Raw genomic sequence first — 72,089 nt, forward strand, 5'->3', positions numbered from 1 at the left:
CCTCGTTCCTAACTCATTTTCAGTTGCCGGTCAGATACGATAACGGCACGGAACTATTAACTTCATTAAAACAGTCGACCTCCACTTACATTTCCAATCATATTCATGAATGGAGACGTCGAAGACGTTTAGTGAAAGTTTTTATCCCGGACCAAATCTTAGCTGAATGGTTTGTAAAATCATTATTACCGAAGATTACTGAAGATGTAGCTAAGGCCGGAGTAGTTACTGAGGAGCAAGTCATTGCTCAAGCCCAGTACCTTGACTTAGTTTACACTCAGTCGGGTACGTTGCACGAGAAGATCCCAGATCTTCCTAAGTCGAATCAAATTGCTGCTGCTCCTTCGGGGTCTCATGCTGCTGATGGCATGATTGGTACGGTAAATACTAAAAGTAAGAAGAAATCCTCAAAGAATTCTTCTCCAATAATAACCCTACCGGACTCCCCGACAGGAGAATCTTCTCCTGAAATTACTGCCGATATTCATGCTGTAGAGTCATCTACGGCTAAATCAAAAAACGGTGGTAAGAAGAAAGGCAAGAAGAAAGATAAAGCAGACAAGGCTCCAAAGGAGAAAAAAGAGAAGTCAGAATCTAACGACGAAAAGCGCAAACCTCGCTATCCTTGTTTAATTTGTGAAGAAAATCATTTCACAAGAGATTTCCCTCATCGGGCAGAGGTTGTGAAAATCGTTAAGGGTTCCCCAACTCCTGCTGTTTTGAAAGATCCATTTCCGAAGCAGGAGAGTAAAATGATAGGTTCTTCCTCGAGTGCCAGTGAAGAACCCATATTGATGATGTCTCATGTACGGATTGCGACTCGATCGCAAGATTATGGTAGTAAGAATCCTGTTGATGGTAAAGAAGCAGAATCTTCTCATTCTAATCCATCAACCTCAGCTCCCGGTTCCGATCCACTACAGATCGAGAAACCTAACCCAGACTTGATAATTAAACCGCCCGCCAAGGGTATACTTCGAAAGTCTGCTTTCAATCCACATGCGAGAGCAGCTCAGAATTATAACATTGTTGAGGATTTAGCTGTTTCACCCTCAGCAATGTCGGATTTGGAAGTGCTGCAATCATGCCCAGCACAACGAAAATTACTCTTGTCGGCTATAGGAGCTGTTGATATTCAGGACCCGAACCTGATAATCTTTGATCTAGAAAATAGTACACCACGTCTCCCTCATCAAATGGCTTTCCAGATTCCAGTGATAGTAAAAAACAAGCCTATTCATCAGACTGTAATTGATGAAGGAGCTTCTACGTGTATTATGTCGATTCAGTGTTGGAGATCGCTTGGTTCTCCTTCACTGAACCAATCCCCGACGATTCTTAAGGCCTTTGATGGCCGTGGGTTCCATCCGTTTGGCATTCTACAGGATTTGCCTATAGGGGTTGAAGGAAAAACCGTTAGTCTGGATGTGGAAGTGGTTGATGCCCCTCTAGACTACAACCTTCTTTTGGGTCGCAGTTGGTCTTATGCTATGACAGCAGTCGTGTCATCGGTCTTCAAAGTTATAAAGTTTCCACATAATGGTAAGATCATGACGATAGACCAGCTGGCTTATTTTTCATCCGACCCAGCCTCTTCAGAGAGTATCCAGCATGTCGGTAAAACGACTATCCCTTACAGGGATGTTGGTGTAGGATTGGTTAAAGATTCCGGTTTACTGGGAACTTTTCCCTTTCCTTCCATCAATGCAGACCCTTCATTCGCATCCATTCATATGATTACTTCAGACACTATTATTTACGATGATCCTTGGATTGTCCCATCTGAATCTGAAATAGACTCCTTCGGTAATGCAACGCCTTTGAGTCCATATGAAATTGCCTATGAGGCCGTGCAGTCTTTTTCCGACTCCAGTTCAACCCAATTCGACCAAATGAATGTGGTCCGTGAGGAATCACTTTTCACATCAACCTCAGAACGGATAACATTTCCTGAAGTCGTGTTATCTGACGAACAACTTCGCGAAATCCTAAGTGTAGACGATCTACCATGGGAAGATATTCATCATAGATCTTCGTTTTTACCTGAGGGTGATGATTTTGAAAATGATTTTTCATCAATTTTTACAGCTGAATATGTCAAGGACGCTCAGAATCCCATGAAACATCCTGATTCAGAGTTGAATTTGGGAAACATCTCCCAAACTATTGCCATCGACATTTCAGTCAAAACGGGAGTTATTGAAAACATTCATATAGGTGCCTCGTGTACATATAACGAAATTCAAACATACAAGGTCCTATTTCAAGAATTCCGCGACGTGTTTGCCTGGTCCTATGAGGAAATGCTAGGAATTGATCCCTCCATTGTTGTTCATGAAATCAAGACCTACCCGGACGCTAAACCCGTTCGGCAACGTCTGCGCCAGATACACCCTAGGAAAGCGGCTGCGATTAAAGCAGAAGTCGAGAAGCTGTTGAAAGCAGGTTTCATTTATCCGATCTCGTTAACGGATTGGGTATCGAATATTGTTCCGGTTAACAAGAAACAAGGAACAATAAGAATATGTATCGACTATAGGGATATAAATCGTGCTTGTCCAAAAGACAACTATCCTACACCCTATATCGATCAAATAATTGATGATTGTGCCGACAGTGAAATATTTTCCTTTATGGACGGATTTTCCGGTTACAATCAAATCAATATTCTACCTGTCGATCAACCGAAAACGGCTTTCATTTGTCCTTGGGGGACATATGCTTACTGCAAATTACCTTTCAGACTTAAGAATGCCGGAGCCACTTTCCAACGGGCAATGTCTTACGCATTTCACGACATCAAGCACATTGTGCAACCCTATCTCGATGATTTGCCTGCTCATTCTTTACATCGAGCTGATCACCTTGTTCACTTACGCGCTATTTTTATGAGGTGTCGGCATTATCGAATTCGGTTGAACCCACACAAATGTGTCTTCTGCATAGAAGTGGGACGGTTGCTAGGATTTGTCGTTTCAAAAGCCAGTATCCGCGTCGATCCCTCGAAGGTCGAAGCCATCATCAAATTGCCTCCTCCTTCGAGTTTGCGCCAACTCCAAAGTTTGCAAGGGAAAGTGAACTTTTTACGTCGATTCATTCCTAACTACGCCGAGGTTACAAAGGGTTTCACCCAATTGTTGAAACAAAACGATCAATTTTCTTGGGATGAGATAGCTCAGAAATCTTTTGATGCACTTAAGCACGCGTTGACCCATGCACCGTTGCTACATCCTCCCAACTACAACTGGGACTACTTTTTGTATCTCGCCGCCTCCCACTCCACCATTGGAATGGTCTTAGTTCAGGAAGATGAATTCGGAACGGAACATGTGATATACTATCTTAGTAGGACGTTAAATCCCGGAGCTAAAATATTCGTATGTGGAGAAATTGGCCCTGGCAGCTGTTCAGGCTGTCCAGCGTTTTCGTCATTACATTCTCCTCCGTAAAACTACAGTGATTTCGGATTGCAACCCTATGATCTATATTTTGACAAAACAATTGCTAGGGGGCAAGTACTCCAAATGGATTGTTATCCTGCAGGAGTTCGATTTGGAGTTTGAGAAGTCCAAGTCTAAGAAATCCTTAGTTTTTGCGGAATTGATGTGTGACTTCCCGCGTGCTGACACAGAGACTGTGGCAGAGGAACCCATTGCGGATGAATCTCTGTTTCTTATCAGCACTTTAGACCCGTGGTATGGGGATATAATCGTCTATCTCCAAACCCAATCCTTTCGGCCTGAAGCTTCAAAGTCGGAACGCCAGAAAATTCGATTCCAGTCCCAACAATACAGAATTATTGGAGATACTCTTTATCGTCGTGGGGCGGACTTGGTTTTTCGTCGTTGCTTAACTCATGAAGAGGCAGAAAGGGTTTTGAATGACTGTCATTCTGGAGCATGTGGCAGTCATATGTCTAGGTATGCCACAGCTCAGAAGGTGTTGCATGCTGGCTATTTCTGGCCGTCCATGTTTAAAGATTGCATCATTGCGGTCTGAAAATGCCACAACTGTCAAGTATTTGATCGCAAGATGCGCGCACCTCCTGCTCCTCTCCACCCTATAATTGCCGTTGGTCCTTTTGCTAAATGGGGTATCGATTTTATTACTTGTAACCCTCACTCGGCCGGGGGGCATGCGTATATCATCCTTGCGGTTGATTATTTCACTAAATGGGCCGAGGCGATGCCTACATTCGAGGCAAGCGGCAAAACAGCAGCGATTTTCGTATTCAATCATATTATTGCTAGGTTTGGTGTCCCACAAGCGATCATCACTGACCATGGGCGCCATTTTCGAAACATTATGATGACAGAACTTACAAGCCAGCTTGGTTTACGCCATGATAGTTCTACTCCTTATTATCCTCAAGCAAACGGTTTGGTTGAATCCATCAACAAAGTTCTCGTTATCATGATCCGACGAATCATTGGTATTCATCGGTCGAATTGGCATAACATGTTATTCTCAGCGCTTTGGGCGTATCGAACCTCAGTAAAAACATCAACAGGGTTCACTCCTTTCCAACTAGTTTATGGTTTGGAAGCAGTGTTGCCCATTGAATGCGAAATCCCATCACTTCAAATGGCTATCGAATTACTCCCAGCTACTTCTGAAGAGGAGAAGCGTCTGTTATACTTAGCTAAATTAGATGAGACTCGACGTGACGCTGCTTTGGCAATCGAGACTCACGCAAAAAGGATGAAAGCTCAGTACGACCGTAACGTGACCCCTCGTAATTTTTCGGAAGGAGACCTAGTGCTATTATATGATCAAGCTAACGATAAATTAGGTGCTGGAAAATTCGTTCCCATGTGGCATGGGCCCTACATTGTCAAGCGAAAGCTGGAAAAAGGGGCCTATGAGCTGGTAGATTTTGATGGGGACTCTTTGGGTAAGCCCAGAAATGGACTTTACCTAAAGAGGTATTATGCTTAAATGGTGGGTATGGAGATTTAGTTAGTCCTAGTTAGGTTAATTTTGTTTTTAACTGGTATGTTTGCTTAGTTTAGGCTGTGTGCTTAGTTTAAAGAGTGTGTTTTTGTCGTTATTCTGGCTTATCTTGGTTTTACTCTTGATATTGCAGATGTCGACGCCTCTCCAAACGTACATTGGATTTGCTGATGGTGCTTGTCGTAGTACATGGAATATCTCTTACGCAGCTTGGGTTATCTATTCGCCCTCTGACGAGTTAGTTTCTATGCATGGGGTGAGCCTCGGTCAAACAACAAACAACATTGCAGAATACAGTGCAGTGATTGAATTATTATCTGAATCTATTTCATTTGGGATTCGGAGTTTGATAGTGAGGTTAGATTCTGAACTCGTTGTATTACAGCTTAATAGAGTCTATGCCATTAGAAATCCAGTGTTATTAAGATTGTTTTTGAGGGTGCGTCTCTTGGAACGTGAATTTGATTACATTGAATATCAGCATATTCAAAGGTCTTTAAATACATTAGCAGATGCAATGGCGTCTCGAATGTTAAATAGACATTTGTAACAATCATAAATGTAAATTTATAAACATCTCATCACATATGTTTAACAAAATAAGCTGGTAATAATGATATATATAGATAGAAGTGTGTCAAAAATATACATCGTCTTCGATCATAGGTTGAAAAACACCTTATGATCGGCAAAAATGATAAGTACAAAAAACCAAAAATGTCATATGTGTCTACAAAAGTGACTAGCCAATCACTGGTGGTGCTCTCTATACGAGACCACTGCCCGCGCTACCCTACACAGGAACCTCCTAAAAGGTCCTGGGACTGCGACCACATAACGCTGAAGTTGGATAGGAATGTCATCTATAGTGGTCTCTGGTATATCTGCCGTCAGATGCTCTAGATCTTGTTCCAGCTCGGCTAAGGTCTCTGCGGCCGCATCCTGTGGGGCTGGTGCTGGTACAGCTGGTACTCTCCTCTCAAAAGCCCGGAGGTTGGCCGGACGCCGTGGACCTACATCTGCATTTTGAAAATTTGTGCTGTCAGTTTTGAGGCGATATATAAAAAACAAAAAAATACATAATTTAAAAACTTGTGAAAAATGAAATACCTCTGTCATCCCATTGTTCTCCCTGTGGAAGAACCATGTCCGGATCATTGCGAAAATTCATTCCGGCATACGGAAAATCCTGAATCGCAAAGACCTGGCCCTCCAGCCAGTGAAAGTAACCATCAGGAAATCGAACAATTGCTGCTCCCTCATCAGGATGCCGGGCCATTACCGCAACCCATCTCGTCAACTTAGGCTCCCGAGGAGCCCCAACTGGAACTGTAAGATGCTGGGGGATCAGCATTGGAACTCTCTCTAGGGCAAAGCTCACGACTAAAGGCCCATATCCAAAGGTCTTCAGTTGTCCTCTCTTTGCCCTGGTTAGTTGGCCCTTCATATTGGCCAACACAGCATCGCACCAGTTGAAAATGGTGCCTTGGAAGCAATCTATAGCCATCCGCATTTGGGACCCGGTGGCATGGTGCAAAGCGGCCGCGCCGCAAAGTCTGGTAATAGTAAAGGCTATCACCATAAGTTCAGGTCGGGATATGTACTTGATTTCTATCCCCTTCTCCTGGTTTTGATTGTTGCACCACTCTAGCCAGAGACTAGCAAGGGATTGGCCACCCGGCCTAGTCCCGAATAGAGAGAGTTGCTCGCCCCTGTTAGGCAAGACAGTGAGAAAATATATGTTGGAGGGCTCTATCTCGAGCTGGTGCTCTCCGATGTAGAAACATTGCTCCTGAATGTTCCACCTTTCAACCAGCCACTCAAGGAATGGCACCTGGACCCTCATGCCAGGTATGGCCCAGTACTTATAAAGTCCGCATGCCTTTAACGCATCAATAGAAGGTTGATGACCTATTACGGCCAAATCAACGTCCTCGTGTTCTCTTTCACGCCAATCAAGCATGGTGTGCACCCTGCACATCATAAAACATCTGTTAGAGTCCATAAAATTTTAAAATTTTGGAGAAATGAGGGTTTCAAAATGCGTTTTGCGGGGTACGCACCCCGGCTTTTAGGAACAGAGCGTCTGGACGCAGCTTCCCTTAAGGCCGGGTGCGTACACCTGGTATTTTCCCCATTGAGAAAATATCGGGGTACGCAGGTCAGCAGTGCATGACTTGCGTACCCCGAAGGGCGCATCTTGAAACCCCAAGACCTCCAAAAAATCAAATAAAAACCTAAAAATGAATTTTAAACGGATGGAAAGCAAGAGAAGGATGTTGTAGAATACCTGATGAGACGGCGTTCGGTTCTGACGGTCGGATTCTCCGCAATATCCACAGGAAGTTTCTTGTCAAAAGCCTTTTTCTCAACCTCAACAGTAAAATGGTAAAAATGACATGGTAAAAGGTCTTTTTATAGGTTTTTTGGATGAATGAATGCTAAGTTTGTTTATTTTTCACCATGAAAGGATATTTTTCAATGTATTTTTGCCCATCTTAAACAGGTATGAGTAATGTGTTGTTTTTGTGCAGGACAAAGGGACTTTAGGGTAAATTATCATTTTTCACGTCAGAGTCATCTTTTAAGCCCTTTTCTGACTCCTAAAACATGAAAAGATTGCCGAGCGTTTCTTTTACACTCGTTAAAACGGAATTAAAAGACGGTCCCCTTATAGCTCTTTTCTGACCGTAAAAACAGGAAAAGATTGTCGGGTTTTTGTCGTTTCAAACTCGATACGGAAATAAAACGACGTGTCCTTGATCGCTTTTTACTTTTCAGGTCAGAGACACTAATCATGAAAGTACTCCTTGGTCGCGAGATCAAGCGGTTCTCTCAAGTATTATTTTATACTTTTTCGGGCTTGGGAGACACAAATTTACGAAAAAGTTCACCGTGGAGTCTTCTTTAGCTTTTTCAGACTCTCTAAAAATGAAAAACGCCGAGTTTCCCCTATACTGGACTCGTTAAAATTTCACAGTAAAGGACCTGTTCGATTACAAACAGGAACGGACCACTCCTTCTTAGGGTCCGAATCTAAACTAAGTTGGACTCATCCGAAGGATGAGCTTACAATCAAGCACATGTTATCCTCCTCAAGCTTGTAAAAAATAAAGAGGTACTTGCCAGAAATGGTGGGGGAAAAGAGAGAAGAATGAACCGATTTGTCATCCTTTGTTACAGAAGAACCTTATCACCGCTCTTGAACACGACACTTTTCATTCACCTGGGTTGGGAAATCCTTTGCCTTAAAAGTTGATCAAACCACTTTGAAAGTCTTCAACCGTTTCCGGGTATTAACTTTGGGTCAATCGTCACCAAACCATCTGTCGTGTCGTTATGTGTTCAAGAGGTCTCTGCAAATAAACCATTCATATGCAAAATACTTGTCATCCATTTGACCATCCCTGAGTCAGTCCTTACAGCAACATTTCTTCAACTTGAACAATGATTTCGTGTTGTGGGCTTGCCTGCAATGAGTCGCTTTCTATCGACATCAGCACATTATCTAGAAAGATGACTTAGAAATCGACAGTACCTTGAAGTCTGCATGCATCAATGGTAGGTTTCTCACCTTTGATGACAATTTACATCATTGACTTTCGATCGAAGGATTCCGTGACGTGTTTGACATCAACTCATTCATTCACATTTCATGGATTGTACTGGGTACTTTGAGAACCATTAACATCACTGGTGGTTTCTCCCACACTTGTTAACAGTTTACATCATTGACTGGTAATCAAGTGGTTTCTACCATGCTCGACATCAACTCATTTATTCACATGGATAGAATCGTACCAATTCGGGAAGTAAAAATGAAGACCCTGGATCTAGTTTCCACCATCCAGGCTGCGAGGAGTTTTGTATTCATTATATAGTAGACTAATCATAAACAGATGGCTGCGTCCATACTGTGTCTACAAAAGTCTATGATTGTGATGTACTGCAAAATCATTCTTGTATCAGAGCAGTAGTTAGATTGTTAGTTAAAGTTTTCAATCTGAGTATGGGAATTCCTATCTCAGCGATGATATCATCTTATATATGTATTTTGTGTTGAATATTTGTAGGTTCTGACCAGGTCCTCCGCAAGATACTCCTTGAAATGATAAAGTACTTCACCCTTCCTAGATCATAAAAACCCTAATCTACTATAGGCTTCGCACTTTAGGGGGCAATCTGTTACACTAAAAAATGTCACCATGACTATTTGCAGTTAGTATGGCTCCATCCATTGTCATACTATCCTCCTTGGCAAGTCTCATGCCTCTGCCTTCCATGTCAAACTCAAAGAAAGAGGGAAAAGTCATTTAAAGTCAAGTTATCTCTGGTATGCAGTTTCTCTCAGCCTTACCTGCGGGTACGCAACCCAAGTTCACAATACCTGCGTACTTGTACGCTCTGTATGTAAAGGGATGGGTGCGTACTCCTGTAAAGGTCAAAAGGCACAAGTTTCACTCCAAAAAAGTTACTTGTGGTCATTTCTAGAGGCTTCTAGAAGTATGTTTGACGTGTATGAAGCGCCTCCAGATGGTTCATGTATCCCTACCAAAGAGGAACTTATCCCATCAATAAGGGAGCTATCCCATCCAAAGAGGGACTTATCCCATTGATGGTGGACCTGAATAACTTCCTCTAGAGCACTATAAATACAGGCATTGGGCCAAAGGGGGAAGAGGTTGAAAGCTGAACATTCCTAAGGGTAGATGCTGCTGGAATTAGGACTTCCTTGTAGAAGCTTGTGAGGAGAGATTACCATCTTTACTTGTTTCCATTGGGAGGTGGGTGAGCTGATCAGAGTAAGGGAGAACTCTTGTGGACCCTGGGAGGAGCTTGCACAACACCAAGGCTCAGGTTGTAATGGTTCCTTTTGTTACCTTTTAATACAAATTAGTCCATTCTTCTCAACAATTTGTTATTAATGAGTTGTTTCATGTACTCCTTGGTCTACATGTTAAATATGTTTTATTTTATGTGATATTCAGGTGCTATTTAATCGTTTGGTTGTTGGTGAATGCAGGTTTCGAAGTGAAGGAGGAGCTCATCCGGATCAATGGAGCTGGACTACTACAACAGCGTTGGATTACAGGTAGGATCTAAACACTTGATTTCTCATATTGTAAAAGCATATTTAGGGAAGGATTGCTCTTATTTGTCTTGTTTGTCATTAGAGAGTCTTAGGCTTTCTAGGAAGGTCGGTTGTGTCCGCACTAACGACTCTTTCCACATGACAAGACTTACCAAGTATGCACACTTTTGTGCATTATCACATCCATTTAAAGCCAGTACAGTTTCTACTGCATTTATGGAAACAATTCAAAAGCTACATGGAAACCCAAAGATTATTGTAAGTGATAGAGATCCCATTTTCACTGGAAATTTTTGGACAGAATTATTTTCTTGTCTTGGTACTCAGTTAGCTCATAGCTCATCTTATCATCCTCAATTTGATGGGCAAACTGAGATAGTAAACAAATGTTTGGAAGGATATCTTCGTTGCTTTGTATTTGATAAACAGACACAATGGGTTAAATGGTCGCCTCTGGTTGAATGGTGGTATAACACTTCCTTCCATACAGTAACAAAAATGACCCCATTTATGGCACTTTATGGGTATCAACCACCATCCATCACATCATATTTAAGAGAAAATTCTAAGGTTCAGGCAGTGGAACATCACATCGAACATCAACAACAAGTCCTCCAACTCTTAAAGGATAACCTCGTGTTGGCACAGAATAGAATGAAACAACAGGCAGATAAACATTGCAGTGAAAGAAGTTTTGATGTAGGTGATTGGGTATTCCTACGGCTACAACCATATAAGCAAATGTCCCTCAAGCAAGCTAAGAAGGATAATAAATTATCACCAAAGTATTATGGTTCGTACAAGGTGTTGCAAAAGATTGGTACTATGGCATACAAATTGGAGCTTCCTGCAACTTCTCGATTGCACCCAATTTTCCATGTTTCATGTTTAAAGAAGTTTATAGGCGACAAGCTCCCATTGCAAACAATATTGCCAGAACTTGACGAGGAAGGAAAAATTATATTGGAACTGGAAGCAGTCATAGAAACAAGAACTCGACAGCTACGAAATAGTTCAATTTCAGAGTATCTTATCAAGTGGAAGAACTTATCCGCTGAAGATTCCACATGGGAGGATGATAATTTTATGCAGAAGTATCCAGAACTACTCAAGCGTTGAGGACAACACTTTTTTGAAGGAGAGGGGCATGTTGGGTCCCTATAATACTAGTGATTACCCCATTACTATTGTAGTTATACCCCTTATTAATATTGTTGTGCCCCTATTGCCCCCATATTGTTATTACTGTGCCCCATAGAATCCCTCTATTGTTATTTTTGTGGCTTTATATTATTATTGTTAGGTCGGCTGGATTATATTGTGACTCCTTTGACTCATATATATAGAAAGGAGGTTTTGTCATTTGAATCATCCAAGAATTGTTCATTTATGTAATGTAAAGGACGTTGCCCCCTCGAAGAGGCTAAATTCTAAGGTTTTGATCTATCTTTTCTATCTTTTCTTGAGCTGGTTTCATAACAAATATCCTTCATCATGGTCCACCTTCATGCTAGAGTATTTATCCAAACTTCTAGTCATTCAATCATCAGTCAAACAGAGTCAATCTAGAAGAGTTTCTATGACTCCTTTATGGAATGAACAGACTTTCATGCTTCAAGAGAACATATACGATGTTCATCATGTCTTCAACCAGAATATTCCAAACTTTTACCCAAAACATATCATGCTCATGCAATCAAGAATATTCCTACAATCTTCTCTTCCAATAATAATTAGAAAACAAGAATTGACTAAATAAGAATTCAAAACATGCATACTTCATTCTTCATCCAGTCATCTAGTTGACTTCTCATTTTGAAGATGAGACTTCCTTCATGGTACAACTATATTTGCAAACTCTTAGGAATATTGTTCTATAATATGAAACTGTAGAATATCTACAATGTCATCATGGTCCTTATTCTACTATATTAAGAAATCTTCCCATTATTTCATTCAAAGAGGATAGAAGTGATCCTTTCTAGCCATGACATAATTTCAACAAGTTATTGCATGAATCCTTCTCTCTTGCTAGATGACTATTTTTCAATGCAACTAACTTATGTACAATGAATTCTTCCAATTTTTCATGCTACTACCTAAGATTGTAAATACTTCTACCAAAGCATCTACATGGCCCATTTTATCTGCAAATACTTCATCATGATGGGGTTACTCATTAGAAGAGATCCCTAGAATCTTCTTCCTTTGGGTTCATTTCAGGTTCTTTACAATCTTTAGTTATGTGAGATCCATCCCTTTCTTTTCTATTGTTACCTCTCTTACATTGAGATTTGTTAGGAAAATCCCTCTTGAAGTGTCCATATTAGTTGCATTCCAAAAAAAATTTCTTAGAGATGTCTACCTTATTTTGACGAGGCTCAAACTTCCCAAACTTAACTTCTTTGAATTCATTTGTTTAGCAGTAATGGCTTGTGACATTTCATTAGGATCAATGTCATCCTTTTTTTTTTTAACCTGGTCTCTTTCAAAACACATTGAGACCACAATTCATCAAAGTTGGGAGTTCCTTTTATCGAGTACATGCTGGTCACAAATGAATTCAATTATGGAGGTAGTATATTAAGAATGCAAGTTGTTAGTTATGTATTTGAAACTAATTCACCAAGATCATGAAACTAATTCACCAAGTATGAAGAATTGACTTCATCAATTGATACCCTTATTTTGTCCAAATGACTTCTCAAGGATATCTTTTTTCCTGAGGTAGTCACTGCACACAACTTTGTCAATTCGTCATAGATATCTTTAGATTTTTCCAAATTTTCCACACATGGAATGAGGTGATCCTTAATTGATTCAATAAAGATCCTTTGTTCTCTTGATTCATCCTTTAAGTTTTTTTTATCAATCTTGGGTATTTCTCTTATCTGTTTCTGCAACTTTTCCCATGATCTATATTCTTCTTCCATGCTTGGAAGTTAGATGTGTCATCTAGTTTATTTCTCTCCTTGTAGAATAAATATGATTGATACATTAAGAGAAAAACAATACTTGAATTTTGATGATGCCTTCAAGTATTCTTCCATAATTTGTTTGATACTTCCTTCAAAACTGCCTTCAAGAGAAGCTTCCAAAAAAATTCCAAGTCAAGATGCTTTTCTCAAGGTGACTCATTATTGTTCCTGATGTCTTCTGGTTAGGGTATGATATAGATGTCCTAAAAATGGATTTGTGTTACTTATTTCTTGCTTCAAACAAACTTTTAACAGGATACCACTATCCTCATTTACTTTGATGCCTTTGATGATAGCTCTAGAGTGTTATCATTCTACAACCTTGACCCTCAAACTAGGGCTTCCAGTAAGCATAAAAATGATCCTTTGAAATAGGTCTAACACTTCTTCAAAATATGCAAAGTTGATTTATCTTCAAGTTGCCACACTTTTATATACTGTAGGGCTACTTATAGCCTTGGATTAAAATCGATTTTTATAGGTATCAAAATTTATGAAGATTATATGGTAACAAAATTTATAAAGATTATATGGTAACTTCGACTCTTTGATTGGGGATTTGAAAACCACTGAAAATACCTAACGCACAGGACTAAGATACTTCTTTGACTATTATATTAATCCTTCTTTAGGGTTCTTAGCTTTGATGGGCTATTAACCCACTGACAATCCTTATTTAGACTATTTAGGATGAGGTTACATATCTCGGTCTTCTTTATAGAGGGGTATAGGACCCTTGACCTAGTATAGGATTCTTTTTATACCTCTTAGACCTACCTTAAAGATAATTTGACTGTATAAAGTGTGACATTAAGCTCTTGTAAACACCTTAAAATCCTCAATCCCTTAGCCTGGGACTACGATATTATTTCAAAGGTTTTGAATTACTGAAATATTGTACAATGATAGCCCAAAAATATTCCTCTCTTTCTTGACTTTTGATCTAACTGATTGGGCCTTCAAGACAAATGTAAACAATACTTTTTTCTTCAATGTGAAAACTTCAGAGATGTATCAACCTTGAACCAATATAAGTAATCTTCATGCTACCATAGACTTTGACCTTAGCTCTAATACCATGTTGGAAAATCGATTGGGGAAACATGAGTATAACTTTTGATTTGAATTTTAATTACTAGACAATTCCTTGTGATGTTCTTATTACCTCTTCTTATTATTATGTTCTTATCATCAAGACAATTACCAAATAATGAAGATCACAATGACAAAGAGATGAAAACTAAAGATAGGCTCCAAGCCAAGGAAAAACCCAAAAGAAAAACCCAAAAGTAACTTCTATTCTTATTGAATTAATTCAAAGGGGACTTTCAAGAAAAAAACCAAGACCATGTCTACTACCAAGAACCAAGCTATCCAATCAATCTTCCTTCTCTCTGCAAGACAAAGTCTCCAAGGGTTGCGAAGAAAAATCATTTCAAGATGATGGCTCTTATAGCCTTTCATACTTACTAAAATAGCCTGCAACATCTTTTGTTTTTCAGAACCAAGGTAACCCTAGGGTTCTCGCACCTGTGAACAATAGAAGGAAACTTTCAAACTATCGAATTGATTTGAGGTATTTCTCCTTCTTCTCTATGCTTGATCCCTTTATGACCTTCACTCTTCTTTCCTAACCACAGAAAAAATATAAGATGTAATGTTCTTGATGTTTGTCCTCATAGGTCGAAGTTCCATCCTTTTATAGCCTTCCAAGAGGCTCTATTAACCCTCTCTAGGCCAACTTCACCTAGGTTGGCCGACTTGGTCTTGGGAGCTTCTAGAAATTTCGAAAATAAAAAATAACATTCCTCTTTTTTATACAAGTTCCCAACATGGTCTTATACAATATGACAAGGCCACTTTGACTCATGTAAACCCTAGGAGCATTAAATGGATGCTTGACCTAATGACAAATGACTTGAGCATGAAACCCATGCTTTTCAAAAAATAATTTCTTTTGATCTTTACATCATTTTTCTTTCTTGTTTTGATAAGTACATAAAATTACATCATTACATGAGTCAATTGAAAATTATAAAGACTGCTACTAGTTACATTTTCCAACATAAAAGACGCCTTTTGTTGGATGGAGTGAATGATAATTATGTGCATTAAAGTCTCAAATCCCTCAGGAAAGGGATATGGTAATACTTAGCTAGCGGATATTGATTGCTTAAGTAATGAAGAAGTGATTAATGTCCTACATAATATTCATGCTTGGGAATTACAAAGGAAAGTAGAAACTAAGGCAAGCTGGTCTGATATTGTTACCCAGATTGTTTGGTCTTTTACTAGTATTGCAAAAATGTGGTGGGATAAATTGTCTGATAGAGATATGACACAGATTGTTGAAAATGAAAATGATCCCTTGAAAGCCTTGTTTGATGCTTTAAAACATGAGTTTGTGGGATGGGTACCAGAAGACTTAGCTCATCATGCCCAGTAATTCATGTCTCAGAAATTATGTGATATTGATTATCTACAAGAATATTTTTGCACTATGCAAAAATTGCTTTATCAAGCTCATGACTCTCATAATGTTTCATATCTGAGATATTATATAGCCTCTATTCCAGGAAAAATCCCAGATCTGATAAATCAGTACATAGAGACTAATAAGGTCAATATTGAAAATTCATCTTTTGCAGCCATCCATCAGATGATAGTCTCTATACTTCAAAGAGAGTGTGCTACGGAAAAGGCTAAAAAGAATTTCAAGAAGCAGATGCATTTCAGCACCAAGTTATGCAATACTTTTCCTGAAACATATAATTTTGGTTGCCATTCAAAATCCAAGAACAAAGCATTGAAGAAATCTAAGGCTACTTGTTCATGTAAGCCTGAGAAGTATTTTCCTAAGAAAAAGAAACATTATCCTTCCAGAAAAACTTTCAGCAAAAGAAGAGTAGTATTTAGGAAAAGATCAAGACCTTCAAAGAAAGTTACTTGCTTTATTTGTGGGAAAGAAGGTCACTATGCAAATAATTGTAGAGAGAAGAAAGATAAGAAACAAATGAAAATTATGGATATTTTCTCTACAATTCATGATCCGAAAGAATGGGATCTTATATCTCATTCTAAAGGTGAATATTTTGAGGTTTCTAGTCCCTCTTCATCTGATACTGAAGAAGATATTCCTGATATAAGAAGAATAGCTCTGGATGAAAGTTCCTCTGATTTAGAAGAAAATTTTATTCCTGACGTAAAAATGTTTTACAGTTATTCTGACAATTTACAGATGAAGATTGCAACAGTCAAATCTGAATTGGCTCAGCTTGATCCAGTCCAGTTCACTGCAAGAAGAAGATTGGCAGAAAAACTTGAAAGTCTAGAAAAACAGCTACCTTCTGGAAAGAGGAATAAAGAAAAAATCACAGATGAAGAGTTCATAGAAAAAGAATTTGATTCCCTATTCAAGCATCTCCAGATAAAAGAAAGTTCATCATCAGATTCAGGTATGGATAAAATCAGTTCTTTAAAGAACAAGATAGAACAATTAGAATCCTCAATTCATCATACTAGATCAGAGATGATTCAGTTATAATCCAAACTCCAAATGCTTATCTCAGATTATGATGATTGTAATTCCAAATTATCCAGTTTGTTGCTTAAGAATGTTTCAGAAGGATTCCCTCAGAAAGATACCATTATAGAAGTATTCAAAGTAATGGGAATTGGGGATAGAGTGGTAATCCATATAAAAATCAAATTGCCAAAAATAAAAGATTGCACTCTATATGCTCAAATTGATTCTGGAGCCATGAGTAGTTGCTGCAAGTATGGTGCAATTCCTTCCTATTATTGGTAGCTGACTAAATTGTAGTTTAGAGCTATTACAAAAGATGTAATGGAAATCAATCACATAGCTCCTGGTTTTCCAATTTATTTGAATGATGTCCAGGTGAAAGTTACATTGTACAGTTTTGATACAGGTTCTGACTTTCTTTTAGGACAAGATTTTTTGAATGATCTATTGCCTGTCACTTTTGGTAAAGGCACAGTCACCTTCAGCACCTCTGAAGGTCCAGTTAGCTTGCCCTCGTCTAGTGATTATCAAATAAAAGTACAGCCGACAGACCAAGATCTAGTCTACCACAACCTCCAAGATCTAACCAAGATTAACAGGATTGTCAAGAATGCAGAACTTCATGGTCCCAAAACTTTGGAGAAAATATCAGACAAGCTTCGGAAAGATTGCACTGCCTCTAGGCCTGATGCATTCTGGACCCGCGAAAAGTATTTTGTGGCCCTTCCTTATAAAGAAAATTACGTTCCAAAGCCACAAAAAGCCAGTGCTAATCATATGAGCCCCTCAGAGCAAGATTTATGTCGACAAGAGATAGCACAATTATTAGAACAGAAACTGATAGAGCCTTGTAAAAGCCCTTGGGCTTGTCCTGCATTTTATGTGAATAAACACAGTGAGCAGAAAAGAGGTAGTAAGCGGCTAGTCATCAACTACAAATCTTTGAATGATGCCCTGTTGCCAATTCGGTATCCTTTGCCCAACAAAGAACTATTACTTGCCAAAATTGATAATGCCAATGTTTTCAGCAAATTTGACTTAAAAAGTGGTTTTTGGTAGATAGGCATTCTTCCTGACGACAGATACAAGACTGCTTTTACAGTCCCCCATGGCCAATATCAATGGACTGTAATGCCTTTTGGTTTGAAAAATGCTCCATCAGAATTTCAGAAAAGGATGGAAGACATTTTTGGTGGGGAGGAGTACATAATAGTCTACATAGATGATTTGCTTGTTTTTAGCAGAGATGTAAATAGTCACAAGATGCATTTAGAGAAGTTTTATGAGCTGGTTTATAAGCATGGTCTCGTTCTTTCAGATTCAGAAGAAAAATTTTAGATTGGTAAAATAAGAATAGATTATTTGGGACTGCATATAGAACAAGGACATGTAAATCTGCAACCTCATGTTCTAACCAATTTGTTGAAATTTCTTGACGTTATTCCAGATATTAAAACATTGCAAAGATTTCTTGGTTGCTTGAATTATATAAGACAATTTTATGAGAAACAAGCAGATGATACAAAAATCCTTCAGAAAAGATTAAAGAAGCAAGTAGTAGGATGGACAGAAGAGATGACCAATGCAGTCAGAAGCATTAAAAGCAAAATCACAGATTTTCCAAAACTTAAGCTACTAGATACTAATCTTCCATTTATTCTTGAGACAGATGCTTCGAATCATACTTGGGCTACAGTATTGTTGCAGAAGCATGGAAGAAAAGAACTGTTATGTGCCTATTCCTCAGGTACATTTGATGACACTGAAAGAAAGTATCCTTCTTCACATAAAGAGATACTAGCTGTTAAAAGAGGAATAAAACGGTTTCATTTGTTCCTAAAATGTGTCAGATTCTTAGGCAGAATATATTGAAAACATATGAAGAGCATTCTGGCAAACAAAAGACTGCTTGAGCAAGGAAGTACCAGGCTATTGAGATGGGCATTATGGCTTGATGGTTTTGATTTTGATATAGTCTATAAATCCGGTGCTGAAAATTATCTTGCTGATATGCTCACAAGAGAAGGTTCACAGGAAATCAAAGAAATCAAAATGTTCAGGCCATTACGACAAGATGAAGCTTCAAGTTCAGTCCAGTCTAGAAGAGTCAGTCAAGTAATAGTTTGTAGTCAGTGTCATTACCATTTTTGTTGGGATTGTTTTGTAAAAAAGTTTGAGTCTTTACCGTTAAGTCTTAGGGAACTAGTTCTGCAAAAATGGTTTGATTCTGAGGATAGCATGTGGTCATATGCTAGAGAGTTACCATATAGAGAGAGACCTTGGAGAGTTTATTATACCTTGTCTAGAGAAGCAGAGCCTTCATATCTTGCATTCATCCAGAACACTGACTGGACATGGCATGATTACTTTACCATTCATCAGAAAGCCAGGATACATGGGTCTGTCAGAGTCATATTTTTTGCTATAAATATAGATAGTGTTGTCAATTGGTGGAGTCCTTGGTTCAAAATATTTTTGGTCAAGTATATGCCAAGAGTCAATTGGATGTTAGAACATGACATGAATGCCCCTTATTTTTGTAATTTAGAATAATTTATAAGTGAAGAGGGATTTTCCCCCATACATAGGATATAAGGGTTTTAAGACTAGAAAAATAACATTTTATTTTAAAGGAAAATAAGCACCTCTTTTATAAATAGAGGTGCAATTCCTCTCATTTTCACATGGTTGGACCAGGGGAGAAATCACTTAATAGGTCTTAAAATTTTGAAATTTTCTCTTGATTCTTGATTTTTGCTATGGAGGACTAAGTATATTGCACTATTAGATAATTTTTTTGATGTGGATGGTTCTCTTTTTTTGATGTTGGTAGAATTTCATGAGAAGGCTTTATTTATGTGGATAGATATTTTTTCATTGATGATTATTGGAAAATTTTGATGATATGTGATGCCCCCCAGTATTGCAACTCACAAGGGTCTTAACTACAAGAGGGTTCATACAAAATTAAGATGGGTTGGAACTTTATGTGCAAAAATCTCTATCTTATTCTCTTGTTTATATTTATGTAGCTGGGAAGTATTTGAAATGAATGTTAGATGCACATAGACCAAGATAACTAAGCTATGCTACACGGAAAATAGATTTGCATAAAATTAAATGACACACACATATATGATAATTGTAATGAAATAAAGAACACTTGATGAATGGCACACACTCCTATGTTGTTTGCAGTAAATGGAAAAACACACTTGCTAAAATAAAAGACTGAGAGTCAAAACCCTAATTGGAGAAAAACACACTATTCAGAAACAAATTGACATAGGCATCTATGAGGTATATACTTCCATTTTTCATTATCAACGTCCTAGAGGCGTTGTAATACATTAAATAGGTCAAACCATTTATTTATTGTGAATATGAGAGAGAAAAAAGGGTTGGTTACATGAGTCCTTGTTTTGCTACAAGAGACATTCCAACAAGCATGAAAACCAGATAGAATGTGAGTCTAAGATGATGAAAATATATGGAAACATTAGGAAATGACAACATTCAATTGATCAAATCTAAAGGAAACTTGATTCAAGCTTATCCTTATGAAATCAATATTTGTGTGTTTCCTATAGTTTTAAAACTAGGTAGACAACAAACTAGTGAACAACCAACTCTATAAAAGTAAGTGAAGTGAAATGAATGAAGACTTGAAATTGAATTAGTAATTGTTACAATTTCTAACAACTTTGTAAATAACCTCTAAGAAGGAATTGTTCATAGAATCTTCTATTGAACCATGCACAAGAAGCATGAAAAATATAACTTTCAGAAAAGCTAGAAAATGAACAATTGCAAAGCATAACACTAACAAAAGTATAGGATGGATTTGAATCTCCTAGGGTGGGCCCATCCCAAGGATGCTTAGAGTCCTTAAAGTATAATCAAGCTAAGATATGGAATAAAACATTTCTTCCATCAATTGAAAAACTATTCTTACATCACAAGAATACAAACTTTTCTTGAGAATAAAAAAGGGTTATATTTATATCTACATTTCCATTTTCTCCCCATCTCCTATTGGGCTAATGCGAGCTTGTTATGTATACATGAAGTGGGAAGCAACATCCTTGAGAAGAGAGATACATTCCCTTTAAAAAAATAATAGAAAAGGGGATCTTGTTCCTAGTCCACCTCACAACAATGGGAGGGGGAATTACATTCCTTGAGACATCCAAGTTTAGGCATTCCTAAACCAAGAAACAAGTTCCAAAAAAATCTTCAGTGTTGGATATCTTGGACTTTTCTCAATATCTCTTCAAATCCTGCACAATAAACATGTTAAAGCACATAAAAAATGAAAACCACATTGAACTCTTCTAAGAACCCATTAAGTCAAGAAAGTGTATCATTAGGTGCAAAAGGTGGGTTCAAACATAGGTATATGTGCTTAGGAGTGGATTGATGGGTCTTATAATTTATGTATTTTGGAGGCCCATCATACCCCTCTACTATAATGGTCACTCACCCTTGAGAAACTCATTATTCTTATCTTCTTTTCTCTTTTTCATTCATTTCCCTGATTACTTGCTTGATGCCCCAAGTTGAGGTAGTTGTGGTTACCCTTTTTGGGTAAAATCTCGTATTCTCTTCCATATAATTCCATTATCAAGACTCTTCTTACTATTTTTGGTGTTTATGGAGCCTTAACAGTAAAGGTGGATTGAACCTGAGCCTTATCCACTGAACTCCAAGTATTTAGATGATTCTCTTATACAGAGGAGTCATTACTAGTGTTGATTGCAATCGATTAGGAGAGTGATAATCCCTCATATTCATGCTATGGGACAACCCTTTCCATATTTTTATTGAAAAGCCTATGAGATTTCTTCCCCCAATAATTTGAAATTGTCCACAAAATGGAGGATAAATTCTACTCGTATCTTCTTCCAAATATATTCTATTTTAGGTTCCTTTGCAAGGATAGCATGGGTTTTTGTGTGTATGGAGGGGTATGGATGCTAAAGTATGATCCATAGTTGTTCTTTTAGTTCCCCATCCAACATTCTATTCACTTACTATGCCTTGATTTATTCATGTCTCAGCCAGAATGTTAGTGTTAGTAGTTGTGCATCCCCTAGGTATGGTTTGGTACCTCATATGGACACGTCAATAAGTACAAGGTTGTGGATATAGAATTAAACAATCTTAGCTTTATCTTCCATGCCACCTCCTAGGAAAAAATCTATGAAATATTTAGTTTCATGAAGTTGGATTGTTCTATTTTGTTCTATCTAGTTTATTTGGAACCTGCACCATTGTTCCTTTAGGAAAAATGAATAAGCCCATGAAGGTTTCCTACTATTGATAACTTCCAAAGAGAGGTGTGCCATAGTCCCCAAGGATGTCTCCATTGTTGGAATTTGGGCATCCATTTCCTTCAAAAATTATTGTGTTTGATGTAATTGGTTCCTTCACTATTGGTTTTCTCTTTCAAATTTTTCTCTTTTGTTTTCCTCATCTATTATTAAGAGGGACATTTCCTCCCTCATCTTGTTTACTTCATCTTTCATTTTGAGAATGTCATGCATCCCTTTATCCTGTGATATCCTTTTCCATTTATGTGTTTCCGCCTTGGACTTATCTACTTTGATCATCAAATGGGGCACCAAATCTGTTGGGAGCATCCCCCTTGATGTCCTTGACGTAGGGGAGTGAACCCTTAGTGGCTAGGAGAAGAAGGAAGGTGGCTTCCTTGGGGTAAAATGTTTTGTAGCATTCTCTATCTCCTATAGCTCTACAAGATGTTCTTATAGCTATACAATATGCTCATGTAGATAGACCATCTATTCCTATAGTTGTACTGGCTACCCTATTACCTTAGGAAACACTAACATTATGCCCTATTGTACATCTATTTCTTGTGCCTGTATCTTTGGTAATTGTTGTGTTTCTTATTCTCGTAGCTCCTTTCCTTCAATACTAGTTTTTTTTTCAATTGTGATGGGAGTAATAGAGGGTGGTTTAGGCTACCCAATGAACTTGATTTTGGTACACTTTCTTCTTGTATAAACAATATGTTGGGTAGGCGTACTCCTTTGGGTTTGGTAGGGGTGCTTAGGCTTGTCGAGGTAGCTTCAATTTCTTTTTCTTTTTCCTCTAGGGTGTTTTTCCTCTTCTTCTATGAAGGTATGGATATTTACTTCCATTTTGTCTTCTTAGATGTGATCTCCATTGGTTTACTAAGCTCTAATTGGTCCTCTAAAATTTTTGTATATCCATGTGCACAAAGTCGACCTAAGGAATATGATGCTATAGGTTCTCTAGTGAATTTGTGAAAATTAACTTGATCGAGGTATGATGGGATATGAAGTTGTGTTTTCCCTCTTTTAACTTGAAACTCATATCTTTCAAGGATTGTAGGAGGAAAATGGAATACTCAGTAGCTCATTGACTAGAAGGTGGGCTTGAAACCTTAGATGGTACAACAATTTGAACTGGTAGGAATAAGATATACTTAGTCTGCATTCATAGGAAATATACTTAAGAATGTGGTAAGCCACTTCATCCCAAGGGATATGCAAACATTCTCTCCTTATCTGATTCTTGTCTTCATTAGGATGTTAATTTGGTAATAAAAATTCCTTCTTAGTAGTAATGGCTTCCTACCTTTCCTCATTCCAATGCGTCCCCTTAGGGAAATTTTTAATTCTACTTATGGAATATTCATTGATATAAATCAGCAACCATTTGATTGTAGTGACTTTTTTTTTCATTTCATATTTTTTATGTTCATTACAAACTCCAGAGTTACCTCATCATGAAATCCTCTAAGTTTCTTAAAGGATCCCAATTATTGAAAATTCTCTAGTATGGTGACAACCTCAGGGCATTGGTGTATTCTAATAATATTAGTATGTTCCCTAGTATCTTCCCCACATTTTATCTTTAAAAAATCTTCCAAACATGTTTTGGAGTTCAATTTTAGAGGTCCTATCTTCAAAAATTGGTTAGTGTATCAATTCTTTTTGTGGGTAGAAGAGAAAAATGTTGTGTCTATGTTGCTAAAGGAGACATGGTTTCCTATTGTAGTAGGGTGCTTTGCTTTTTTTTTGAATGGGAAAAGTAGCATAATTTTATCTTATTATTGCTATCAGACCAAGCATCAAATAATGAAAAAAACTAGTGAACCCTTCCTTTCTTCTACTTCACAGCTTAGACATGAGAAGACTGTTAAAACTATACCGGTGTCCTAATTAAACACATAATAGAACTATGCTAGCTCAAAAAACATTATTGTAGGAATATTAAGGGGAATTTTTAGAGCACCAACCTATGTAGCACATGCAAGGGAGATTGTGAGTGATTTTGGTAGTGAAACTATATCCCTGGAGCAAACCCCATAGCTTCCTATATTTTTTCGCACCCTATAACTTCTTGTAGATTTTGTAACTTGTAGCTTCCTGTAGCTTCTCCAACCTATAGTTTCTACTTCCTGTAGAAATTGACACACTTATGATGGCTCTTATGACTTCTTGCATGCAAATATTTGAGGGGAAAACTTGTGGTTTTCTTGAGTCTTTCATGACCTAATTGAAGGTATGATTGAACATTGAGTCGTGGAGATGGGGAATCAATGTGTAACATTGAGCTAGCCCACCAAATTACTCAATTCCTTGCATTGTACTTGCCTATACACTCAACCTTAACAATATATCATGAAATACAATGACCACCTTTTAAAAGCATCGCTTGTTTGTCTTATTCGTTCCCCACACGTGAGAGTAGACTTTGGATAAAGGAGAGTGTTGACTACTAGTTTAGGCAAGGTTGCTGTTAGTTAGGCCAACTTGATTTAACCAATATTTTACATGAAAGACATTTTCTTCGATGCTAAAATGAATTTAAATAAATAGTTTGTGTATCTCATACCTTATAGTTACCTTTATGGGTGCTTGAAGCTACTTCCTGTCATGGTTGCAGATATCTTCAAATGTTGAGTGCAGTGGATTACCGATCCTATAGTATCCTACATGGGATTTTGTAGCTGCTTAAGATTCTTTCACTTGATTTAGAGTGAGTTATTGGAGCTATTGAGTTGCTGGATGATGAAGTTTTCAGAGTTTTTTTTGTTGATCTGCAAATGGGGCCTGTAGGGTTTTTACAGTCTTTTATAGCACTATGTAGTCTCCTGTAGCAAACACATAAGCCCCTCATTCTCAATGAAAGATACTGTCTAAAGTGGCATGATGGCTTGATAATTCATGAAAATGGAGGCAATGGCAATGGAGAGAATTTTTAGTTCGATTATTATGGAAAAATTGAAATATGTGGGCTGATATATGGTGAAATGAGGTGAATAGTCCGGGAGAAACCAAATTGTGATGCTTGATAATATAAATACCAATTTTTAGGGTTCCCCGGGTGTTTTTGATTGGACTATATGCTCAAATTTTTATGGATTTGTAGCTTTTTCTATAAACTATTATTTTCATAGTAGTTTTGGACTTTCCTGTAGTAGTTTAGGAACACTGCAAAAACCACATGAAAATGACATGATATATTATGGATGATGTTGTGGGTGATGAAAAGATATGGCATATGTTGTAGGGATATCATTTGGGTTCTTCTTGGAGTGACCTTGTTGATGACTTGGACTATGGTGTAGGTTGGTCCTTCTAAGTTGACCTAATTTGTTGTATCCTTGTTGTGCCTGCATAGAAACCATGTGAGAGACCAAAATGGTCTTGTTTTTTTTTTCTTTTTCTCTTTTTTTCCTTTTTCTTTTTTCGCTTTTTTTTGGCTTATTGGTAGCCTCATGGAGGTTTTCAGCTAGTAAAACTTCTTTAGGTGCCTTGGAAGAGGTTTTCACCAAGAGGTTTTATTCTTTTATTATTTTTTTTTCAAACTTCCTAACTACATCATAGAGGTTTTCAACTAGTGAGTATGCCTCAAGTTCCTCAAAGGAGGTTTTCTCTTGAGATATTTTATTTTTCTTCTTCTTTTTTTCCCCTTTTTTCTTGCTTGCTGATTAGGGGTTGAATGGATTGGAATATCTAATGCTCTCAATCACATTTATTTTATTTCTTATTAGATATATAAATTCATCCCTATAGAGGGGATTCCTATAAATATTTAGTTGGTATCCATTTACTATAAGTGGTATTTGTTCCTCATCTATAACTCTGATCTTGAGAGAGCCATTATCATAACATTTATCCACTAGGTAAGGTCATAGCCATTTGGTCATGAGTTTTCCCTTAAAGTCCTTGAACCTAGACTCATACAAGAGAGCCCAATCACCCTCTCATAAGGCCTTGGTCTTGATATATCTATCATGCCAAAATCACCTTTGCAGCTTCACTACCTCTATGCATAATAAGGCTTGAATTCTACACTCATCCAATGAATTTAACTGTTGTATCCTATTAGTCTGTGCTTGGGTCAAATAAATGTCTAGTGGGGCTACCATACTCCAAGTATTTTTATCAAATTCAATTGAAAAAAATCCTTCTTTCCATAGACTAACTCATAGGGGGTGAAACTAATGGAGGTTTTCCAAGTAGTGTTGTAAGCCCAAGTGGCCTCAACAAGTTTTTCTTCCCAATATTTCTTTCTCCCACTGATCACATTGGTAAGAGTGTTCTCCAATTCCTTCTCAGTTACATCTTCCTGCCCATTTTCTTGGGGGGTAGTATGGAGTGGACATATGATGGTGAATGTGGTGCTACATTATTCCTTCAATCAAATTGGAGGTGATTTGGGGGCCATGATCTATCACTAACTCTCTTGGAAAATGAAACTTGTAGAAGATATTTTATCTTAAGAATTAAACCATTTTATTTTTTGTTGTTTTCTTTTCTATCTTCACTTCAACCCATTTGGTCAGGTAATTAGTGCATACAATGATGCAATTTTTATGTTTGGATGTGGGATCAATATGACCAATGATCCAGATGGATATTGGTGGCCACCTTCCAAGTCCACTTGGACCCCCACCATTGTTTCTTTCAGCTTTTTAGTTTCCTTAATTGTAGCACAATTTACTATTTTTAGCAGTTTTTCAGGTCCTAAACTTCTGGAGCTGTTTTGAGGCCCTAAGCGACTTTTTTGGGAAAACTGGGAGCAACAAGAGTCCATGGACCAATGTTTATCTTCCCAAATTTGTAGTTCTCAGATAGATCTTTATAACGAGATATTATGCACATCAAATGGAGATCATATGCCAAAGTTACGACCCCAAGAAGTTGATGTACCAATTTACCCGAATGGGGCCCACAGTTTGGCGTTTCATCTTCTAGGGTTAGGCTTTTGGATGTTTAGGGTTTTCCATTATTTCTCAATAATAAATAGGCCTTCGAGCCTCATTGTAACATAGTTCAGAGGCATGTAGCCACCACATCTCTTCTCAGAGATAAGCTACCATAGCCTTAGCTGGTTTATTTCCATTGTTGTTTGTAAGCATATTTCAGTATTTTACATTAATGAAATGAAGTATTATTTCTGCTGCATCTCTGTGTTTATGGCTATCTCTGTAATTTGTTGCGTTCTTGTTTAAATCCAGATCAGTGGTATCAGAGTGGCCTGATTTTTCTCTGTTTTTCTTTGCATGTCCCCAACGAGGTCGGGATATAAGGAGTTAGGGCTTGAACTGGTCAAACCTTTGAAAGACCAGCCTCGCAAATCCCGATGAACTCCCATGGTGGATGAAAAGAAAGACGAGGGGTTAGGAGATCCTATCAAAATATTGCTCGAAGAAGCCCTCGAGCAGCAAAGGAACGCGATGATGGATAGCTTTGTGCAGATCCTTCAGTGGCTACCCAGAGGTGATGCCTCGGCTTCTAACAACTACTCTGGAAATGCCACACCATTTAAGGTACAAGTTAATTTTGAATCCCCATCTTCGAGGGTCAAATAGACATAGATGCCGTAGATAAATGGTTAAATCTGCTAGATCGGTATTCTTCTGTTCATGAGTTTTCGAGTTGGGAAAAGATTGTTTTCGCTCTTCTCAAAGCAACCCCCCACGTCAAGGACTAGTTGGAAACCTACTGCGAGTAGAAGAATGAAAGTACGGGCTCACTATTTTCAGCCACACCCACTTGGGATTCATTCCGGGATACCATCAAGGAGCAGTACTACCTTGTCAAAAGCTATAAGGACAAATAAATCAAATGGACCACACTGTGGCAAGGAAGGGACCAAGATGTGCTGGAGTTCACAAACATTTTTCATACCCTTCGCACACAGTTGGGTATCCAGGACTTTGAGCTACATTTGGTACTCAAATACCGCGGCTGCCTACATAGATACATCTAGGAAGAGATGGAGTTCCTTAACATATCCTCGCTTGGTACGACGTATCGATATGCTATCAAAATTGAGCAAAAGTTCAAACAGAAGAAGCGAGACTTTGGATTTGCAAATCCAAAGACCAAAGGACAAAACCAAGGTGGGGTGACCCTAGACAATCCATTGAAGTCACAAGAAAAGAAAAACACCACGAATTCGAAGAAGGACACAAGAAAGTGGTGTGAGTTCCATAAGAGTCCCACTCATAACACAAGTGAGTGTCAGACCAAGCAATCGCTGGTGGCTGAGTTGAAGGCTTCAGAATCAGATGCATGTTCCGACCCTGAGTTAGAACCTGACAAGGGGAATGACAAAGGGAAGTAGATCATTGATGCGGAGCCCAGTGTCACTATCACCACCGCTAAGATTAAGGAGAATGAGCCCGAAGATCCAAAGGAGGGGGAGTGTCTTTTCCACTCACAAATGTGGGTGAAGGGTTTGCCGTTGCAATTCATTGTTGAGAGTGGAAGCCAAAAGAACCTCATTCTAGCAGAAGTCATGAAGTGGTTGGGCCTACACCACACCCGTAGCCGTACAGTATCGGGTGGCTTCATGAAGGACAAGATCTCAAAGTTCGCCAGCAATGGCGCCTTCCCTACAGCATCAATCCCTTCACAGATGAGGTATTGTGTGATGTTACACCTCTGGATGTTTGTGATGTACTATTAGTCCAACCATACTTGTGTAGGCGACATGCTGCGTATGATTCAAGGCCTCGTGCTGTCATTATTTCTTTGTGTAATTCATTATATAGGATACCAGAGGTAGCCCCACCTACCACCACATCTTTGATCACTGCCAAGAAAGGCAGCAATCTCATCTCCCAGACTAGGAAATTCATTTTCTGTCTAGTTCGCTCCCAAAGTAAGGGGAAGATCGTCACCATTTCCATAACCCCCATGAAGGGTTCCTCCACGCAGTAGCAGCAGAAAAGGGATACGGTCATGACAGAACACAGGAACAACTTCTCCTCACCCACAGGGGTACCACACAAGCTTCAGGTGGGCAACAAAGTCTAGTTGCATCAGTAGAAAGAATGCCTTACAAGAGCCCATTAGAAGCTTCGACCACGTCGACATGGTCCTTACACCATTACCAAGGCTATGGGAGACAATGCATTTGAGCTCAGTATTCCCCCATTCCTTGGCCTGCACCCAGTGTTCAATGTGGACTGCCTTCGGCCATACTTTCCACCATTACTAGACACATCCGACATTCCAAAATAACTCACACCCACATAGTTAAATCCAGATTGCATGGAACAAGCTGCAACTGATTGGATCATGGACACACAAATCAAGCACACTCACCAATAGAATATACAACTGTATCGAGTTGCCAAAGCAGGCCAACTCCTTCACTAGGGCAAGTGGCTCACCAGGGACCAAGTTCAGCAGAAGTTTCCTCATCTCATGGAGGAACTCAACGCAATGGGGACCATTGCTTCCTAAGGGGGGAGGAATGATCCAGGTGGATATTGGTGGCCACCTGCCAAGTCCACTTGGACCCCCACCATTGTTTCTTTCAGCTTTTCAGTTTCCTTAATTGTAGCACAACTTACTATTTTTAGCATATTTTTGGGTCTTGAACTTCCAGAGCCGTTTTGAGGCCCTAAACGACGTTTTTTGGGAAAACTGGGAGCAACATGTGTCCATGGATTGATGTTGCTCTTCCCAAAGTTGTATTTCTTAGATAGATCTTTCTAACGAGATATTATGCGCGTCAAACAGAGATCATATGCCAAACTTACGACCCCAGGAAGTTGATGTACCAATTTACCCAAATGGGGCCCACAGTTTGGCGTTTCATCTTCTAAGGTTAGGTTTTTGGATGTTTAGGGTTTTAAATTGTTTCTCAACAATAAATAGGCCTTCGAGCCTCATTGTAACACAGTTCAGAGGCATGTAGCCACCACATCTCTTCTTAGAGATATGCTACCATAGTCCTAGCTGGTTTATTTCCATTGTTGTTTGTAAGCATATTTCAGTATTTTACATTAATGAAATGAAGTATTATTTCTGCTGCATCTCTGTGTTTATGGCTATCTCTCTAATTTGTTGTCTTCCTGTTTAAATCCAAATCAACCAATGAAGTCCATGCACCATTTATCAAATGGCTCAAAAGAAACTTAAGGTTGAAGGGAATTTCATCCTTCTGAGTAGGCTTCCCCATTCTTTGGAACACATCGCATTATGAAATGTACCTTTGGACATCCTTATGAAGAGTTTTCCAAAAGTATCCTAGTTGCAAGATTTTGTAGGTTGTCCTTTTTCCAGCAAAATGACCCCTATAGGGTCCATCATGATAAGATGAGAGGATATAAAAAAATTCACACTCCCTCACACATATTCTTCAACTATGATCAAATTTTGACTTGAAGATGTTTCCTCCAATCCAAGTATAGGAGGCACTTTTTCTCATTTTTTTTTTCTTTGAAGACAATTGAGGAGGGAATTGTCTAGTGGCTAGAAAGCACGACCTTCACTCAATGAACCTTATACATATCACGTGCGTTCATGGCATATTAAACAATATCCTTAATTTGACTACATATTGGAAAATACCTCTAAAAAACACATTATTTAACCCCCTACCAATATGAACCCAATACACATTCCTAATTTAAAAACTGCTACTTTCACTAGATATTTGAGGTATCCATTTTTTCATTAACATTTTTTATACCCATTTATACTTTTTCATTAACTTTGGGCTCCATTTTTTACACTTGCCAATATAAAAACCCTCTAACCCCTATATATCACCAAATATATTATGTGATTTTTTCCTCAATAAATATCCCCCAATATGAACCCACGTGGTATGATATTGCTCCCCCAGTGAAGCCCCCATGCTAGATAGCTAGCAATGTTAGAAAACCATGGAGAAACAAATGATATGGAAAAAATATTCTTATATGGGGGATGATAATATATGATCTCTTCATTTGTATAAAATGTTAGTCTTGACAAGAAATTTGCAACAACATACTCTTTCCCTGGTTTATGAACAATACTCAAGTCAAACTATTGCAAAAGAAATAAACACATAACTATGTGAGCATTTACCTCTAGTTTCTTCATTAAATACTTAATTATCGCATTGTGAATATGCACGAATACCTAGTAACTAGTGATTCCTAAAAGTATTTAAAGAATGTATAACAATGAGGAACTCTTTTCAATTACAATATAATTTATTTCAACATTTGACATATTTTTTCTAATGAAATATACCACAGAAGGGAGTTTACCTTCAAGTTTACCTAGAGCTACTCTAATATCCCTGTTTGATGCATCTGTGTGAAGGTGAAAGGGAAAGGTCCAATTAGGACCTCCGAGGAAAAATGATGTCATTACTTTTTCTTTTGTACTCTCAAATGATTCTTAGCATGGATTTTTCCAACAAAACTCAACATCCTTGGTTAGCAAGGAAAATAAAGGAGAGAATTTTTAATGAAATATTTTATAAATCTCTAACAATATCTTGCAAGGCCTAAGAAAATTATAACATCTATTTTATTTTGAGGAATAGGAAGGTGTTTAATGATGACTATCTTACTAGGGTCTACTTGAATTCCTTTCAAGGAGAGGAAATTTCCTAGAACAATTCCCTCATTCATTAGGAACAAGCATTTTTCATGGATCAAGGAGAGGTTCATCTCCCAACAACCTTGCAAGAAATTTCTTAGGTTGGAGAGGTATTATTAGAAATCGATGCCATAGGGTGTGAATCCATTCATGTATATTTCTCCCTAATCATGTATAAAATCATAGAAAATGCTAAGCACAACCCTATGAAAAATGACAAGGGAATTACATAATCCAAATGGGAAGAATTTGTAAGAAAATTTCCAAAATGATAGGTGAAGGTGGTATTATCCTAGTATTTTGTACGGAGTTGGATCTGATTGTATCTACTAAACCCATCCAAGAAGGAAAATAACATTTTCTCAACATGCACATAAAGGACTTGATCAATGAAGGGAAAGGTAAAATAACCTTTCCTTGTGGATTTATTGAGTTCCATGTAATCACTATAGATTATACAATTTCCATTTTTCTTGGAAACAATAACAAAGGAAAATAAGAGAAAAGGGAGGTGAAAGGTCACAAGTTTCATGCGAGGAGGAAATTGAAGGAAAATGAAGGAAAATGAAGAAATTAGAGGCATGAATGATAAGAAGACCTCAGAGCATCAGTTGGTATCCTTTTGCCAGTTCAATTTTGGAATTAGTCTGAGAGAGGAGAAGAGCACCAAAAGGAGAAGGAAAGAAAGCAAGAAAAGGAAGGACAAGGAAAGTGAAGGAAGGACAAAGAAAGTAAAGGAAGGACAAGGAAAGCAAGGATCAAGCAAGAAAAGTTGGATCAAGCAGCCTCAACAGTAACAGTTGCTGGTAATGGGTTGAATGTATGGTTTCCTAGATAGTTTTGACATGAATGGTATGTGAATGTTGGTATTTGATTCTTTTGCTATCATTGGAATGGGTTTGGATGAGTTGGATAATGGATTTTAGCCTTTCCTTGACATTTATGGATAGCTATGGTGTGATGGGATTTTTCTCGGTTTGAGCTTTGGTTGTCGAAAGGTTTTGGATCTGGGTAATATGGTCTCAAGAAAATTCCCAAAGACCTAGGAATCCATTGACCGGTAATGGCGGGATACATGACAAATCTTGAGGGTGGAGATGGGAAAATTCCTCAAGGTATTGGAGAAGAAATTCTGAGACATCTAAGCTCGATTGGGTTTTGTGATCTCAACACCAGTTTACGTGATATCACAGTATGGTGAGGGTGGAGGTAGTTTAACCTATGGATTCCCTTTTTTATTTTTGTATTAGTTTATCCCATGAGATCCCACATTCATGCTTGTAATATGGAACGAGGGTGATTGACTGAAAGAAAGATTTGGTCCAGCCAATCTATGGTCGGGTGGTACGTCGAAGTCTCGAACCTGGTTGGATTTTTCTTATGTTTAATAAGAGCTAAATTTCTCTTGCTTTTTATGAGTAAATGTACTTGTTATGGTGTGGATTTAATGGTTGTTCTCTTATTGCTATTTATTTTGTTATATGTTGGATATAAGCATGGTTATATGACAATTCTTAGTCATGGCTCTTTTCATGTTTTTACTTGTAACTAAATGAATAATGAATACAAGACCTAATTGGTGTTATGACAACTAATGTGAGAAGGCAGTGACCCTTCTTGTTAAACGTCAGATAAATTTTCAGATCCTTATGTTTAGACTTGCATTCATGACCTATAGATTTCATGTTCATCATGTGTTTGACGGAATGAATGTCATGGTTGGGCTTGGTTAGGTCAATTCCTTGATTAAGTTTTTTGTTAGAGAAGTTTTCTTAGTGTCATTTATTGTCTCGGAAGGTATCATCAAGTTTTGGGAAGTGTTTTGGAGACTAGCCTTGGAAAAGTGGCTTAAATCTCGTAATGTCTGGTATAGAACAGGCTGAAAAAGACTAGTCTTTCCCTTGTAGGAATTGTGGGACCTACTGGAGGGTTCTAGTCGCATGCATGCCTTTTCATGGGAGAAACTGGGGGTTTAATTCATTGAAATTCTAGGTTAATTCAGGGGTTGGGCATCTTGAGTGGTGGATTAGCTCCTCAGGTCCTGTAGCACCTAAGGGAAGTCAGTAAGGTCTCAAGTTGCCAAATCAATTTCCTTAAGGTTAGATAGGAGGTTGAGTCTTACCATAGTGACCCTTAGCTCATATTTACCTCAGGTAAACTAAAAAAAGTGGGTAAATTTGGGAGGAGGCAGTTACAAGGTGGTATTAGAGCATGGTTCAACACTTGAACTGGATGGGCTAGATGCATGTTGTTATGCGTGCATTTTCATGGTTAAGGTTATCATGCATGAGGTCATTTCATTTATTTTATGTCACAATGATGCCATTGGTATGTTATGAGGCTGAAATTTTTCTGAGATAGAGAAGGAGATGCAGATCATCAGAGAAAGGTTGTAGCACTAGAATTTGGGGTAAGAGCAGATCGTCATACAGGTATTGTATGTTTGGCATGCGGGTATGTTGGTTAATGATTGTTATAAGAATTAAGGTTGTGTACATGTTTGTGAGCCTATGGTTCTTGTGGTTACATGTATCACATATGTTAGTTAATCAGTGTGATCATATGTACCTGTGTCGGTTAGTCATGAAGGATAATAACTTGTTGTTATATGCATTGTGGTCGTATGCATGATGGTTATGGTCATTGTACTTAGGATCTTAATGTTATATGTATCATGATAATTTGGATTTGCCTATGTATATGGTTAGGGTTATGAAATTAAGGAATGAGCCGATATGCTTTTGATATTGTGTCATAATAAACTAGACTGACTGTGCATATGTGATTGTTATGCATGAATTACAATTGTTTATGAGTTTATGATGTGAACATGTTAGCTAGTTACTGTTATGGATATCATGACCTTAATTATGTTTGGGTTGATATGTTGTGAATTTATATTGTGCTAATCTAGATTGATTGTGCAGACACGACACCCTCCCCTAAGATACATTGAGGTATGAGTTTGATTATGTCACCTATTTGGTGTTTGAGAGTTTGATTATGTCACCTATTTGGTATGAGTTCGCTTATCTCATCTACTTGGTGCTTGAGTGCTTGATTATGTCATCTATTTGGTGTTTGAGTGTTTGGTGTCTATTATGTCATCTACATGTTCATTGAATGTTTAACTAGTTGTGTGATATGAGTTTGTATCTATAAGATTGCATGAAGGAATGATCTTGTTTGAGATGTTTGCAATAACATGTATGTGTTGCGAACAACTGATATGTACTTGAGTGTAAGTAGGTGATAATTGTAGCATTATGTATTATAATTTATGAATATCAGTTGATTGTGGATTATGACATGGTTGTTATACTTGGTAAAGGTTGATTTCAAATTAATATATATGGTGTATTGATCTTTGGAACATGTGGCTGACATGTGTGTTCAGTTACAAGGCAACGTGCTTGGCACAACAAGGTAAGATAACTGGTATATTGTTATATTTATTTATGCACTAACAATTATGTGTTTATGGCAGTATGATACATGGAATTGCATGGCAAAGAGACTACCATGAAATCTTAGAGAAGGCTCAGGTTGAGCTTTCCTTTGGAAGTATTGGGAAGCCATGGGGATTGAGTCATGGTGTTTGTTTCTAACCTTGTGTTTTTGGCCTTTTGTGATTTTTTGTGCTTGATTGCTCTTTGTTTATGTCTTCTTAATGGCCATTCCACTTTGTTTGTGGTGTTGTATTATTATTGTCTTCTCATGGTTTTTCTTCTTGATTGATTCTTGTTCTTTCCTTTTATGTTTTGAGGTTCTTGGGAATTGGTTAGGAAAGAGGAAAGTTAGTGGAGTTGGGGGAGAGCTGGATGAAGTCCATTGGGTAATGTAAGACCCAAATGAAGTTCGGTGTATGACAACCAGTTGGATTGGTGGGGTTCATTAGGGTAAATGGACAGTGGCAGGACAATCATGAGAAAGGTAATAGGAGAGGTAAGGTAAATGGATTTGAGGTGTCAAATGCCTTGGCTATGTTGGGAACTATTGTTCTCAATGTTGTGCATGTGTTGCATGAATAAATGGATTTCTCTTAACCTAGACCTTATGATATATAGTAATTATGTGGTGATCATGATTATGCTAATGTGTATATATGTATATATATGTATGTATTTCGTTGTCTGACAGGGTCATCAGGGATCATGATTTATTTATGCTAATGGTTATATATATGTATGCATGTATGCCATTTTTCTGATTGGGTCATTAGAGATCATGATTGTTTTACATTGATGTTTATATGTGTATATATATGTATGTATGTCGTTGTATGATAGGGTCGTCAAGGATCATTCGTGTGGAGGAATGATAGTTTATGCAGGTGAATAACATGAAGAAGTTCCTGGAATCAAGTCAACATAGTAGCTCAAACAAATCTATGAGGTTAGTATCATGTGGATATGAATTGATATTACATGTTTATACTATGCATATGTTTATGTTATAACAGGTAATGTTGAGGGATACATTAGTAGAATGAAAGCAGTGTGATATGTGACATGTTGGGGCAAGCATGGATAGTGGAAAGACACTAGAAGTAAGGTTTCTTGGTAGAGATAATGTTCTTTCTGGATGTACAATACCATTTTTGTGTATCTGTTGTACATGATGTACCTATGGTGTTATGGCAATATTGCATATTTAGTGTTGTGTTCCTGTTGCATATGGGGTACTGTGCACATATAGTGTTTTGTGCATGTTTCATATATGGTAATATGTACATATGGTGTTGTGTATGTGTTTTATATGTGGTGCCATGTACACATGGTGTTGTGTACGTGTTGTATATGTAGTGCTAGGTACATATGGTCCTGCAGGCATGTTGGATATGCGGTGTTGTGTACATATGGTGATGTAGGCATATGGATATGCAATGCTATGTACATATGGTGTTGTGTGCATGTTGTACTTGTGGTGTTGTGCACATGTTGTACATGTGGAATTATGTGCATGTGGTGATGTGTACACATTGTGTAAGTGGTGTTGTGTGCATTGGGTGTTGTGTACACATTGTGCAGGTGGCGCTGCGTACATGTGGTATTGTGTACACAACGTACATGTTGTGTTATGTATATTTGGTATGGTGTTATGGGTATTATGTAGTCATTATATCCCGACATGTGTATTCATGGTATTGTACGATGGGTACATATATGTATTGTGTTGTACACCATATCTAGGTGTATGTGCCTTGATGTACACTAGGTGTAGGTGTATGTGCCTTGATGTACACTAGGTGTAGGTGTATGTGTCGTTTTGTACATCGGGTGTAGGTGTATGTGTCATGTTGTACACTGGGTGTAGGTGTATGTGTGGTGTTGTACACCGAGTGTAGGTGTATGTGCTGCGTTGTATACTGTGTATGTGTATATGTTGTACAATGTGATGGGACATACATGTATGGTATTGTCTAGCCCTTGTTGTTGCTATTGAGGTTTCAGGCGATTTAGTCTCTGGGTGCCCTTATTGTTGCTATTGAGGGTTGAGGTCGTTAGTCTCACGATACCCTTGTTGCTGATATTAAGGTAGAAGGCAATTTGGTCTCCAGATTCCCTTGTTTCTTAAAGAGAAGGCACTGTGTGCTTGCGGGGTTTGGAAACTAATTTAGTGTGTGTACGAAAGGGATAAAGAATAAAGACAGAAGAAAAAGAGTCATTGAAAGATAAGTATCAATATTTTATTTTAGTTTTATATTTTCTTTTGATCTATGAGTTTGATTTATGATGGTTACTGTTACACAGTATTTTGTCACACCTCCTACACTTCCCTGTGACATACTTCGAAGTGCCCAAAACCTGGCAATAATGTAGTGTACTCATCCTGATATGTAGCTTAGATCCTCCCTAAAACAATGATGGAAAAATGCCTTGAGCTTCCTCTAAAGAAAAGAGCTCTAAAACCCTAATTTGAGGATCATCTCTCCCCTAACATTGGCAACCCGTGCTAGTCACTAGTTGCAATATACTAGCCTCGCAATGCCAGTGCACTTTTGGCTTGGATACCTGTGATGATCCCTCAAAGGCAATTTTTCCCAAAGAGGACAAGGAGCTTCATGTTCTAGAGGCTGCTAGAACGATGAGCTGTAGGTTGTTCGACAAGGATGAGACCAAGTTCTCTCAACTTGGCCCTTTGGTATTATCCCTATGAGCTACCTCCTTGAGATGATGACCTTCTCCTATGTTTGGAGAGCTCCTAACTCTCTTTCCCTGCCTATATATTCATCTTTTCCCATTGAAAAATGGTTAATCTTTGACTATTTGCACCCTTATGCTGAGATAGTGCCTACATGCTACTCATTTGGCTTGGAGAATGAGTGCTTGGAGAGCTTGAGCTTAGACTTGGACATTCACTCAAGGAGAGCTTATTGACATCAAGACTTGGTTGTATGCTTCCTCCTTTATTCTATTAATATATACAACTACTGGTTCACTTTCCATAAATGTGTGCGTTAATGCATCATTTATCTTAATTCTCCTTGATCTGTTAAGTGGATTACTTTCGATTATGCTATTTTTATTCGTATGATTTGTTGTGTCTTTGATCTCTTATGCAGGAATTCAAATGCTATGAGCAGTAGGACTAAGCCCAAGGCACAAGTGATTTGAGGTCTTCAACAAAGGAGGACATTATAGCATCAGAACGAGGTAGGCCATCTTCCTCTTCTCTCATTTCGATTGTAATTTAGGAAAGTGTCTTGTAGATTGTCACGTAGGTTGCTAGTCCCACTCAATGGGATAAAGGGATTGTCTCTGTCTATAGAGAGGATTTTCCTAGACAATAGTTACACGTGATCTATGATTTTGATTTATGATGGTTTTGTTTTGAGCTAACCGGATATGATATGTTTATACATGAAGATTTGATCAAAGAACTAGTTTGACTTGTTGTGATAGGAAGTAAACATAATTACAAGTGTACCTTATTGACGATAAACCAATGAGGTATCATTTGAATTAATTTCAATTCCTTTTAATCTAATGGAAATTATGTGCTTGATACAAGAAGCATGGAAATGCCCAGTTGGGGGTTTTGGAAATGGCTACGAGAATTAGTGGCGACATAAAAAGTAATTGGAACAGGAAGTAATATGTTGGTAAAGCACTTCAGGAGCAAGGCCATTGTGGGACACTGGTACCCAAGAATTTCCACCGATTTCCATGAGCATGTTATGACCAGTATGATGTCTTTGAGGCAAGTATATGCCTTGGTTTTTGGATCTTCTGATGCAAGGAAACCTTACCAAGGTATGGATCACCCAGGATAGGGGATGATGGGGAACTTGGAAGATGAATGAATGAATGGAATGCAGTGGCCAAATTTCCTGAGGGACTGTGTAGCAGAGAAGGGAAGGTCGGGGATGGATTTGTTTTAGTCATTGTCATTTCTAGATGTAATCAGATGCACATTGGGAGTGTGTGCTGGAAAAATGATCCAATAACTGTTCACTGAGAAGACAAGTGGTGCAGGATTGTAGTGTTGGACATCAGATGTGGGTTTGAATTTGGCAGTGGATTCTGTACTCCTTGGGAAGGAGGTGAATCCTGGTATTACTTTAAGGGTGGAGGTGTGAGCCTCTAGACTCCCTTATTGTGGATGCATGCATTGTATCCTTTTATTTTCCAGTTGAGAAAATGTGCATATGTGTATATGTGTATATTATTGTAAATAATGTATCGAGATGGATTTATAAAGCTCCATAGATAATATGGTTATTTGCTAGTTGAAGAAAATGTGCATCAGTGTATATGTGGTTGTTATTGTAAATACCATAATGAGTTGTGTTATAAAGCTCTAGTAAGCGGTACGTTGGTTTGATTTTGAGCAAGTTATTCATTGTAAATATTGCAATGACCTAAGTTATAAAGCTCCATGGACAGTACGTTTTACTTTTCATCGGTCTTTCTTGTTGTAGGTGTCATTGAACATTGAGGACGTTGTTCCCCTAAGGGGGAGGGGTTTGTTGTTGGAACTAGGATTACTATTGAGAGAGAGGGGGGGTGAACTAGTAGTGATAACGATTACACAAATTTACCATTATTTGTCCAACATATTAATTCATTCATTTCTTAATACGTAAGCATTAGATCTGAAACATACAACTTCAATTGAATCATCACATGAGAGCCATAATAATATGAAATAAGTATGAAAAATGAAACACAATCATCAAATGACATAGGGACATAAGATCTCTTGTGGAAAACCCCCTACTAAGGAAAAAACCACCCTTGTTGTTGTTGTGCTTCCCAATATATATTATTATCTATCAAGAAAATCATTACATAAAGACTACAATATGGAAAATATTTGAAAGGACCTATGATTTCCATCTCATGACTCTACAGACTATTATCTGATCAACAAGCCTTACCTAACCACCATCAGACTCACGACTCTATAGACTCTATCTGATCAATAAGCCTTTCCCAACCACCATTGGACTCACGCCTCTACATAATCTATCTTATTTACAAGCCTTCCGAACCTCCATTGGACTTATGATTATATTTGTTCTCAATCCTTGTATTGCTAGATCTCCCACCCCAATTCTCAATGTGATTCACCTTTCATACATTTTCAAACTCAAACACTAGAGCCACTCAACATGAACATCATGATAACAATATCATCATAGCTCAAAATATCAATCACTGAATCAATCTCAAACCATACTCCTCTCTCACATTCATACACCATTCTCAATTCACATAGCCTCAATACATTTTCTGCAAACAAATAGATTCAGAAACTCAATAATACAATACATAGCAATGATATGAAAAACATGTCACACTAGTGCAACCAATCTATCACAATCATATGAACTGAAACAACAATTATGCCCCTGCATTCACAAACTAATTAGGAAAACAATTGTAGCTCTATCACATAAACATAGTATTCAGCCTTGCAAAATTTTGTCTTCGCTACAACTATACCTCCATGTACATTCTTCTTCAACCAAATCACACTCCTCACCAATGGCCCTCCAAAACACTATAACACATTTCTCACTCAAGAGAACCAACCAAATGAGCAACCTTTCTCCACATATTTGTAGATTCTTAAGATGATTAAATGAATTAATTCCAATCCTGTAGTGGAGCTCTATTCATATGATGAAAGTGCTTTGGTTCATTGATTATTGACTCAATCAAGCCACTACCTTCATTTACTAATGAATATTATCTTGTAAACATCATATAGAAGCACAAGTAACTTTTTTTTACCTTTACATGAAGAGTCTCGAACAAGACATATCGGAAAAGAAATTCAACACATGATGAGTGCGAAGAATGCAGAGGAAATATAGTGAAGATTCCTCAGTTGCACTCATAGCACTGAGTAATTTTGACTAGAATCCATAACCACTCCCTTCAGCATGTCTTTCCAATGACTGGATCCTAAAACCGCTCCCTTGACCCATCATGCATTTGACTATGGCTAAGGAAGGTCAAACATCAGTCAACTCATCTTAGAACTTGACCAAAATTCTTCCAGAGCTTAATCAACATCAGATAGACCTCTAGAAACCACTGTAGTCTCTGCAACATTCCATCAATCCACAGCAGAAACTCCATCATCATAACAAGTCAAACTAGGTTCACTTGGATGCCATCCATCAACTGCACTAACTCTCAAGCCATTAAACTTCACCACAACAAATCCAACATCTGCAACCATCAATGATAGACCCTACAACTAATCATACAAGCTGAAAACCATCCATATACACACCTAGTACAATATACATGAGTTTACAATCTCCAATACTGTCTACTAGGTGTAGAAACTCCATACCATCCATATACACACCTAATACCATAGACATGACTTGGCAGTCTCTAATACTATCAACTAGGTGTAATAACTTGATATCTTGCCAACGCATGCACACATAAGCCAACAACTTGCACTAACAACTGAAACTATCAAGATAAGGTCTGCAACTATTGCATGATCCAAGTACCATCTCACTAGCATGTGCATAATCACATACAACTAGGTTGATATCAATGCCAACCATCACCAATGTATCCTCCAACACCATGCTACTAGGTTGACATCAATTCTAACCAAACAAATAATAACAACATAAATGCCAACAATATCCATCTTTAGCATTGATGTTGACCCTAGTTGGGTCAACCAAAGAAACCTCATTCACTCCCCCTTTGAACTAAATGGAAAAGGGTTGAGCTCATCCAAGAAAGCATAGTTGAAATAGACACTATAGCCCCTTGACACTAATTGTGTCTTTAACAAGTGACAACAACAAATAATCATCCACATAGTGTGGGTAGTAGTAGAAAATGACCAGTAAACATAGCATCACATCATATATATCAACAAAAGCTAATCACAATGCATCAACAACCAACAACACTCGTCATGGCAACATGACATCCCACAATAGTAGTAATGACTCTCTCTCTCTCTTCTGAAACAACAACAACAATCTTAAGGCCCAAATAGCAGCAATAAACCATGTCTCTTAGCAGCAACAACATTTCATAAGCAACAACAGCAAAAATAATCAACAAAGCCATGATGACCACTCTCAACCAGCATTAGTAGCATACAACTCAACAACAATGAGCGACAACAAAAAATACCTGAGTAACAGTAGCATAACATAACCATCAAAAACATCTAATGTGAGCAAAAAAATATCATAAGTAGCAACATCACTCATCTCAACAACACCAACTACATTAACCTCACTCTCATCTAAACCAATGAAAACATGAGCATCATCTCTACATCAAAATCACCACCACCAACAACAAAAAAACTAATCACCATCATAAAACAAGACTACACTCATCCATAACATAGTGTAGATAATGGAAACAACATCCTCCCATGTAGCAGCATAACATAACTGGAAATAATAGTAGCAAGGCATATGATGACCATCATCAACAATAAAGTGTGGTAATAAACACATAATTCCCTCCATGTGACAAGTAGGAGGCTAATCCAAAAGAACCAAGGACTATGACTCACAAATATTGCAATGAAATTACATAACTTCATAATCCTACTACATGGCTACAAAAATGATAGATTATGACAATTATTCATCAAAACTAAAATATGACTCCTCACATGTACATGAACATCACTCATATGGATCTATTGATGATACATGTTGTTACATGACTACAAAGTAATTCTGAAATCCCACACATGACTGCAAAACATAACATATACCAGTTGATATAAGGCTAAAATAAATCTCATGATGCTCTCTGTCAAGATAATCTTTACTCATGACGATACATACAATCCATTTCATGGATCATTCAATCAATAAAATGAAGATAAGAAATGGCAATACACAGCTTTGATCCATGATCAAAATGAAAAATTTCGTGCCAAAAAAGAGCATGCACAACTCTTTCCAAATATTTGCAAGAGCATGTTTTGAATTAGTAATCTACATCACCAATAGTTAGCAGCTCCAATAACACAAGCCTCCATGAATTAACTATAGCAACAATGATCCATCAATATGTATAAATAAGTAGAAAAATACTATAGTTATCCATATGAATCAATCAATACTATAACCTCTAGTTGAATATCAATCAAGCAACTATCATATAACACAACATGTATATGCCATCAACACAACCTTTCTTTATCCAACACCAACAAAACACATACATCATGAGCAATAATTTGAGCTGAAGACAATAATGTAGCAACAACATATGCAAGTAATCCTCAAACATAATCAACAATAGTAGCCATGCAACTATGCTTTTGTAGCAAAACCTCTAGGGATAATATGGCCATAAAAAAAAAACAAGAAATGTGCAATACAAACTTCATATATGCTCTCTTGATATCATATGTGCACCAACATGCACAATCCTCGTCATCATCAACAAATATATGTGATAGTATTCCAGGGGAGACCCTCATGACAATATGATATGCAAATAGGTTGCATGACCTCATGATCATGCAATGTAAGACATATGACTCATATGAAAACACATGCAATGGACTCTCAACCATGCTACAATTGTATTCAATGATGTAACAACTTTCTTCAATCAACTCACAAAAATCGACCAACAATTTCCTAGTTCACATGCATGAATCAATGACGCTTCCTCATGTGAAAAATGACTCTCTACTGAAGTACAAGAGTCAGGGTTTCAATGAGAGAACATAATTCTCACAAACTATCACCAACTTTCCAAGAAAAAGACATAGCATCCTTCATGTCATAAGTGTTATACATGGAAATCATAAAGAAATATCATACTCCCCCTAAGCATATGCCATATTTCCATCAAAAATTATTGTTTGCTGCATGAAATTCTGTTAGTGTGCATAATATAGAAAAATAATCTCCTCAAAACATGGCTACAACTATCAACAATCATGAGTCAAAAGAATAAAATGATATATAATGCATCAACCTTGTAGAAATCCCCCTAAACTCATGCATTCTCCTTCTATGCCTCATAATGATCTTGTGGACCTGAAATGAATAGATGCGTGAGGTTAAAATTTCCTCCTTCTAATCTTCTACTCCCCCTGAGTAGAATATCCTTCTTCAAATCAGAACATTCTTCCTTGATGTCCATTGAAGAGCTAGTTATTTGAAACTCATCCTTTTTCCTCCATATCTCCTTTGTATTCAGTGGTGGGCTTGCTCTTTTTGTTGACTTGGTCTTTTCAAATCTGTAAGCTACAACTATGTGGACATATTTTCCACACTTGAAACAATAGTTATCAAACAAATTTTGTTTTCTTGCAAAAAAATTACATTCTCTAGCATAGTGACCATAATGATAGTAAGAAAAACAATACCCATGAAATAAATTTTGATAGCTTGAGCTTTGATTTTTTGGACGATGAACACTTGGCTACTTCCTCACCTTCATGAATTGTTGCATGTTGTGATTATGATCTTCTTTCCTTTGCTTCTTCTGATAAACACTTTTCTTATTTGGCTTCTTTTGATGACATTGCTTCCTAAACCCTTGGTTGACGTGGGATGGAGAACATGTGATGGTGTGCTTAGTATTTTCTTCTACATAATTTTCGTCCACTTTCTCCTTTTCTTTCACAAGGCATGATTCTTCTTCAAATCCTAAACCAATTTTAATAAGTGGATATCTTTGACTTATGAGGATTTCATCCAAAATTTTGGTGCTTTTCTCCAGCTTTCAATATTGAGATAGTTGATTATTTTCCTTTTCAATCTTACATCTCAAAGAGGCTATTTCCTTTTATAGACTTACACAATAGGCTTCTCGGTCTTGCAGCTTATTTGAAAAATTCTCATTCATCTTGATGACTTCATCATGTTGTATTTTCAGATCAATGATTTGCATGTTATTTGTCTCATGACCACTCTCACTACCTTCTTGAGATAAAATTCATTTTTCTACTGCTATGAATGTGGAATACTTTTCATCATTCTCTTTCTCTTCAAGAATGCAATGGGATTTTTCAATAATTTCATAATCTTGAAACCTTTCTCTTCCATATAAACTGTGGAGCTTGTCCATAATCTATTTTACAGTCTTGTAGTGTCTCAATTTTGGTACATCATGATTTGGAAATCCCTTCAAAGTAATCTTCTTGGTTTCCTCATTAAACTCATCCTATGTACCATATTCAATTGACAGAAAAATATTTACATCTAAGGTTAAAAGATATGCTTCAAATTTTATCTTCCAAAGAATGTAAACAGATCCATGTAAAAAAGGAACTTCATCAGCTAAAACTCCTTCCTGGTTACCCATGATGTACCTTCTAGCAGTGAAGCTACACTTGAAGGAACTGCGCTCTGATACCAATTGTTGGAACCAAGATCACTACTGTGGGGAGGGGTGAATCAATAGTAATAAATATTACACAATTTTACCATTCTTTCTCTAATATATTAATTCATTCATTTCTTAACACATAAGCATTAGATATGAAACATACAACTTCAACTTGATCAACACATGAGAGACATAATCATAGAAATAAACATGCACAAGGAAACACAATCATCACATCACACAAAGACATAGGATCTTTGGTGGAAAAACCCCTGCCGGGGAAAAACCACCCTTGTTGTTGCTGTGTTGCTCAATATATATTGTTATCTATCAAGAAAATAATTACATAGAGAGTATAATAAGGAAAATATATGAAAGGAACTATGATCTCCATCTCATGACTCTACAGACTCCTATTTTATCAACAAGCCTTGCCCAACTAACATTAGGCTCACGACTCTACAGACTCTATCTAATCAACAAGCCTTATCCAACCACCATTGGACTCATGTATCTATGGACTCTATTTGATTTACAAGCCTTGCCCAACCTCCATTGGACTAATGAAGAAATTTTTTCTCAATCTTTGTATTGTCGGAGCTCCCACCCCAATTCTCTATGCAATTCACTTTCATACATTTTCAAACTAGAACAATAGAGCTACTCAACATGAATATCACAATAGAAATATCATCATAGGTCAAAATATAAATCTTTGAATCAATCTCAATCCATACTTCTCTTTCACATTCATACACCATTCCCAATTCACATATCCTCAATACCTTTTCTACAAATAAACTAGATGCAAAAACTCAATAATGAAATACATAACATCCATACAAAAAATGTGTGACACTACTGCAACCAATCTATCACAATCTTATGAACTCAAACAATAATGTTTTCCCTCCTATCACAAAGGCATTAGCAAAACCATTGTAGCTCTGTCACATAAATATAGTCTCCAGCCCTACATACTTTTGTCTCTGCTACGACTATACCTCCATGCACATTTTGCTTCAACGAAATCACACTCCTTACAAATGGCTCTTCAAAACACTATAAAACCTTTCTCACTCAAGAGAACCAACCAAATGAGCAACCTTTCTCCACATATTTGTAGATTCTGAAGATGATTAAATCAATTAATTCCAATCTTGTAGTGGACCTTTGTTCATATGCTAAACGTGCTTCGGTTCATTGCTTCTTAACTCAATAAATCAACTAACTTAATTTACTAATTAATATTCTCTTTTAACCATTATCTAGAATCACAATTACGTTTTTTTGACATTTACAAAAAGAGTCCCAAACAAGACATGTCAGAAAAACAATTAAACACTTGATGAGTGTGAGGAATGTAGAGGAATTCTAGTGAAAACGCCTTCGTCATACCCACAACAATGAGTAATTTTAACTAGAAGCTATAACTACTACCTTGAGTTTGTCCTATCAACAATTGGAGCCTAAAACCACTCCCTTGACCCATCATGCACGTGACTATGGCTAAGGAAGGTAAAACATCAATCAACTCAACTCATAACTTGACCAAACTTCTTATAGAGCTTGATCAACATCAGATAAACATTAGGAAACCACTGTAGCCTCTGCAAAATTCCATCAATCCATTGTAGCAACTCCATCATCATCACAAGTCAAACCAGGTTGTCTTGGATGCCATTCATCAACTCCACTGATTCTCAAGACATCAAACTTCACCACAACTACTCCAACATCTACAACCATCAATGATAGACCCTGCAACTAATCATACAAGATGAAAATCATCCATATACACACCTAGTACCATACAAATGACTTGATAGTCTCCACTACTATCAATTAGTTGTAGCAACTGCATATCCTGCCAAGGCATCCACACACAAGCCAAAAAATTGCACTAACAACTGCAACCATCAAGCTAAGATTTGCAACCAATGCACAATCCAAGTACCATCTCACTAGCATGTGCATAATCACATACAACCAGGTTGACATCAATGCCAACCATCACCAATGCATCCTCCAACACCATGCTACTAGGTTGACATCAATGCCAAACAAAACACTCATCACAACATCAATTCCAACAATATCCTACTTTGGCATTGACGTCAACCCTAATTGGGTCAGCCAAAGCAACCTCATTCACTCCCCCTTTGAAATCAGTGGAAAAGGTTTGAGTTCATCCAAGAAAGAATAGCTGAAATAGACACTACTCCCCCTAGACACTAGTTGTGTCTTTAACAAGTAGAAAAAACCATATTCATCCACATAGTGTGGGTAGCAATAGATCATGGCCAACAAACATAGCATCACATCATATATATCAACAAAATCTAATCATAATGCATCAACAAACAATAACACTCCTCATGGAAGCATGACATCACACAATAGCAGTAATGGATCTCTCTCTCTCTTGAAACAACAACAACAATCTCAAGGCCCAAATAACAACAATAAATTATGGCTCTCAGCAACAACAACATATATTAAGTAGCAACAACAAAAATAATTAACAACTCCATGATCACCACTCTTAACTAGTAACAACAAAAACAAATACCTGAGTAGCAACAACATAACATAACCATCAACAACATCTAATGTGAGAAAAAACACATCATAAGCAGCAATAACAACAACATCACTCATCTCAGTAGCACCAAATACATCAACCTCACTCTCATCCAAACCAATGACAACATGAGCATCATCTCTACATCAACATCACCAGCAGTAACAAAAAAACAACTGATCACCATCATAAAACAATACCACACTACATCCATAACATAGTGTAGATAATGGCAATAACATCCTCCCATGCAGCATCATATCATAACCAACAACAATAGCAACAAGGCATTGATGACCATCATCAACAATACAGTGTGAGCAGTAACACATAATTTCCTCTATGTGACAAGTAGGATGCTAATCCAAAAGAACCAAGGACTATTACTCAGAAATATTGCAATGAAAGTACATGGATTCATAATCCTACTACATGGCTACAAAAATGATAGACTCTGACAATTTTTCATCAAAACTGAAATATGACTCCTCACATGTACATGAACATCACTCATATGACTCTATCAATGATATATGTTGTTACATGACTACAAAATAATTTTGAAAGCCCACACATGACTACAAAACATAGCATATACCAGCTGATATAAGGATGAAATAAATCTCATGATTCTTTCTCTCAAGATAATCTTGACTCATGACGATACATACAATCCATTTGATACTCAATCAATAAAATGAGGATAATAAATGACAATACAAGGCTTTGATCCATGATCAAAATGAATAACTACATGCAAAAAAGAGTGTGCACAACTATTTCTAAATAATTTCTAGAGTATGGCCTAAACTAGTAATATGTAACACTAACAGTTAGCAGCTCGAACAACACAAGCCTCCATGCATGAACTATAGCAGAAATGATCGATTAATATGTTGCAATAAGTAGAAAAACACTATAGCCATCCATATGAATCAATCAAGACTATAAACTCAAGCTAACTATCAATGTAACATAACATGTATATGCCATCAACACAACCTTTCTTTAACTGGAACCAACAACACACATACATCATGAGCAATAATTTGATATGAAGACAATAATGTAGCAGAAAAATATGAAAGTAACCCTCAAACACAATCAACAACAGTAGCCATGCAACCATGCTTTTGTAGCACAACCTCTAGGGTTAAGATGGCCATCAACAAAACAAGAAATATTCAAGATAAATTTCATCCATGTTCTCTTGATATCATTTGTGCACCAAAAAGCACAATCCTTGTCATCATCAACAAATATATGTGATAGTCTTCAAAGAGATATCCTCATGAAAATATGATATGAAAATAGGATGCATGACCTCATGATAATGCAATGTCATACATATGAGTCATGTGAATACACATGCAATGGACTCTCAACCATGCTACAATTATACTTAATGATGTAACAACTTTCTTCAATCAACTACCAAAAATCGACCAACAATTTCCTAAATCACATATAATGAATCAATGACCCTTCCTCATGTGAAAAATGACTCTCCAATGAAGTGCAAGAGTGATGGTTTCAATGAGAGAACATCATTATCGCAAAATATCACCAACTTTCTAAGAAGAAGACATAGCATCCTTCATGGCATAAGTGTTATACATGCAAATCATAAAGCCATATCAAACTCCCCCTAAGCATATGTCATCTTTCCCTCAACAACTGTTTCTTGCTACATGAAATTATTTTAGTGTGCATAATATAGAAAAATAATCTCCTCAAAAAATGGCTACAACTATCAACAATCATGAGTCAAAATAATAAAATGATATATAAGCATCAACCTTGTAGAACTCCCATTGAACTCATGCACTCTCCTTCTATGCCTCAAAACGATCTTGTGGAATTGAAATGAATAAATGCATGAGGCTGAAATTTCATCCTTCTAATCACATCCACCTATCAATTTTGGCTTCTCTTGAAGCCATCTCGTATTGTGCATCAAATAAAGATCTACTCCCCCTGAGTAGAGTGTCCTTCTTCAAACCAAAACATTCTTCCTTGATGTCCTTTGAAGAGCTTTTTATTTGCAACTCATCTTTTCTCCTCCATAGCTTCTTTGTTTTCAATGGTGGGCTTGCTATTTTTTTTTACCTGGTATTGTGATATCTGCAAGCTACAACTATGTGGCCATAATTTTCCACACTTGAAACAATAGTTATCGAACAATTTTTTTTTTCATGCAAAAAATTTACATACTCTAGCACGGTGACAATAATGATTGCAGGAAAAAAAATACCCATGAATTAATCAATTTTGATACCTTGAGCTTTGATTTGTTGGACGATGAATGCATGGTTGATTTCTTGTCTTCATGAACTGTTGCATGTTGTGATTATGATCTTCTTTCCTTTACTTTTGATGATAAAATATTTTCTTCTTTGGCTTATTTTGATGATGTTTCTTCCTAAACCATTGATTGACTTGGGATCGATAACATGGGATGGTGTGCTTATTATTTTCTTCTACATGGTTTTCCTCCACTTTCTCCTTTTCTTTCATAAGGGATGAGTCTTCTTCAAAGCCCAAATCAGTTTTAATAAGTGGAGATATTTAACTCATGAGGATTTCATCCAAATTTTTGGTGCTTTTCTCCAACTTTTGATACTAAGATAGTTGATTATTTTCATTTTCATGCTCACATCTCAAAGAAACTATTTCCTTTTCTAGACTTGCACAATAGACTTCCCGGTCTTGCAGCTAATTTGACAAATTCTCATTTTTCTAGATGACTTCCTTCTATTGTATTTTCAAATCAATGATTTTCATGTTATTTCTCTCATGGCTACTTTCACTATCTTCTTGAGATAAAATTGGATTTTCTATTGCTATGAATGTGGAATCCTTTTCATCATTCTCTTTCTCTTCAAGAATGAAATGGGAGTTTTCAATAATTTCAGAATCTTGAAAGCTTTCTCTTCCATAAAAAATATGGAGCTTTTCCATAATCTCTTTTGAAGTCATGCAATGTCTCAATTTTTCTATATCATGATTTGACAATCCCTTCAAATAATCTTCTTGGATTCCTCATTAAACTCATCATGTGTACCATATTCAATTGAGAGAAAAATATTCACATCTAAGGTTAAAAGATATGCTTCAAATTTTACCTTCCAAATCATGTAATCGTAACCATGTAGCAAAGGAACTCCATTAGCTGCAAATCCTTCCTGGTTACCCATGATCTACCTTTTAGTGGTGAAGTTACACTAGAAGGAACCATGTTTTGATACCAATTGTTGGAACCAAGGTCACTACTGCGGGGGGTGGGGTGGGGGTGAATCAGTAGTGATAATGATTACATGATTTTACCATTCTTTCTCCAATATATTAATTCGTTCATTTTATTAACACGTAAGCATTAGATATGAAACATACATCTTCAACTGGATCAACACATGAGAGCCAAAATCATAAGAAATAAACATTCACAATTAAACACAATCATCACATCACATAGGGACATAAGATCTCTGGTGGAAAACCACCCCGTCGAGGAAAAAAACACCCTTGTTGCGTCTGCACTCCTCAATATATATTATTATCTGTCAAGAAAATCATTACATAGAGAGTACAATATAGCAAATATCTAAAAGGAATTTTGATCTTTTTCTCATGACTCTACATACTCCTATCTAATAAAAAATCCTTGCCCAACACCATTGAACTCATGAATCTACAGATTCTATTTGATCAACAAGCCTTGTCCAGCCATCATTGGACTCACAACTCTATAGACTCGACCTAATTTACAAGCCTTGTCGAACCTCCATTGGACTTATAAAGAAATTTGTTCTTAACCCTTGTATTGTCAGAGTGCCCACCCCAATTCTCTATTTGGTTCACCTTTCATACCTTTTCAAACGAGAAAACTAGAGCTTCTTAACATGAAAATCACAATAGTAATATCATCATATCTCAAAATATCAATCAATGGATCTATCTTAAACCATACTCCTCTCTCACATTCATACACCATTCTCAATTCACATAGCCTCAGTACATTTCTGCAAACAAACTAGATGCAGAAACTCAACAATGCAATACATAACAGCCATATGAAAAAAATGTGACACTGGATTTAAGACCTCTGTGGTTTATCGCTTTCGACTTAGTTACCGAAGAATCCACAGTAAGAAACTTTTTATGCCAACGTTTCGAATCCCAACTGGGATCCATCATCAGGACAACTTGAATGCTTGATAGAAGAAGAGCTTAGCTGAGGGAAGGTCAACAGCTCTTCTTGCTATCTTGGCTTTAGTTTTTTCGAGTAAAGTGATTTCACTCCAGGTATCCCTTCCGTATAGGGAAATGATTATGGATTTAAGACCTCTATGGTTTATCGCTTTCGATTTAGTTACCGAAGAATCCACAATAAGAAACTTTTTATGCCAACATTTCGAATCCCAACTGGGATCCATCATCAGGACAACTTGAATGCTTGATAGAAGAAGAGCTTAGCTGAGGGAAGGTCAGCAACTCTTCTTGCTATCTTGGCTTTAGTTTTTTCGAGTAAAGTGATTTCACTCCAGGTATCCCTTCCGTATAGGGAAATGATTCTGGATTTAAGACCTCTGTGGTTTATCGCTTTCGACTTAGTTACCGGAGAATCCACAGTAAGAAACTTTTTATGCCAATGTTTCGAATCCCAACTGGGATCCATCATCAGGACAACTTGAATGCTTGATAGAAGAAGAGCTTAGCTAAGGGAAGGTCAGCAGCTCTTCTTGCTATCTTGGCTTTAGTTTTTTCGAGTAAAGTGATTTCACTCCAGGTATCCCTTCCGTATAGGGAAATGATTATATGGATTTAAGACCTCTGTGGTTTATCACTTTCGACTTAGTTATCGGAGAATCCATAGTAAGAAACTTTTTATGCCAACGTTTCGAATCCCAACTGGGATCCATCATCGGGACAACTTGAATGCTTGATAGAAGAAGAGCTTAGCTGAGGGAAGGTCAGCAACTCTTCTTGCTATCTTGGCTTTAGTTTTTTCGAGTAAAGTGATTTCACTCCAGGTATCCCTTCCGTATAGGGAAATGATTCTAGATTTAAGACCTCTATGGTTTATCGCTTTCGACTTAGTTACCGGAGAATCCACAGTAAGAAACTTTTTATGCCAACGTTTCGAATCCCAACTGGGATCCATCATCAGGACAACTTGAATGCTTGATAGAAGAAGAGCTTAGCTGAGGGAAGGTCAGCAGCTCTTCTTGCTATCTTGGCTTTAGTTTTTTCGAGTAAAGTGATTTCACTCCAAGTATCCCTTCTGTATAGGGAAATGATTCTGGATTTAAAACCTCTGTGGTTTATCGCTTACGACTTAGTTACCGGAGAATCCACAGTAAGAAACTTTTTATGCCAACGTTTTGAATCCCAACTGGGATCCATCATCAGGACAACTTGAATGCTTGATAGAAGAAGAGCTTAGCTGAGGGAAGGTCAGCAACTCTTCTTGCTATCTTGGCTTTAGTTTTTTCGAGTAAAGTGATTTCACTCCAGGTATCCCTTCCGTATAGGGAAATGATTCTGGATTTAAGACCTCTGTGGTTTATCGCTTTCGACTTAGTTACCAGAGAATCCACAGTAAGAAACTTTTTATGCCAACGTTTCGAATCCCAACTAGGATCCATCATCAGGACAACTTGAATGCTTGATAGAAGAAGAGCTTAGCTGAGGGAAGGTCAGCAGTTCTTCTTGCTATCTTGGCTTTAGTTTTTTCGAGTAAAGTGATTTCACTCCAGGTATCCCTTCCGTATAGGGAAATGATTCTGGATTTAAGACCTCTGTGGTTTATCGCTTTCAACTTAGTTACCTCTGTGATTAACAAGCCTTGCCCAACCACTATTGGAGTCACGACTCTACAAAATCTATTCGATTTAGAAGCATTTCCCAACCTCCATTGGATTTATGAAGAAATGTGCTCTTAATCCTTGTATTGCCAGAGCTCCCACCCCAATTCTCTATGCGGTTCACCTTTCATACATTTTAAAATTGGAACACTAGAGCTGCTCAACATGAACATCATAGTAGAAATATCATCATAGCTCAAAATGTCAATCACTGAATCAATCTCAAACCATAATCCTCTCTCACATTCATACACCATTCTCAATTCACATAGCCTCAATACATTTTTCGCAAACAAACTAGATGAAAAAATTCAACAATGCAATACATAAAAACCAAATGAAAAACATGTGACATTAATGCAACCAACCTATCACAATCATATGAACTCAAACAATAATTACACCCCTACAATCACAAATGCATTAGCAAAACCATTGTAGTTTTGTCACATAAACATAGTCTTCAACCCTGCATACTGATGTCTTCGCTAAAACTATACCTCCATGCACATTCTACTTCAACCAAATCACACTCCTCACCAATGGATCTCAAAAATACTATAACACATTTATCACTCAAGATAAACAACTAAATGAGCAACCTTTCTCCACATATTTGTAGATTCTGAAGATGATTAAATCAATTAATTCTAATCCTGTAGTGGAGATCTATTTATATGTTGAAATTTCTTCGCTTCATTGATTCTTGACTCAATCAAGCCACTAACTTCATTTAGTAATGAATATTCTCTTTTAACCATCATCTAGAAGCACAATTACCTTTTTCTGACCCTTACATGAGGAGTCCCAAACAAGACATGTCGGAAAAATAATTAAACACTTGACGGGGAGGAGGAATGTGGAGGAATTATAGTTAAAAAGCCTCAGTCACACTCACAACATTGAGTAATTTTTACTGGAAGCCATAACCGCTCCCTTGATCCTATCCTTCTAGTGACTAAATCTTAAAACCGCTCCCTTAATCTATCATGCATGTGACTATGGCTAAGGAAGGTCAAACATCAGTCAACTTAGCTCAGAACTTGATCAAAATTGTTCTAGAGCTTGATCAACATCAAACAGACCCCAAGAAACCATTGTAGCCTCTGCAAAATTCCATCAATCCATTGTAGCAACTCCATCATCATCAAAATTCAAACTAGGTTGACTTGGATGCCATTCATAAGTTGCATGAACTCTCAAGCCATCAAAATTCACCACAACTACTCCAACATATGCAACCATTAGTGATAGACCTTGAACATGATCATACAAGATGAAAACCATCCATATAGATACCTAGTGCCATAGATATGACTTGACAGTCTCGAATACTGTGAACTAGTTATAGAAACTCCATATCCTGCCAAGGCATACACACACAAGCCAAAAACCTACACTAAAAAATGCAACCATCAAGCTAAGGTTTGCAACCAATGCACAATCCAAGTACCATCTGACTAGTATGTGCATAATAACATATAACCAGGTTGACAATGCCAACCATAACCAATGCATCCTCCAACACCATGGTACTAGGTTGACATCAATGCCAACCAAACAACTCATCACAACATCAATGCCAACATTTGTAACAACCCCATGTTAAAATATCATGTGATAAAAGTTAATAAAGGAAAAATAAGACCAAGGTCTAGGGACACTTATTCCAAGCTAAATGTTGGGAAAAATATCCTAGTGGGAATCACTTGTTTTGTTTATGGGTAAGGGGAAATTGGCAAAGGAAATGGAAAAAACTTTGAAAAGGAAAAAATGCATATTGGTATTTTATTTATGAAAATAAAGGAAAATAGGAGAAAATGGAGGTGAAAGGTCACAGGTTGCATGTGAGGAGGAAATTGAAGTAAAATTAATGAAAATGAATAAATTAGTGGTATGAATGATAAAAAGACCTCAGAGCATCAGTTGGTAGCCTTTCTTTAGTTTAGTTTTGGAATTAGTTTGAGAGAGGAGATAGCACCAAAAGGAGAAGGAATAAAAGCAAGAAAAGGAAGGAAAAGGAAAGCCAAGGAAGGACAAGAAAAGAAAAGGAAGGAAAAGGAAAGCAAGGATCAAGAAAGGAAAAGTTGGATCAAGCAACTTTAGCATGAATACTTGCAGGTAACAAGTTTCAATATGGTTTCCTCGCTGGTTTTGACATGCATGGTATGTGCATGTTGGTATCTGATTATTTTTTTGTCATTTGCATGGGTTTTGTTGGGTTGGAGAGTGGATTTAGCCTTGCCTTTCCATTTTTGGATAGCCATGGTGTGATGGGATTTTTCTTGGCTTGAGATTTAGATTTCTGGAAGGTTTTGGATCTGAGTGAGGTGGTCTCAAGGAAATTTATAAAGGCCTACGAATCCCTTGACTGGTAATGACGAGATACATGTAAATCTTGAGGTTGGAGATGAGAAAATTCCTGAAAGTATTTGAGAAGAAATTCTGAGATATCCAAGATCGGTCGAGTTTTGTGATCTCGACACTAGTTTAGGTAAGTGTTGGGAACGGGTTCCGCCAAGAGCATTTTTTTGGCTAAAAGCCCATATTTTGGGACAATTTTGTAATAAACATGTAAAGTCTCCGCATTTTGTGGTCACAGAGCGCAAAGATGTCAAGAGTCATAAAGGGTTGTCCGCCCTTATTTTGTAAAGTATCAGGTCAATTGTAAATATCTACCCATGGTCCGCAAACCATGGGATTGCATAAAAAAGAGCTAAGTAAGTAAGCTCTAGGCAAGGAAGGAGAAGAAAAAAATCATTGGAGTTTTGGTAGAGAAGTCTAAGTGTTTCGGGTCTTAGCGTAGGTAGAGGCTCTGCAGCTGAGTGCGCAGAGGCCTAGGGTGGAAGTCCGCAGCTAAGTGCGCGGACCCCTGTAGCTGTGTGCACAGGGTGGATAGAGTCTGTATTAAATTGAAAGATATCAATAAAGAGAAGTATTCTGCAATTACTATGTATTTAGTCCCTATTAATGCATCTGATTATATTGTGTTTTGGGTTTAATTTTCAATGTTTATTTGATGCGTAAATATATGTGATTGTATCGATTAATTGAACACAAGTTAGAATATCAGTTTACACGATGCTAACTATGATTGATTAGTAAGATAAGTAAAACCATGGGTTAGGGCTGCGCGAAGGTCAATCGTGCACCATCACAGAGGTACTGAATGGCGAAATAAAGGGTACACTGACAGAGCCCTAAGCCTTAGCGACCTACGCGAAAGTAGGGGTAGAGGGTATAAACCGACATCATGACCATCTCAGGGTGCGAAAACTTGGTTCCAGCATCCCCCCATACTGCTTCGGGTGATACTTCGATTTGCACTCTGCAAGCTAATGCCGAAAGGGCCAGTAGTGTAGTGATTTGTTTGGCTGACTAACACTGAACCTAGGTCATGGCCCACAAAACAAACAAATGGTTCCATTGTTGGGACTAGAATCTGCATGAGAGATGTGTGATGTCGTATCACTGGAATCAAACTAAGAAAGAGATCGAAGACTGGTTGGATCGAAAGATCCACGAATTCACGGTGCAGGAGAATAGAAATCCACGGTTGACAAAGGAACAGTGACTAGAAAGGTATCTGTATACAGAAATCCATGAGATCCTTTTTTGTTCCTTTCCAGTTGAGTTATACGAGTGGATCACGAAGCTAGCGGATAGCCAAGGAAGGTGGAGGCTTGATGATCCTATTGTCTGGACCCCGGAGTTAGTATAGAGACTGGAAGCCTTTGGGGATAAGATCAATGGCGTTGTCGATCATTGGCTCGATCATATCATAGGTGGATTAGTGATTGAATTCACGGTCGATACCTCATTCAGCTACAGCAAGGTGCAGTGGCGCTTTTTCAAAGGTCTGCGAGGTAAGTACTTGAAGTCTTTAAACACTAATATTAAGATGTTATTGTGTGAAAAACGGGTTATGCAACTACCTTGATGTTCGGATCTATGCGAAGTGGAAAGGATTACAGGAACGAAGGAAGAAAGGGTTCTGAATATAGCCCACTGATTTCACCTCCTTTGAGTGACGAAGAGGGAGTAGTGCAGGCTTCTCCGTGAAGTACAGTTTAGTTGATAAAACAAGGGTTCCCGCGACTACCACATCCACCTCCACCACCGTTACCTGCGACTTCGCCCACACCACCACCACCTCCACCACAGTTCAACATGGCGAATTCAGTGAAGATGACATTGTTTAAGGGCTTGGGAAATGAGGACCCGGACCAGTTTTGGTTCGTCGTAAAAGTTGTATGGGAAGCTCAAGGCGTCATAGATGATCACATGAAGAAGGAAACGTTGGTTAGTGCTTTATAGGATTGCGCACTAAATTGGTACATTAAGTACTCTAATGATAACCCAAATGCCTGGTTGGCAGAGATCCAGACTGTGCTGAATAAAGAGTTCAGTAAGCCTAAATTCGAGGCATAGTCGATTGTGGGGTTCAAGGAAATTGTGATGAAACCAAGTGAGACACCTTGGAAATTGGATCAAATATTGAAGTATAAAATCCGTGAAGCTAATATGAACTTAAGAGATGGACAACATCATGAGTGGTTCATGGCTTCGCTCCTGCCTCACCTAAGGGTTGCACTGTCACAATAGAAGATTATGAATTAGGCAGAGGCCTTGGAGATTGCAATAAAATTACATGAAACACCAATACAAGATCCGAATCTAAGCGTTCAGCATATCCATGTGCAACTACAAAACCTTTGCCTCGAAATGCAAATTTTGAAGTAGGACATAACAGTTCGACCGGAGGCGCGTGAAGAGATATGGTACCTAAAATGTAAAGGTCAAGGGAATGACAAAAACCACTACCCGGTCTTTGCGAACCATATTGCAGGAGGAGGACAGATGCCTTTGAGGCCGGAAGCCCAAGTAGGACTGAGCGCGGGGCCTGTGTTGTGGTGCGCTATATGTCAAGTAACAAGGAAACATACAATTGATAACTGTCATTTGCTGCAGAAGTTTGTAAAAACATTGCAACAACTGTTCTGGAACTTCTGTCAGTCGGTAGGGCATGATGAGTGCAACTGCCAAAGTTATGAATTGATGATGGATAGAACAACCGCCTATAGAGTTTAGGCAGAAATTTGGCCTCCTGACTAGAGAGATGGGATGGGGCAAACAGGCTTTCAGGGGCGCGGATGAGGCCGAGGCGGAGGAGGACTTGGCAAAGGTCAGGGACAGTTGATCTGTTACAATTATGGAGGACCAGGACACTATGCCCGTGAATGCACTAACCCAACGCATCTGTCGTGAAAATATTGTACTCATTTTGATCATGAGATGGAGGACTGTCCTACACTGATAGTGAGGATACGTGACAAAGGGGTGCCACCACCGTAGCCGACTCAAAACCTGTAGATGATGAGGGTTGAGCCTCACGAAGAGGATCCGAATGTGAATATAGTGCTCCGAAGTGGAATTGCAATGGGCTACGATAAGGGGAAATAACCCAAATACAGCACATGGGTTCGCAAAGCTTCGGTGAAGGAGGCTGAATTTGATTTGAAGTGCACATGCGAAATGTTCATGGAAGCAAAGAATAGCTTCGGTGAGGGCTCTACCTCAGGGAGCTGGGATAAGCCTATTTAGGAAATGGACCCTTCTATACTTAAAACCTTTCTAGAGACCTGCATGAAGCTACTGCGCCATAGCAAGGTTGTGAAGGGGTTACAGGAACTTATAAATAGATGCAACAGAAACACTTCGAGTGAACCGTGCATGGTATAAAAGATTGGTAAGCATAAGGCAAGGATAGGGTGTGAGATGAGACTCACTGTGCAGATAGGAGAATATGAAATGGATCAGGTTATTCTGGATCTGGGGTGAGATGCAAACGTTTTTCTGAAGCAGACTTGGGAGCGGATGGGGAGACCCGCGCTGCAGTGGTCACCGATTTAGTTAAGGATGGCAAATCAACAGAAGATCATCCCCATGGGACGGTTGTAGGGAGTAACTATAAATATTTAGGTTGCAAGTGCATTGGCTGATTTTGAAGTAATAGAAATTATAGATGATAGCAAACCCTACCCTGTGCTCCATGGCATTGATTGGGCTATTGACATGAATGGGGTAATCAACCTAAAGAAGTGAAAGATGATATTTGAAAAGAAATCGTTTCGCATCATAGTACCCCTAGATCCCGCGGAAGGATCACGCTATACTGAAGCAGTCCGCGATTACGAAAGCGATGACGATTTGAACTGCATATATAAAATAACATCCCGAGACCAATATTGGGTGAATCCGATAGTGGATGGCCAAATTACATGGGATCGCGAGAGTTCTTGCAACTCAGACTCGGACGAAGAATTAGAGCACTAGCAGAATCAGCTACATGAAGTAACCACACTGAGCTATAACATGATGACTCAGTCACTACGCTTTGTGTCGTCAGAGGTACGAAATATTCCCACTTATGATGGCTTGAATGATGTGGATGTGTTTTTGGAAGCACTTGAGAGGGAAGTACCAGACAAGCAGTGCTTCTAGGCTTTGGACTGGGAAATGCGCGCTACACCCTCGAGATGGTGGGGTACGCATAGAGGTAGTTTTGATGATTGGCGCGAGTGTAGGATGATGATGAGAACACGCTTTGGGAATCTGAAGGTATGAATGACAAACAAGTATTATGGGAAGGAAGATCCATGTGCACACTTGGCCAAATGGGCTAAGGCTTATGGAGCAAAGCCCCAACCTGAATGGGTGCACTTATTTTGTCACACCTTGGATGTCATTCTGATGAACTGGTACTTGGAGACAGAGTTTTGCCATGTCATAGGTGAATGGGATATTCTACGTGAAGAATTCATAATGATGTTCAGCTTCAAAGACGGGTTTTACTGTATTGACGAAGCGCTACAAGAAGTTAAAGTAGCGATCTTTAGGATACTGCAGGATCCTTTGGATTTGATTCAACCCGCTTGCACTACTCAATTGAGCCAAGCACTAGAATGCTATAACATGGCTGCTAAAGAAGAAGATGAGGACACACGAAATATTAATATCCCTAAAATCGAGGGTCACTGTGAGGTCGAGGGACTGCAGATCGAGAATCCTGATATAACCACGCCACTAAAAATGAAACAAGTGAATATTGGTATGGAGGCAGAGCCCAAATTCGCGAAGATTGGAGATTACTGGGATGGCAGGATGGCAGGTAAGGTCACCGAATTACTCCATGAATACCAGGATTTGTTCCCTACCAAGTTTATGGAGGTAAAAGGGATAATAGGGGACTTGGGCATTATGAAGATCACGTTAAAACCCGACGTGAAGCCGGTTAAGCAAAGACCTTATCGTCTCAATCCGAAGTATAAGGAGAAGGTCCGCTTAGAGTTAGATAAGATGCTCATGGTAGGCATCATTGAGCCCATAGAAGAATCTGATTGGGTGAGCCCAATGGTGTTACAGGAAAAGAAGTAGAAGGATGAAATAAGGATATGTGTAGATCTCAAGAAGTTGAATGACACTTGCATGCATGATCCTTTCCCTACTCTATTTACTAATGAGGTATTGGATAATGTAGGTGGTCAGGAAGCGTACTCCTTCACTGATGGGTTTTTTGGGTACCATCAAATCAAAATCACGCCTGAAGATAGAAGCAAGACGACCTTTGTGACTGAATGGGGATGTTTTCAATACATTGTAATGCCTTTTAGATTAAAGAATGTGCCTACAATTTTTTTGCACGTAGTCATTACTGAATTCAAAGACTTCATTCATAAGTTTCTAGAGGTGTACTTTAATGACTGGACTGTGTTTGGGTTGGTAAAATGCCATGTGAACAGGTTTCACTTAATGCTAGATACTTGTCGAAGGTACTAGATTGCGCTCAATCTAAAGAAATGTTTGTTTTTTGTTCCTTTTGGGACTCTGCTAGGTCATGTGTTTTGTAGACAGGGACTGATGGTAGATCCTGTGAATATTGTAGTGATACTTAACTTGGATGCGCCGAGGAGTGTGAAATGGCTGCGAGCAACCTTGGGATATACTGGGTACTACAGGAAGTTTATCAAGGGCTATGCCTAGATCACCGCACCTATGGAAAAGCTATTGAAAAAGGATGTCACGTTCTATTGGAACGAGGACTGTAAGAAAAGATTGGATTTGTCGAAAGGAAAAATGGTCACACGCCAATTTTAGTCTTCCCAGATTGGAAGGAGTTTCATGTACATGTAGATGCGTCATGTATAGCACTAGGAGCAGTACTGACACAGGCCGGCAAAGGAGAATTGGACCATCCTATAGCGTTTGCAAGTAGGAGGTTATCTAAGGTTGAGAAGAACTATTCCACCACTAAGCACAAAGGATTATCCATGGTATACGCGCTCCAGAAGTTTACACACTATTTGATGGGTGGACATTTTAAGATGTATACAAATCATTCTGCATTGAAATACCTAGTCAATAAGCTTGTGTTGGAGGGGAGAATCTATAGGTGGTTGTTATTATTACAGGAGTATGATTTTGAAGTTATTGTGAAGCCTAGACGACTGAACGTGGGACCAAACCATCTGTCGTGCATCGAAATGGGGGAAGAACCCACTAATTTGGAGGATGGATTGCCTAACGCACAACTCTTTATAGTGCGCATCGCGGATGGTCACTTTGAAGACATCATACACTTCCTAACGACAGGAATTGCCCTGGAAGGCTACACCATCCAACAGAAAAAGGAGTTAGTGGTGCGCATAACAAACTTTTCTGTCATTGCCAGACATCTGTACAAAATGGGGTCTGATGAAGTATTACGATGATATGTACTAGAGTTTGAGAGAAGCAGTATCCTCGCGGACGCTCATGGGGGTACCGTGAGAGGGCATTACGTAGGAAGGGCGACTGCACAGAAGATTCTACCCGCAGGATTGTGGTGGCCAACCCTCCATCAGGATTCAAAATCTTACTACAAGGTGTGCGACGTGTGTCAAAGGACCTGCAGGCCATCACGGAAAGATGTTGCCCCTGAACCCACAGATGGCGTTACAACCTTTTGAGAAATGGGTAATAGATTTTGTGGGACCCATTCAGCCCCAAGGAAAGAAGATGGGAGCGCGGTACATTATCACTGCGACTAAGTATTTGACTCGATGGGCAGAGGCACAACCTGTGAAGGACTGTACAAGCGCGACTGCTGCGAAGTTTCCCTTTGAGTATGTACTCATGCTATTTGGGTGTCCAAAGGTTTTGATGAGTGATTGTGGTATGCATTTTCTAAATGAAACTATCAACACAATGATGGAGGAATTTCAGGTGTATCACCAAAAACGCACGCTTTATCACCCATAGGCTAATGGGATGGTGGAAGCATTCAATAAGGTACTCGAGAATGCGCTGACCAAGGTTTTCAATGCTCAGTGAAGTGATTGGGACCTACGCATACCCATAGTACTATGGGCCTATCGAACGACATGCAAAATGCTGACTGGGCAGACACCCTTTAGGCTTGTATATGGTGTTGAAGGAGTGATGCCCATGGAATACATTGTGCCTAGTCTGTGCATACTAGCAATCACAGGTATGATGGATCACGGAGCCCTGGAAGAGAGGCTCGTGCAGCTTGCTGAGCTTGAGGAAAAAATATTTCTGGCTGGATTTCACCAATAGGTCCAAAAGAAACGCGAAAAAGCATGGCATGATCAACACATTAAACTGCACACCTTTAAGGTAAATGATCTAGTTTTGTTATATGATAGCAAGTTTGATAAATTTCCAGGAAAATTCAGAATGAACTGGCTAGGGCCCTATGTCATTAAGGATATTACTGACGGTGGAGCAGTTCAATTGGTTAAATTGAACGAAGATCCCTTCCCAGGCAAGGTGAATGGCAGTCGATTGAAGCCATACACCGGTGATTTAGCCAGGTGACTATATGAAGGTAGCATATTCTTAGCGCTCCAAGCAACTGAAAGGAGGTGCGAGACTATAAACTACACTGCCCGAGTTGGGGAACTGCACTATTGGAGGATTGTGTGAAACAAGGCGATGTCACAGGGTTCACGACAGTGCAAAGGGAGTTGCACTACCTAGGAAAAACCACGCAGGTCAGTCGGAAAGTGACCGTTAAAGTCACTATTCATGATTTGACGATGAGAATGCGGCCAAATGGAGCAAGCGGCTGACATTTAAGACAAAATTTATGGGTAAGATCCTTGGAAATTTGTTGCCAATCCGACATTAATGAACCAAATGTGGGGGGAATGGTCGGATTTGAATTCAAAATGGCTTATAAATTACAGGTGGAGGCCCAATGAAAAACACTTGGCATTTTGAACATTGAGTTGGTGAGCTCTCAGACGTGCATGATCCGCACATTCTTCGAAGAATTGCTTGACTACCTAGTGTTTGATCGATTTCCAGAGTCCAACCACAATTTCATCCGTGATTTTATCCCAGGATCCGAAGCTATGGATGCTGAAGTAGTGACAGCCGAGGGGGTTGTGCCAGAGGTTGTTATGGAGGTAGAAGGAGCTACTCCAGAGGTTGTAGAGGTGCTATCTAAATTCCCCAAGTCACCACAGATTCCTAGACCAAAGCCTACCCCGATCAAAGAGAGTGCGAAGGATAAGAAGGGCAAGCAGGCTGTGATACTGGTGCATGTCTCACCTAAAAGAAACCCACAAAAGGACAACCCCATCGCACAGAAAAAGGGAAAAACCATTAACTTAGAGATGGAGGAGGAAGAAATTGAGGACATCCCGATGGATGATGAGGATTTGGGGGTGGAAGTGGAGAACGTTGAAGTCAAGGGTTCTGACCCTATCACTAAGTTTCTCGAATACATCCCTCTACGTAAAGGCAAGATCAAGGTGCTGAAGGACATTGATGAAAGCAAGGTGATGAGCCTCACCATTGGGTAATTATATGGGCCTTCATTCACCTCCTAGCTTAGTCAAACCAACTTTTCTCACAACTTATTACATGTTTTTTATTATATTTTGTTTATGAGATGAATTAGAGTTGGATATTATTCCTAGTTGACTAATATGCCTTAAATGCAAGATTGAAGGAGAAAATCAAGGAATTTTTGCAAAATACTAAGGTTAAAACGCAAATGGGACAAGGGAGAGGGATTGTAGGAGGAAAATCCTCCCCATTTACTTATCCCCCATTTGAATATTCCTCCATCCATCACACCAGCTCGAAGTGCAAGCAACCAAGCCATGAGGATTAGAAGCTAGCCGAGCAAGTGAGAGACAAAGAGCTAGTTTATCTCGAGTTCGGGAGCTGAGCCTCCTTGATTTTAAGGAAGTTGTTGGGTACTTTAGTTATATAAGTAGAGAGGCCTAGAGCCCCATTAGGATTTAGACTTTTATTGTAAAAACTCTAAGCTATTTTCGAGCTGCAAACTTGTGAAAGTTTTGTTGATGTAATTTGTTGTTTTGGTAATAAGAATGAGTTTTGTTTTGAGCCAGCATTGAGTTAACTCAGAGGGCTGAAGCTCTTGGGTTAGGGCCCAACCCCAGTAACCAAGGCTCCTCTTTCTTGTATATGTATGTTTAGTGTAGTTTCATAGCTTCATTGTTAATTTTCTTTTTAGATGTATTTCCATTACAAGTAGTGTAGATTAGATTGGTTGTTTATTAGTTTGCTTCCATGTGTGCCTTACATCAGTAGCAGGTTAGCAGGGATAAAAGCATTGCCATAAGGTTTTTAGTAGGTGTCTCGGCCTCACTTCCTCCCTCTGGGATCATGACTTGAGGAAGGGACCCTTAAACAACCCCAAAAACACAAATTTCTAGTTCTTTTATGAGCTTTGGATTTTGTTGTCTTCAAACTAGTATCTGGTTAGTTTTGCAAGGTTGGATTCCATTGTCATCTTTTTCATCTTCATTTCTGTAGGTGCTTTAGGAGGAGACTAATACTTCATAGCCAACAGCCACCTTCCACTCCATCCACCTTAACCACCCCTTGTTTTCACCATCACATTCACTAGTTTTCATCATTTTTCATAGAAGCTCTTCCAAGCACATTGAGTGAATCCAACCATATACTATCTTTGATGTTGACTTCTGACTTGCGTTGGTTCATGGGTTTACCTGGAGATGGAATCACAACTTGGGCTCAGATGCAACAAGCCTTTAAAAACAAATATTGAGACTACTGACGGTCAAAGGATACCAAAGAGGAAATTTTTAGGATGACCATAGGCAATGATGAATCCCAACAGGATTACGAAGAAAGATTCCAGCTTAGTTACAAAAGGGCCAGGTGCACACTTGACCCTGAGTCACTAAAGCTGGTCCTACTTAGGGGAGTAAGGGAATATCTTCTGGATACCCTACATTTTTTAGCAGGAGGAGATATCTACAAATTACGCTATGAGGATATCAAGACTGTCTTTAGAAACCATTCTAGGGCAGCTAGGAAAAAGGGTAGGGGTAGTCAACCTATGGTCAGTACATCATCTTCCAACTCATCCATCAAGGGTGAAATTGGAAACATGCTGGAAGATTTCAAAAGTGAGATGCTGCAAACCCTTGCCTTGAAAATGGACACCATGCACATTAAGAGGAAGTAGGAGGAAGTAGAGAGAGCCTTGGCCATTTTTTGTCCTAGATGCACCAGGAGGCATCCTAGGAATGAATGTCCATTGAATTCTATTGAAATTTGCTTAGTTTGTGAAGAAAACCACTCCATAGACAAGTGCCCTTCTTTTCCTGGACTCAAAGTTGTATATCAAGGAGCTGAAGGGGTCACTGAGCAGCTTTGCTACATAAACCAAAGGAGACCTCATGGGCCTAGACCATACCAGTAGGGCATGCAAGGGTCGTCCCATGCATATTACAACCCCAACCAAACCACAACCATGCCTTATTAGGGACCCCTGCTCATCCTTCCTAGTCTACACCCCCTCCTTGGTCCTTTTCTTCTTAGTATCACTCCCAGTCAGTCGACCAATCATTTCAACCTTATGCTCTGCCACAACCTCAGTGGAATGCACTGCCCCAGGGGTGGACGCCCAAATACAAAAATGCTCTAGCTCTTTTGCCTCCACCACCTTCCCAACCACAAATGCTACACTCTGCTCCACCCAAGCAACCCCAGATGTCTGCCCAGGGAAATCCGAACCCGAACAACAGGCAGGCTTAGTAATTATAAAGTGGAGAGACATCATATCCAGCTTATGTTGTGGAAATACAAGAGATTAACCAAGCTCCAACTCCACCTAGGGAGGTTGAGAAAGAAAGAGAGGAAGGCAATATTAAAGTGAATCCACCCTTTCCTGAGAGATTAGCCCAACCACTCTAGCCTACCTCGGAATAAATTGAACTTTTGGGAGAATTGAAAAATCTATGTAAAGATTCCACTTCTCCAAGCGATAAAAGATATTCCTATTTACAATAAGTTGATTAAGGAGAAGTGCTTCAAGCATCCAGGGAGGCGGATAAGGAATGCCCCTACCATTAATGTCATTGGACAGCTGTCCGACTTAATGCTGGGGTAGGTAATTTGTCCAAAATATTTGGACCTTGGAAGCCTTGTAGTAGATGTGCACATCAATGGCACCATTTTCCCACACACTTTGCTCGATCTTGGGGCTTCCATTAATGTGATGACCAAGGACACCATGCTCAAGCTCAACCTCCAAGGTTCATTGAGGAAGACCACAAAAATTATGCAACTTGGGGACCACTACAGAGTAACCCCTGAGGGGATTATGGAGGATGTGATGGTCTCAATTGACTCTTGGGAGTACCCTGCATATTTCCTAGTTCTCCAGCCTAAGGCTAAGCTTACTGGTTACCCTCTCATCCTTCGAAGACCATGGTTGGCCACTGCCGATGCTTACATTAGCTGCAGAGCTAGGAATATGACCATCAAGAATGGGCATATGTCCAAGCAATTAGTCCTATACCCTCATGCTCAGCCTTCTCTAGAGCATGATTTACCTTTATGGTTGGAGGAGGAGGAAGAATATGAAGTCTATTTGGACCAACTTTATACTTTAGAAACAACCATGGGAGGAGGGCAGCAGGATGAGGATGATTTGATTGAACACCTACTCCAAAGTCAAACTCCCAATTCATTGCCCTTAGAAGATGCAATAAAGGAAATCTAGAACAATCATCCAATTAACTTATGCTTGGCTGATTCCAACCTACTCTATGTCAAAACCATAGAATTCGGCTCGGAGAGAACCTTGAAAATCAATCCATCTCTTTCTGCTCTCCAAGAAGAGAAGTTATGCAACATGCTAAAGGAAAATCTAGAAGCCTTCGCTTGGAGTTACAAAGAAATGAAGGGAGTACACCCCTTAGTGTGTACTCACCACATATACATCAAAGAAGGTTGCAAGCCGGTCCGGCAACCCCAAAGGAGGATGAATCCAACTCTTAAAGAAATAGTCAAATAAAAACTGCAAAAACTGTTAGATGTAGGATTCATTTACCCTATCTCTGCCAATGAGTGGGTCTCTCCTTTGGTGTTAGTTCCAAATAAAAATGGCAAGTGGAGAATTTTTGTCGATTACAGGGAGTTGAACAAAGCCACAAAGAAGGACCATTTCCCTCTACCCTTCATTGACCAAGTGCTAGATGGCCTGGCAGGGAAAAGGTTTTTCTCTTTCCTAAATGGATTCAATGGGTACAACCAAATCCAGATCAGCCTGGAAGACATGATAAAACCACATTCACTTGTCCTTGGGGTACTTTTTCCTATGGGGTCCTTCTTTTGGCCTATGCAATGCTTCTGCCACTTTCCAGAGAGAAGTCCTGAGTATTTTCACCGAATTAGTCCATGATGCGGTGGAAATTTATATGGATGATTTTACACCTTATGGTTGTGATTTTCAAGAAGCTCTGTCTAACCTAGGCAAAGTATTACACAAATGCATTGAAATGAACCTATCTCTCAGTCCCAAAAAATGTGAATTCTTGATGATTGCAGGGACTATGCTAGGTCATTCAAAATCTCAGCAAGGACTGTAGGTGGACCCAAACAAAATAACTATCATCCAAAGGGTCCCACCTCCTCAAAAGCAGAGAGATGTCAGAAGTTTCCTAGGGTTAGCTGGATACTATCGAAGGTTCATAAAGGACTTCAGCAAGTTGGCCTCTCCTCTATTTGGTTTGTTGGCCAAGGACTCTAAGTTTATATGTTGTCAAAGTTGTTAAGAGGCCCAAATTGGGCCCTCCCCTTTCATATTCATGTTGATGCCTCACACAAAGCCATAGGAGCAATCCTAGGTCAGATAGATGAAAAATTGCCTTATGTTATCTATTTTATCAATAAGAATCCATCAAAGGCTGAACTAAATTACACAGTGACCAAAAAGGAACTCCTGGCTATTGTGCATTCATTGAACAAATTTAGGCATTATATTACAGGCTATAAAACATTTGTGCATACTGACCTGTTGACATGGAGAAATTTCGCTATACCAACAAAGGGAACTACCTGATCGCAAGCCCCTATTAGACCTGCTTTCGTTTGGAATGGCTAGTTCCAATGGGTTTTAAGGGACCCCACAAACTGTTAAATGAGTTGAAATATTGCTTCTGGGAAGAAAGCTTCAATTACATCAACAAAATAAAACAACCAACCACTATGTATTGAATCCTATCTACACTTCTTCTAACTACTCTAGTCTATGTCCTAACTGTCCTAATCTATTCTGCAGGAGCATGACAAAGAGAGGTTAAACATCATATATAAATTCCAAGTCTAAATGAATCAATTACTGGTTCACATAAGAACAAGGCTACATTAATTCTTAATTGCAATCTAATCATTCATACAGGAATACACATTCCATTTTATGGGAGATAAGCTTGCAAATGATGTCCAACATAGTTTCAAATTAGGGACAGCTTATGAATTAACTATGATGCAAAATCACATTCAGACAACAAGGCTAGTTATAAGCTATATCGTTATCAATATGCACAAAAACAAAACACATTTGCATTTATGCCAGCAACAACACCTCTATCTCAAAACCCATGAGAGAAAAGGATCTTAAATCTGAAACAAAAGGCTCCTCATTGAACCAAAAAAATATCCTTTATTCACAATAAATCAAAGTTGTTTTCTGCCAAATAAAAAGCCCTCATTTCCTATCCGGAGGGAATATATATGCCATTGGAAATGACTCTCAGTCTTCCTCTTCACCCTTTCGCCTTCACTGCTGACACATAGAGGTCATTTCTTGTCATTTCCTAGGGAAATGAATAGTTATTGATTAGAAGGGGATGATTATGTGTCATCCCTTCATGATGAAATCCGGGACAACCTCTCCTTCGAGATATACAGGCAACACGTGGAAACCGCCTGAGAATGCCAAAGGCCGGCTCTTTCAACAGAACACGCCCGCATAAATGAGCTCTCTGTATCCGCTTATGCATCCTTTACTCCTTGCCTACATACATAATAAACACCAGTCATGTTCATATAAATATGATAAAAATGCTTAAAAAACAAACAGACCTTTGCCTTCATTAAGCTCTATGACATAAAGAGAAAGAATCGTGAAAGAATCGGCCCCTGGTCTTTAATCCACGCATTAACTTGGTCTTCCAGGCGAAAATCCGATTTACACTGAAAATCCTTGCAAAACACGGAGCCGAATCCAAAACCCGGACTTGAAATACTATAGGTGAGAACCTATACCCTATCAGGTCTGCCATATTGCATCGCATCGTGCCATGTTTTTGGGCTCAAAGCTATGCCAATTGTGCCTTTTAGTGTGCTAGAACCAACATACATATATGTCATGGTTCATAATTCCTTCATGTCCGCTGCATAAGGATTCCCTTTGTAAAACCCGGACTCCAGCGTATTATTGCAAATACAAGGGAAAACACGAAAAAACCCGTGGCTGGCTGTAAGGCTGGACTTCAAATATTATGTATTCGGGCATATAATCATCGCCAGGTCCAACTATCACCCCTCCGCTAACTACATAACCCCGAGTTCCACCGATTGTGATAAGCAATCGGGGTAGGCGGATCCGATATATAATATATATATATATATATATATATATATATATATATATATATATATATATATATATAAGCCCTAGACCTCCCGCTAGCGATAAGCGATTTAGCTCTGGACCCGATATATATATGTAATATGGTTGATAATGCTGTCGGGTCTGGGAGACAGTGAAGCACCTTATATATAAAAGCCCGGGACCCCACCAATAGCGATGTGTGATGGGGCTCCAGAATCGAAATATATGCATTTGGGTTAATAAAACCGTCAGGTCCAGAAGCCATGTATGTGTTGCATTTTAATGTTGATTGCAGTAAGCGAAAAGGGGTGATTTGTGCATATTGATGAAGGATTTTCATTATAAAGAGTTATAATGGGAACGAGGTGTGATGGAGGGTTTTAGAGGGTTAGGAAGGGTTACGATGGAGGAAATGAATGGAGGTTTTGGAAGGGCTAGAAATCAATAATATGGCAGATTTTTAAAGAGGGGGGCTCAACCATTAGGAATTGAAGGTTTGACTCAGCAATGAGTTAAAGTCTTTAGGCTAAAACAGATCATTCAGAGAGGTGAAAATCAACTTTTAGGGGACCCATTCAAAATTGCTTCCAAGGAAAGTTTTGATAGGGTGGTGGTTGTGGCCACAACAAATGGCGAACCGCTGGGCGAACCAGTGATCTATGTTTCCAATTAACCTTGGATCAATAGAATAGCAGGGTGTTGAGATAAACTTGAAATGAAAACTGTATAGATGGACAGGCATGGGTTCCACTTCAACATTGATTGCTTCAGGTGGGATAGAGACAAATAACATTTGCTTATTGATAGGGTTTTGATAGGATTTCTCCAATGGTAGTGTTGTGGGATTTATTGACCTTCCTTTACATGTTTCCTCCTTTCAAAAATCCTTTTGGAGCCATCACTGGTCTGTCAATACCTATTTAGGTGTGTACCTTCGCTCTTTATTTCTCATCAAACTTGGTGTAGATATGTTTATCTGCACTTTATATAATAATTTCAGTGCTATATTTTCACATGATTGAATGGGGCGCAGTCATGGATCTTGCCATATTTTTAAACCACTTAAGCAAGGTTGGGCTTGCTGTGTCAACTGGTACTCTGAGTCCAGCAACAGTCCCTACTCTAACTAGCTTCCTAAACAACCTTTCCTTCCAGATTGGCACAAGGACTTGACATTTCATTTTCTTTTAAATAAGTCCTTCCAGTTTCAAGCATAAGGATGAGAGCACAATTAGATTTGCCACAAGGTATATGATAGTGGGCTTAGCCCGTGAAAGGAGGTTTACTTGTAGATAATAGGTATTGGACAATTTAGTTTGGTGGATGGGACCAATGGAGAATGATTGTAAACCTTACATGCAAGTATAGGCTAGGTCTAAGTGGGATTTATTTAAAATGCAGCGTTCCTC

The sequence above is a fragment of the Pinus tabuliformis genome, chromosome 3_2 (genome assembly GCF_031772625.1).
Source record: "Pinus tabuliformis cultivar Carrire ecotype Pingquan chromosome 3_2, CPIR1, whole genome shotgun sequence".
NCBI classification, from domain to species: domain Eukaryota; kingdom Viridiplantae; phylum Streptophyta; class Pinopsida; order Pinales; family Pinaceae; genus Pinus; species Pinus tabuliformis.